General features: G+C 50.4%; 2 protein-coding genes across 2 annotated transcripts; both read right to left on the reverse strand.

The window, feature by feature from the left end:
- Positions 1–6,777: 6,777 nt before the first annotated feature.
- On the reverse strand, positions 6,778–29,789 carry LOC114220487 (solute carrier family 22 member 20-like). Its single transcript, XM_028118399.2, is given in 11 exon segments — positions 6,778–7,149; positions 16,894–17,097; positions 17,291–17,399; positions 19,196–19,410; positions 22,995–23,110; positions 24,222–24,348; positions 24,877–25,045; positions 27,659–27,713; positions 27,715–27,814; positions 29,214–29,317; positions 29,415–29,789. Coding segments are annotated over 11 exon segments (1,671 nt in total). The 3' UTR covers positions 6,778–7,052.
- A 1,450-nt stretch (positions 29,790–31,239) lies between these two features.
- Positions 31,240–58,216, reverse strand: CAPN1 (calpain 1). Its single transcript, XM_028118042.2, has 22 exons — positions 58,107–58,216; positions 57,175–57,442; positions 56,941–57,010; positions 56,539–56,657; positions 54,941–55,074; positions 54,684–54,852; positions 53,766–53,849; positions 53,330–53,415; positions 52,934–53,008; positions 52,632–52,792; positions 37,939–38,117; positions 37,171–37,182; positions 36,267–36,478; positions 36,131–36,170; positions 35,487–35,552; positions 35,339–35,396; positions 34,505–34,569; positions 33,825–33,893; positions 33,508–33,586; positions 32,812–32,928; positions 32,415–32,473; positions 31,240–32,027 (listed from the first exon to the last, which is right to left on the reverse strand). The coding sequence occupies exons 2-22, from the start codon at positions 57,439–57,441 to the stop codon at positions 32,001–32,003; spliced, it is 2,148 nt and encodes a 715-aa protein (XP_027973843.1). The 5' UTR covers position 57,442; positions 58,107–58,216; the 3' UTR covers positions 31,240–32,000.
- Between the last annotated feature and the right edge of the window lie 2,732 nt (positions 58,217–60,948).

A 60,948-nucleotide genomic window follows, 5' to 3' on the forward strand; every position in this document is an offset into this window, starting at 1 on the left:
ACTGACTTAGTCTAGAATCTAAAGGTATTCATTAAGTGGCCAATTTATAGAATGCTAGAGCAATATTTCACAATTGTTTGCTTCTTTATCTTTGGTTTGCTTTTTTCTTTTAAAGGTTAAAAATTCTAATACGTAAGCTAGTAGAAATAATAAGGTAAATATTCCACATACAAAGAAAGTAAAAGGTGTGTTTTCGGTAAGAGAAGGTATGAGGAATGGAGGCATGTTTTTGTGTTGAGGGAAAAGAAAATAATTTTGTCCCAATCTGAGGCTGGTTGTCTAAAGAGGAAAAACACAGGACAAATATGAATGTAAGAAACAAAGTTGCAGAAGTTTTGTGGAAAGGAATCTTGGGAAAAGAATGTTAGTCTGGTCAAACTAAATGAATTTAAAGGTTAAAAAAAAGCTTTAACATCAATAGCATACTTATGTGAAACTAAACCTTAATTTTTTCTTTCATCTACTGAAAGGACACATTTTCTTTTTTTTTTTTTTTAAGTTTATTTAAGTAATTTCTACACCCAATGTGGGGCTTGAACTCACAACCCCAAGATTAAGAGTCACATGCTCTTCTGACTGAGCCAGCCAGGCCCACCAGGTTTTCTTAACCTTTGATTTTTTTTTAAAGGTTTTATTTATTTATTTGAGAGAGAGAGCACGAGCAGGGGCAGGGGCAAAGAGAGAGACTCCTCGCTGAGCACGGAGCCCGATGCAGGGCTTGATCCCAGGACCCTGAGATCTTGACCTGAATCTAAATCAACAGTTGGACACCTAACCAACTGAGCCACCCAGGCGCCTCAAAACCTTTTGATATTTTTGACAAACTTCCCCAAAATCAAATTCTTTTTTTTTTTTAAAGATTCTACCTATTTATTTGAGAGAGAGAGAATGAGAGATAGAAAGCACGAGAGGGAAGACGGTCAGAGGGAGAAGCAGACTCCCCGCTGAGCAGGGAGCCTGATGCGGAACTCGATCCCGGGACTCCAGGATCATGACCTGAGCCGAAGGCAGTCGCCCAACCAACTGAGCCACCCAGGCACCCCAAAATCAAATTCTTAAACGAAGTCTTCTTTTCTTTTCTTTTTTTTTTTAAAGTAGGCTCCACGCCCAGCCTGGAGCTCAACATGGGGCTTGAACTCACAACGCTGAGATCAAAACCTGAGCTGAGATCAGGGCACCCAGGCGCCCCAGTGAAATCTGTTTGATCTCAAACTAACTTGGGGATTTTTCAGAGGTCCTTAGAACATCTCAAAAGGTTTGTTTTCTCTTTTTATAAGAAGGGAGATGTGAAACTAATCAGGCTAATTTGATGTGTTAAATTACATAGGAAGCATTGTCAAGTAAGAAGCTATACTAAGGCGCCCCTGGGTGGCTCAGTCGGTTAAGCAGCCAACTATTGATTTTGGCTCAGGTCATGATCTCAGGGTCATGAGATCAAGCCCCATGCTGGGCTCCGTGCTTGGCGGGGAGTCTGCTTGAGATTCTCTCTCTCCCTCTCCCTCTGCCCCTCCCCCCACTAGCACTCTCCCCCCACCAAATAAATAAATCTTTTTTTTAAAGATTTTATTTATTTATTTGACACACAGAGAGAGATAGTGCGAAAGAGAGCACAAGCAGGAGGAGCAGCAGGCAGGAGAGGGAGAAGCAGGCTCTCTGCTGAGCAGGGAGCCCAATGTGGGGTTCGATCCCAGGACTCTGGGATCATGACCTGAGCTGAAGGCAGCTGCTTAACTGACTGAGCCACCCAGACGCCCCTCAAATAAATAAATCCTTAAAAATAAAATAAAATATTGAGTGTCACAGAAATAACCAGACTTTCTTGTCAATTCCATAATAATGAACTCTCAGCAGATCTTTAACAATGGGCATTTAAAAATCTTTGTCATTAAGCTGTAATCAAGACAGTATGGTACTGGCACAAAAACAGACACATAGATCAGTGGAACAGAATAGAGAGCCCAGAAATGGACCCTCAACTTTATGGTCAACTAATCCTCGACAAAGCAGGAAAGAATGTCCAATGGAAAAACAGTCTCCCAATGGAAAAAAGACAGTCTCTTCAACAAATGGTGTTGGGAAAATTGAACAGCCACATGCAGAAGAATGAAACTGGACCATTTCCTTACGCCACACACAAAAATAGACTCAAATGGTTGAAAGACCTAAATGTGAGACAGGAGTCCATCAAAATCCTAAAGGAGAACACAGGCAGCAACCTCTTCGACCTCAACCACAGCAACTTCTTCCTAGAAACATCGCCAAAGGCAAGGGAAGCAAGGGCAAAAATGAACTATTGGGATCTCATCAAGATAAAAAGCTTTTGCACAGCAAAAGAAACAGTCCACAAAACCAAGAGACAACCGACAGAATGGGAGAAGATATTTGCAAATGACATATCAGATAAAGAGCTAGTATCCAAAATCTATAAAGAACTTATCAAACTCAACACCCAAAGAACAAATAATCCAATCAAGAAATGGGCAGAAGACATGAACAGACATTTTTCCAAAGAAGACATCCAAATGGCCAACAGACACATGAAAAAGTGCTCAACATCGCTCGGCATCAGGGAAATCCAAATCAAAACCTCAATGAGATACCACCTCACACCAGTCAGAATGGCTAAAATTAACAAGTTGGGAAATAACAGATGTTGGCGGGGATGCAGAGAAAGGGGAACATTCCTACACTGTTGGTGGGAATGCAAGCTGGTGCAGCCACTCTGGAATACAGTATAGAGGTTCCTCAAAAAGTTGAAAATAGAGCTACCATACGATCCAGCAATTGCACTACTGGGTATTTATCCCAAAGATACAAATGTAGGGATACGAAGGGGTACATGCACCCCGATGTTTACAGCAGCAATGTCCACAATAGCCAAACTGTGGAAAGAGCCAAGATGTCCATCAACAGTTGAATGGATAAAGAAGATGTGGTATACACACACACACACACACACACACACACACACACACACACACACACACACAAAGGAATATTATGCAGCCATCAAAAGGAATGAGATCTTGCCATTTGCAACGACATGGATGGAACTGGAAGGTGTTATGCTGAGTGAAATGGGTCAATCAGAGAAAGACATGTATCATATGACCTCACTGATATGAGGAATTCTTAATCTCAGGAAACAAACTGAGGGTTGCTGGAGTGGAGGGGGGTGGGAGGGATGGGGTGGCTGGGTGATGGACATTGGGGAGGGTATGTGCTATGGTGCGTGCTGTGAATTGTGTAAGACTGATGAATCACAGACCTGTACCCCTGAAACAAATAATACATTATATGTTAATAAAAAAGATAAAATAACTTTAAGGTCATAAAACTCAACTGAGTAAGAATTTCCAGAACTAATGGAAAACTGGATTCAAGCAGAGCAAGAATTAATAACGTGGGACCAAATGAACTGACGAGGATGATTATAATTTTTATGACTTTTTGTTTGAAACATGGCTGGTTCCTTAACATTTTGTTTTTCCAGATTTAAGAAAACTTTGTTCTCTTTTCTCTTACTATGGCTTATAGCAATTTGGTAAGGCATACCTTTGTAAACAAAGATGAAACATTAATTTTCATTAATTAATTTTTACCTACCTGATCCCGACAGAAACTCTTGAGTATTCTTTTTATGGCAATGTAATCAGTTATGTGCAGAAGTTCCATAAGAATCTATTCTCCTTGCAACAGGACACAGTTGGAGATACTGGCTACATTACCAAAGCTTTGATTGGAATGCCATATTTGAGAGAGATATGCAAGGCTCAGATATGACCAGACGATTTTAAGGAACTGCTTTAACCTTGGCTTGGCTTCCTGGCCTCAGAGTTCAATCTGAGTTTCCTTATAAAAAGTTCCAGCAAAGCTGTGTGAAAAAGAGCTTATGTGGTCAATCACTATTCTTGCTACACTTATGTAAATAATCAGTCCAAGTTTAATGCAAATAAATTAGTTTTACTGTGACCATCTTTGGTAAAAAAAAAAAAGGGGGGGGGAGGGCGGGGATGACCGTAGATAGAAAAATTATGTTTGCACCTTTTTATAGATATTAGATTCTGATCCTGTTCATTGTCTTTGAGGTTTGGGGACATACCTGTAAACTGGCCTCAATCCTGAATTCTTCTGGTTTCCTCAAATATCTGACTATGACTCCCCAAAATGTTTCTAATTTTCTCCCACCCTTCTGATTTGGAATCGTTAAGAACAAGAACTGCCCTTGAACCTCTTTCAAAGGGACTCTCCCAGGTCCATAGGGTCCTGTGCAGACCGGGAGACCTCCAAACCAAATTGACCAGGAGGAGAAGCAGCTGACATTGATGTTGAGTGCTTCTACCCAAGATGCTGAGTCAAAACTTCAAACTTTAACAAAACATGAAATCCTTTCTTCTTTTCTTCCATTTACTCTGGCATTGGCTTGGAAAGATAATACCATCATCTGTATCTCCCAGGCCATTACTAAAGGGGTAATATTTCAGACTGCTGGATTTGTCATCAAAAACTCTGACCTATCCATGATGCCAGACACCCTCTGGTCCATTTCGCTGTTGCTGGTTAATAGTGCCAAACTTGGGGACTCTGCCGAGGCCGTATGCAAAGAAAGGGACACAAGGCAAAAGTAATCAGAATAAAACTCCCTGTGTGGTCTATAGCCCTTTCAATATTTACTGGCCTCGTGGATGTTACCTTTCCACTCCAAAATCAAGCAGGAATTACCAGGAGGCCTTTATGATTCATTTACGCTTCCCTTGGCAGGGCCCTACTTCCCCGGTTGGGGAGTAAATGTAAATGAGGCTATAATCAGAAACGTCTTCTTAACTCTTGAAAATACTGCAGAATTTGCTGCTAAAAAACAATAGCTGCCCAACAAAAAATCCTTAGATTCTCTGGTCCAAATTGTTCCTGATAATAGGATAACCCTTTACTATCTTTTAGTCGAGCAAGCTGTCTGTGTTGTGGCCAAAACCACCTGCTACACCTGGATTAACACTTCTGGGGAAGTTGAAACCCAATTACATAAACTCAATTGTACATAATTACGTACAATTACATAATTACATTGAGCGAGTGGCTTGGCTTAAAAAGGTGACTCCTTCAAAGGGGTCTTTGACTCATTTGATTTTGATTGTTTTGGGTCCTGGGGACCATGGCTCTGAAGTGTGGTCCGGACATTGTCTATAATAACCTCAGTAATCTCCCTGGCATGTTGTATTCTCTCAAAAGTTTATTTTTTTTAAGGATTTTCTTTATTTGTCAGAGAGAGAGAGAGCACGGGAGGAAGAGCTCTGGGGAGGAGCTCTTTAATTGTATATACGGCAAGAGAGAGTAAATGCCAAAGCAGGGGGAGCGGCAGGCAGAGGGAGAGGGAGAAGCAGGCTCCCCCCTGAGCAGGGAGCCCGATGCAGGACTCGAGCCCGGGACCCTGGGATCACGACCCGAGCCCAAGGCAGACACTTAACCGACTGAGCTACCCAGGTGCCCCCAAATTCTGTTTTTTTAATAAAACATGTACAAAATCTTGTTTTTCTACCCAGGTCTTCCGTTTTGTTTTTCTGCCTCCTCCCTCAGACTTCAGCAGTGACAGGTCCCTTTTTCTTTTTCTTTTTTTTTTAATCCTCATGACTATTTCATCCACTCCAGCAACATGAACTGAGTACCTACTGTGAGGTGGACCGTGGTAGGTACACACAAAGATGACCTACCTGACTGTCTTCAAGGAGCCACTACGATAGATCAGCATGTAATGAACCCATCACAACACAGCAGGGAGAATGTGAGGAGGGACTCACGAGAGCCCAGAGGCAGGCAGGGAAGGTCAGGGAATGCTGCTGCCTGGAGGAGGTGACTCCCAAGGTGAATCTTAAAGGATGCCTTTCAAATTTACCGCTCTGCTGAGAGCTGTGGGTTGAGAACAACTCAAACAAGAAAGGAAACACATAAAGGATCGCCAAATGAGCGGTTAAATCTATGGGAGGGACTGAGGATTTAGTGCATCAAGGCTCATGCCTTGGGACAGCTTTTTGGAGGATTCGCATTCAAGCTCTGTTCCAAGGGGTAAGCTGCTGAAAGATGACATTGGCGAAAGGACATGTTGCAGTGGTTCCTGCCCAAACTGTGATATTCTTACTTTTTCCCCAGATTGTGCTTTTTTCTTGAGCTTTAGGGGTGGAGCCCTGATCTCATGGATTCTCTGGCAATTCCAGGAAGAAGGGATCAGACAGGGAAATGTGCTCAAGACTACTCGGAGAGCCAGGATTTGAATCCCTCATGGATCCAATCTGAATTACAGTGAAGGGCAAGGCCAGGGGTGCAGGCACCTCTCCAACATCTGGACTGGAAATGGATCTGAGGTCAGAGAATACCAGGAATTCGTCTCTCTGTGAGACGTTTGGAGAACCACACCACATCCTGTTTCTGCAAGGTGGTATTGCCAGGAATGCTGGTGAGGGGTAGAGGTCTCTGTCCAGTGCCTGAGTCTGGCTCATCACATATTCACCAACTACTCAATAAGCATGTGCCATGTGCAAATGCCGCATTTGCTAGTTGAGAAAGTAAGTCATACACAACCAGGGGAAGAGAACTTTAATTGTATATATGGCAAGAGAGAGTAAATGCCAAAGGTGTGGAGCAGAATGAGTTCTCAAGGACGAGCTGGGTGGGGCTGTCCCAGGGAAAACCAAGGGGCCCAAATGTCAGCCACTTTAACCTTGCAAAGACACAATGTTTAGAGGTAGAACAAGAATGAACAGAGGTTTTAAGGGGACAGGTTTGGGGATGGGAAAGGAAAACAGTTCCTCCTTTGGTCCCTGGACATGGAGGGTCCCTGGTTCCTCTTGACTTTGTCCATGTTTGTGATGCCAATTGGCTGCTGGTGGCCAGTTTCCTTCCAGTAACCACAGCCCTGGCTTGTGAGCAGCTCTTTGGCATGGACCCCCAGAGCCACCATGGCCCTTGGCCAACCTCACCCCCATCAGTGTTAGGAAAAGTCCCAGGGGTGTCTGGATACCAGATGAGGTGCTGCCAGCAAGCACCAGGCTTGTGGCAGCTTACATTGTTTCTTTGAGGGCAGAAGCTCCCAGCTGCTGGAGAGAAATTTCTTCCCTCTTCTCTTCTGCATCCTTCTTGCAAAGACCTCCTTTGACTCTGTTGAAATGAAAAGGCAAATGGAAAAATGAGACAGAAAGGCAGAAAGGACATGGTGAGAAGGAGGTGGTGTGTGCACAGCATTCAACACATGTCTCTACTAGCCCAAAGCCCCCAAGGGTGGTAGAAGCCACAGTGGCCCTTCTTCTAGTTCTCGTGGGGGCACCCCAGGGAAAGACTGCAAGGTCAGAAAGTTTTCCAGTGAGGACCTGAGGCCAGACACGCACCCAAGGTCACCCAGCTGGTGAATGGGGCACCAGGTTCACTGAACTTGCTGGGGCTGGGCCTGGCTCCGCTGTGGACCAGGGGCACCTGCAGAGACCCCGGGGGACTGGGCACTGCCGGGGCCCTTCTCGCTCCGCCCCAGGTAGAGAATCAGCCAGGCTGGAGCAGGGAGGAGAGTCAGGGGCTGGGGGATGGCAGGGAAGTCATCTGGAAGAGCCTCCCAAACAGCGTGAGGGCTGCCCCGTGGGGCTTTCTGTCCTTTGAACAGGGGCAGTTTTGCCTTTTTCGCTTGTATCCCTCTATCTTTGAAATAATTTGTGTTCTGGTCTCTTTTATTTTATCCTGGAATTGTGCAGACCAAGAGTGGTTTGTTCTATGTAATTATGTTAGTTTTCATTTTTTTCTCGTTTTCATCATTTACACCTCTTGTCCGTTTCTCTGGTCTACTTTTCACTGGCTCCGGTTTGAGAACCTTTTCCAATGTTCCAAATGTTTTTTCAGAGTTTTCATCCTTACCTTGTAACTCTTATTTCTGACCTTTTAGTCCAACAGTTTAAGCCATTTTTGTGTGTGATTATTTCTTCACAAAATCACAAAGAGACATTTCTTTCTTCTTGCTCTACTGTCCTCCATGTCTCTTTTTTCTGCACTTGAAGCCTTGTCTAGTCTTTCTGACTCTGTCCCTTGGGTCCATTCAGCTTCTTGGTTTTGCTTGTTGTGTGCCTGAGGGGTAGGGGCTAAGGGACAGGAGCCTGTCCCGCCTCCCTGTTCCTCCCCAGCCCCCGGCCACGGATTCCTCATCCCTTCCAAAGATGATTCCTAAAAACCCAGAGGCAGACATCCTCCGGATTCAACCACTACAATGGTTAGGCTTGCTCAACACCATTTTTAAAATTCATCATATGAGCAAAGATGACCAGAGGCAGCATGTTGGGTGACCTGAAATCCATGGTCTTCTTTTTTTAATGTCTGAAATATAATACAATAAGCATTAAAAACGTCCTGGGGTCAGCCATGCAACTGGGGTTCACCATGGGTGAGAGGGCGGCAGGAGGTCCCAGCTGACCAATGGCTTGGGCTTTGGCCTTAGTGGAGTGCCAGACCTCTTGCTGAAAGGCTGAACCCCATCCCCCACCCCTCACCTCTCTAAGCCCCCACTCCCAGTGGGGGGAACTCCATGGAAGGTCACCGGTGGGAACCTGGCAACTTTGTCCAGGCCCTGCTGCCTCTCATCTGGGTCTTTCCGCCATCTTGGCAGGCTTTTAGGAGGACCAGCATCTTCCCAGACACTTCCCTAGCTTCTGGGCCTTGAGAGGGTCTCCCCTGTGTCTGGGAAATTACCTAATTGAATTATCATTTTTTTTTAAGATTTTATTTATTTATTTATTTACTTGACAGAGAGGGACACAGCAAGAGAGGGAACACAAGCAGGGGGAGTGGGAGAGGGAGAAGCAGGCTTCCCGCGGAGCAGGGAGCCCAATGTGGGGCTCGATCCCAGGACCCTGAGGATCTTGACCTGAGCCGAAGGCAGACGCTCAACGACTGAGCCACCCAGGCGCCCCCTAATTGAATTCTTATAATTGCTTTCATTTATGCCTCTCCCCCTTGGTTACCAAAGAGAGCCTGCTCAATATAGACAATTTGGAGATAATTTTTATATTAAAAAAAAATTTTAAGTTTTATTTATTTAACTAATCTCTATCCAGTAAGGGCCTCGAACTCAGGACCCCGAGATCGAGTCGCATGTTCTTCTGACTGATCAGTCAGGCATCCCTGGAGATAATTTTTAAAATGTAAAGTAGCCAGGAAAAAAATGTCACTCCTAACTATGAGGCAACCACTGTCACCATCTTAACATATTTCTTTCTCTCTTTCAAGTCTTTATTTCTTTTTTTTTTTTAGTTTATTTATTTATTTTAGTAATCTCCACACCCAACGTGGGGCTTGAACTCATGACTTCAAGATCAAGAGTTGCATGGTCCACCGACTGAGCTGGCCAGGCACCCCTCAAGTCTCCATTTCTTGACGTAATTAGGAAATACCGTAATTAATTTTAATACACTATTTAACAGTATAGTACAAACATTACCCATGCCCTTAAAAGTCTTCATCAACATAGCTTTTTACTATTGCACAGTAATCATAATTTATTCAAGGGGCGCCTGGGTGGCTCAGTTGGTTAAGTGTCTGCCTTCGGCTCAGGTCATGATCCCAGGGTTCTGGGATCGAGTCCCGCATCAGGCTCCCTGCTAGGCGGGGAGGCTGCTTCTCCCTCTTCCTCTTCCTCTGCCTCTCTCTCTCTCTCTTTCTGACTCTCATGAATAAATAAATAAAACGTTTTAAAAAATCATAATTTATTCAAATTGTTGAAGATTTGGAGAGTTTACATTTTTTTCCAGGCATATTAAGCATGATGATGAATAGCCTTGTAAATAAACTTTGTCCACATTTCAGCTTATTTGCTTAGGGCAGATATGGAAATGTTGTTGCTACTTAGAAGAATATGAAAATTTTTCCATCTCATGATCAGTAATGCCAAAGAAACTTCCAGAAAGTTGCAGGAGTTTCCTCCTTCCTGTCTATATTTCGTCATTGACTACTACTATGTTTTAAATGTTTTCCTTATTGGATATTTAAAAATGACCTCTTTTCTGTTTTAATTTACATTTCTTTGATTATGACTGACGTGAATACCTTTCCGCTGTTTATTTTCTATCGGCATTTCCTCTGTGAATGTTATATTCTTACAGGAAAGGATTTTTTGAGAGGGTTAGTCAATTCTTCTTTTGCTATGTTGCCCCAACAAACTGGGGCATGAGCCAAACTGGGTCATGGAGGCTGACCTGGCCCCACACCCCAGACTATTCTGGAGAAACATTATCTGGTCTTGTGATTAACGAAGGATGGGAGCAATTTACATACAAATAACTTACTAATAACTGGATTTTTGTCAGCCTGTGAAATAAATACGAGGAAGTTCCCTTATATCTTTATGTAACCTAGGAACCGGTGGTAGGTGTGTTACCCCTAATCCCTCTTGGCTTGTGGCCATCTTGGAGATGGGTAACATGAACCTTGGAAAGAGCCATTTTCTTCTCATCTTAATCCTTGATACCCAAGGCCTGGGACTAGCACTCATAATTATATGAGATTAGAAATGGAGAAAAATGAAATGAGCTGAGCAGTTCTTGAATTCTTATTGTTCGGATATTGAAAACTCCACTTGACTGACTCATGACAGAGGCCGTTTCTTGCCTCCCGTTCCCCAACATCACCACTGCCTACCAAACCAAAGCCAGTTGAGTCTTTTCTGTCTCATATTTGGTTAGAAGGGAATTGTCGAGAAGAACCCCAGACAGGTTATTGACGAAGCCCATGGATAAGAACACTCAAGAATCATGCAGGGGCATATTAAATGTGTATCTGATTATAAGCCCCTCAGGGCCTCTAAAAATCTTAACTGCAGGAGATCCCATGGCTGTTGTAACAGGTAATCATTGCTGAAGAATACTCATTCTTCACAGAGGTGATATGGCCCTCAGGGGACGAAAACTGGTTCTTGGAGTGGGGGGGGATGAAAAATCTGAGATATTACAGTGGTTTGTGGCCATCCAAAGGGCTACAGTACGTGAACAGATACAATTGTTATTGGCAGGGTGGAGGTGTGATTAGGGAAAAAAACGTATATCTAGAAAGGTCCCCGCAGTGGGGGTAGGAGGGGTGATAATTGATAATGAAAAATGGTTGAGAAACTGTTCTAAAGCAACTGCTCTAAATTCCTAGACCCAAGGCCGCATTTAGGCTGAGATTTACTAATGCAAAGGAGACAGAAAGGGTCTTTAAAAATCAGACCACATCAGTCCCTTCCTCCAAGTCCTGCAGTGGTTTCTCTATTAACTTAAAAGCCTAAGTTCTCAGAGCGGTCTGGAGGGCTGCCCCTGCCTCTCTCCAGGCTCATCTTTCAGGTTCACACCTGGCCATCACTCAGCTCCTCCCAGCTCCCTGGGACTTCAGGGGGCCTTGCATAAGCTGTTCTCTTTTCCAGGGACACACTTGTCCCCTTCTCAGCCTGGCTAATTCCTTCTCCTTCTTCTTTAAGTCTAGAGGCATCCTCAGTCACTCAGTTAGTCTCTCTTAATTGCATATTTATTTCTGCGTCTTTGTTCTCTCTGTGCCTCTCTTCCTCTGTAACCTCCAGGAGGGCAGAGATCACATCTGTCTTGTTCCTTCTGCACCCCATACTTAGCCCTGTGTCTGACCCATCATAGGAACTCAATGAATAATAATACATAAATTAGATTTAATACGCAGACTAGATTTCGAAAAGGCTAATTTGAACACCAGGTAAAATCCCTGGCCTCCAGAGCTCTGCCACAGCTCCGTGACCACTGTCCACTACATTTAGCAGCTCACTCATGGTGGGCTCCATCTGGACAAGCTCCTGGTGCCTCCCCAAGAGCAGGTTTTGTTTCCCAAGATGTTAGCCCATTCTCTTTGCTAAAAAAGCATCATGACCGTTTCCTCCTTAATAGGTCACAAGTTTAAGTTTCTTATGCAAAAGTTTATTTGAGAGGTAAACAGGCTTTGAGTGTGGCTAGTCTACCTTTTGGCATGGTTACACTTGCTATAATCTCAAGGGGGAACCCGGAGGGGTGTGAGGTTGGAGGAGTTGGGAGGTCGCGGGGTTGTCCTTTATCTGTTTATGAGAATGACAACCTGTGTCATCAAAAACATACAGAAAACTTTTCTTCCCTTCTCTTCCTGAACGATTCTATCTTAAAGCCACTATGTGGGGCAGAGCAAGGTAGGTGTCCACATGGAGGGCTGTCCTGGGCTGGGGTTTTGGAGCCTAGGTGGGGTGTGGAGGGGTCCGTGAAGGAGAGGGATGAGTTACATGCTGGGGGATTGTTAAGGCTCTATGTTAGGGCTGAGGGAAGGCAGACTTCTCATTGTCAGAGAAGGGAGTTAAATACGAAAAGGGAGCAAACTGATATAAACCTGGTGGTGGGTGGTGTTGGAGGTAATGATGTGACTCATGGTTTTCAGTATGATCTACAGCTATAGAAAAAAAGATGTATGGGTCTCTGTACCCATATGTATATTCATATATTCCCTACCTCTGTTCGCTGAGAGGCTTGAGAGCAGAAAAAACCCATAATAATGAGCCCCTCACACCTGGATCTTGGCTTTTTTTTTTTTTTTTAAGATTTATTTATTTACTTTAGAGAGAGAGAGGTGGGGGAGGGGCAGAGGGAGAGAGAGAATCTCAAGCAGACCCTCCGCTGAGCCCAATGTGGGTCTGATCTCACAACCCTGAGACCATGACCTGAGCCAAAATCAAGAGGCAGATGCTTAATCGACCGAGGCACACAGGCGTGCCAAGGATCTTGGCTTCTAAATACCCTTCTCTACTAAAATGAGCTAAGACACTCAGAGAAATGGTTGCTGCCAAGACAGTTACGGGGAAACTCATTTCCTAGGCTATCCAGGAAACAAGGACATGCTTAAAGAATTTTGAAAGAACACAGAAGTCAAAAGGTTCATACTGCCCAAATTTAGGACAAATTGAGCATCAAAATAAACAGGGTAGAATACATTGAAAAATAAGGATTTATAAATCCATAATGATACAAATCCATATATAATAAATTGAAAGTTTGATCAGGAATGGAATACTTACATAGTTTAAAGTACTTCACCACAAAATGCTTGTTAATTACAAAGGGGAAAAGAATTAACTTCACAGTGCAGAGGGCCTGGCAGGTACCTCCTTAATTAAGGGATCAAGGGGAATACCACCAATCACAGGACAAACCAAAATCGTGCACCAGCTGATGGGATACAACGAGCAGAATCAGGTCTCACATTTGTGATAACAGTGCCAGAGATGCGTGAGCTACAGCCTGTAACATCAGAAAACCGCAAACCAGGGAGAAATCTACAGAGTAACCGGTCTCCATCTTCAAACAGTCAAGGTCATTGTTACCTCACAGCTAGTCTGTGGCAGCTCCGTGTTCATCCTCAAAGACATCTGGAGCCAAGACACTGCCCATCAACCACAGCAAGGATGAAATGGACTAGCCAGTAATTTTTCATGGGCTGTCAAAGTGTGACCCTCCCTCTGGAGACAGCCTCTCCCAGCTTGTCCAATATTGTTTGTTGAAAATCATGGATTTATGGTCTGCAATTGGTTTACCTGGCTCTATAAACCGATTTTAGCTGTGACCAACGGGATACCAAAAAACCCCTCGGCAGACATGTGCCTAGGCTTCCCCGAGATTGAGGTATCTCCTTTTCATGCTGACAGCCTGTGAGAGAGACCAAAGAGAGGGCAGAGAGGACCCCCGGGCGGTGCACCTGGGTGCCCTGGGCCTTCCTGATGGTTGCCTGCATTTTCTTCCTCCTAACTGTATTGCATCCTTCATCTCCTGAAAGCCTTATATAAATGTGCTTTGTGGACTCATACCTGTCCTTCCTATTATAAAACCCTGTATAACTGTTGGAGTCAAAAGAGTCTGAGAACACCCGAGGATCTAGTCCAGCCTGAACGAAATGCAACATCTAAATACCACTTGCGATTCTGAACCGGATCCTCTTGCTTTATGGGATGTTAGTGGTGGGGCAGGGGTGGGGGTGGGAAAGACTGGCAGAACTTGAATGAGGCCAGAGGATTAAATGGAAATCATATATCAATATTAGCTTTCTAACTGTGATGGTTCTACTGAGGTTGTGTAACAGAACATCCTTGTTGGAGAGAATTACACATTAGAGTATTTGGCAGAGATGTCTCAACAACTTTTTCTCCCAGGGTTCAGACAAAGAGCATAAGTTTGAGATTGCCCCAGACCACACTCAACACACAGACACGGAGGCAGACCCCTCATACATACATAATTACAAAATAAAGGATAAAAGCAATGCAAAATCTGGGACTACTCTGCAACATTGTGCAGCTTCAGAAAGCTTCCTGCATTTTGGATATTGGTTAGTTTCCCAAGGTGTGCAAGCTCTTCCACATTCCCCGGGATGAATGGACTCCTGACAGGACCAGCTAGGTCAGATCCAATCAGCAAACTGTTGTGAGAAAGAATGGCTTGTTCCCAACTATTTTATTTTATTTTATCTTAAAGATTTTATTTACTTATTTGACAGAGAGAGAGAGAGAGCACAGCAGGGGAGTGGCAGGCAGAGGGAGAAGCAGGCTCCCTGTTGAGTAGGGAGCCTGATGTGGGACTTGATCCCAGGACCCTGGGATCACGACCTGGCTGAAGGCAGACACTTAACCGACTGAGCCACCCAGGTGCCCCTCAACAATTTTAAAAATAAAATTAATTTTAGGGGCGCCTGGGTGGCTTAGTCGGTTAAGCATTGGACTCTTGATTTCGGCTCAGGTCATGATCTCCAAGTTGTGGGATCGAGCCCCGTGTCTGGCTCCGTGCTGGGCATGGAGTCTGCTTGAGATTCTCTCTCTCCCTCAACCCATGCACTCTCTCTCTCTCAATAAATTAAATTAAATTAAATTAAATTAGTCTTAGTAAATGGCCTCCATCATGTAATTGGTTCACATCTGTAACAACATAAAGTAGCTTTATAATAAATGTTCCTGGCAGGATCAAACGAAGCTCTGTTACCCAAAACTCGAATTTCATTTGGCATTACTGGGTTTCTCTATAGCTAGGGTAAGCAAAATGTGACTTTAAAAACGCCCAGGCCAGGGGCGCCTGGGTGGCTCAGTCATCAAGCATCTGCCTTTGGCTCAGGTCATGATCCCAGGGACCAGGGATCGAGCCCCACATCGGGCTCCCTGCTCGGCAGGAAGCCTGCTTCTCCCTCTCCCACTCCCCCTGCTTGTGTTCCCTCTCTCGCTATCTCTCTGTCAAAAAAATAAACAAAATCTTTAAAAAAATAAATAAATAAAAATGCCCGGGCCAGAACCATTACAGTCATATTGGGGGGGGAGGCCACTCCTCCAGTTATCTCTTCATGTACTTGGGTCCCTGAGGCAACATCTCAGAGCACCTGCAAACAGGCTCTGGATTGGGTTATTGACAAATACTAACCCAGCATCTGGGGTGTCTAGACCTATACCTGTGGCATGAATGGGAATTAAACAGGCAGAGAGCAAAGAGAGGAACATTCCAGAGAGAGAGCAACCTTGGTGTTTGCAGGGGCCAGATCCTGGGAGCCTTGTGAGATTTCATATTTTATCTTCAACGTAGAAGGGTGCCAGGGAAGGGTTACAAAGAGGAGTGATGTGATTCTTTACATGGCAAGGCTTTCACACTAGTTGCCGTATAAAGAATAAAGTGGAGGGCGCCTGGGTGGCTCAGTTGGTTAAGTGACTGCCTTCAGCTCAGGTCATGATCCTGGAGTCCCAGGATCGAGTCCCGCATCGGGCTCCCCGCTCAGCGGGGAGTCTGCTTCCTTCTCTGACCCTCTTCCTTCTCGTGCTCTGTATCGCTCATTCTCTCTCTCTCTCAAATAAATAAATAAAATCTTTAAAAAAATAAAATAAATAAATAAATATATTGTCTAAAAAAAAAAAAAAAGAATAAAGTGGAAGGGACAGGGGAAGATACGAGGCTTTTAGAGCTGTCCAGACTTGGAGGGGGATGGTCACAGGGGTGACAGAGAGGGACAGATTCTAAATATATTTTGGAGGCAGAATTGACAGGACTTGCCAAAGGATATGTCCTTGATCTATGTGAGTCCAACCTTAGTCCATGGCTCAGGTTAGATGTAGGATGCTCACGGGGGATTATTTTAAGGATTTCAAACACAGTCCACCTCAAAGGTCTCTGGAGAGATGGTTCCAGCTGTGGAATCAAGCTGGACACAGAGAAAGCTACAGACTTGGGCCCTGTTCCCTTCCCCGGCCCCATTCCCCACAACCAAGGGTCTTTGGTGACCCCACTGTTGCTGAGAAATGCAGCAAGTCCACCTGGCACTTTTAGAAACATCATCAAGGACATCACCTTACTCAGTGACCTCCCTAAGGAGATCCATGAGAGAAATTTCTTCTAGTGCTAATTGTTGAGGAAAGTTTCACTTTCCCCAGAGAACTGGTAGCCCCTTTTCTCTCAGACAATATGATGAAAGTCATTAACAGGATCTCCCTTTCTGTTGCCAGGAAGCTCTGGCCCAGATTTGAAGGCCACCATGGCAGCCACATGCGCTTGTCTTTGCTTCAGAATATGGCACCTCTCCTCCCCACAAACCGTTATCCCCACTTCTCTGCCAGGCTTGACCTCAGCTCATGTTCCTGTTTTGCCTGGTCTCCAGTTTATTCTTCATTCTATTTCACCATTCATTGTTGGGTCTGTCCTTGATGAAAGCCAAGCCTCTTAGACAAAGGTGGGTAGGCAAGGCTGGTCTTCCCAACGCAGCTCCCACCCACGAGCCATGACATTGGAAGAGCAGAGGGAAGACCCTGAGTTATTTCACCTGCAGCTTGTTTGGCCATCCCCCCATTCCCGCCCCCCATCCCCGCCCCCCCCCCCATGACCAGAGGCTCCTTACCTCCTCTCCATGGCCTCGATGGTCTCCACCAGGGGTGCATTGCGGGTCTCAGCCAGGAAGCAGACAGCCAGCCCAGCCAGGATCGAAGTGGTCCCAAAGCCCATGGGGGGCAGGATGGCGCTGAACTCCCCGAGTGTGGTGACCAGGGGCGCAACCAGACCCCCAAAGCGGGCACTGACCGAGGCAAAGCCCATCCCCATCTGCCTAAAAAGTGCGGACTGGTCAGTGGCCACGGCCCAGGCTGCCTAGAGGGCTGGGAGTGCCAGGCCCTGGGTGTCAGGGGGCAGACAGAAAGGAGAAGGGGTCCTGCTTCAGCAAGCTCAGCAGGTGCCATCCTGGAGCTCCAGGGCCTCCCAGGTTGGGGCAGGTGCTGCTCTGCATCCCCCCATGCACCCACCTAATCTCTGTGGGGTACAGCTCTCCGGTGAACAGGTACAGACAGATGAAGGAGCTGGCCAAGCAGCCTTTGCCTAGCGCCGCCTGGGCCGTGCGCAGGGTCTGCATATCTGCAGTGGGGTAGGCAGAGCCGGGGGTTAGGGGGAGCTCAGAGCCCCAGGGGGGATCAGGGAGGCAGAGGGGTAGCGGTGGGAGCAGGGGTGCTCAGGAGGGGATGGGATCTGGGGAAGAGGCAGAGGCTGAGGCTCAGAGCCCGAAAAGGGAGGGGGGAGGCAGAGCACTGGGTGGAGGGGCTTGGGATTCCCATGACCTCATGTTCCCACTTAGGCCCCAGAACGCCTGCACTGCACTTCTCTCACTTCTGCCTCCTTTTCCCGTTCCTGAGGCAGGACAAATTTGGAGTTAGGCCTGGATGCAAATCCCCGCTCGGTCACTGTCACTTAACCTCTCTGAGCCTCCCTGTCCTCAACTGTAAAATGAGGAAAACACCAGCAATCTGCTTTGCAGGGTTGTCATAAGGTTCCATGACGTCATGAGTGCAAAGGGCTCAGTGCTCACTCAGTGTTTGCTGTTACCATCATTAAGTTTGTCCTGCTACTGGTTATGAATAGTAAAACCCCAGTGCACATGCCCAACGTCGAAGCAATCGTCAGGGAAATTATGGTACGTCCTCTGACTGCACACTGGATCCAGGAGGGGAGATTTATAAAACACCCACATCTGGGCTCTACCGCCTCTCCATTATACTAAAGCCTCTTGGGGATAGCCTCAAGTTTGGGTATTTCTTTAAAGGTCCCTAGGAGATTCCAACGTGCAGCAAGAGTTGTGAGACACCAATCTGGATGAATTGTTACATAGTAATACAAAATTAGGGTCATGGAACATTTGTATGAACATGAACAAGCATATTGGGGTGCCTGGGTGGCACAGGCCATTAAGCATCACAACTCAGGTCTCAACTCAGGTCTTGATCTCAGGGTCATGAGTTCAAGTCCCATGTTGGACTCCATGCTGGGCCTGGAGCCTACTTAAAAAATAATAATAAATAGGGGATTATGGGTAGCTCAGTTGGTTGAGCATCTAACTTCAGCTCAGGTCATGATCTCAGGGCCCTGGAGTCGACCCCACTCAGCAGGGAGTCTCTTTCTTCCTCCCTCTCTGCCCCTCCCCCACTATGCATTCCCATTCTCTCTCACTCAAGTGAATGAACAAAAATCTTTAAAAATAATAACAATAAAAATAAATAAATAACATGAAAGAGCATAATTATGTTATAACATATAGTGAAATAGGATATATCTTATATATATAAATAACACATATATACATATATAATCCCATTTATATATATCTATATGTACATATTATAATATTATCTCAATTATGTCAAATACAAAATCTACAAAAAGGAAAAAAGACTGGAAGAAAATATGTCAAAATACCAATAGAAGTAATCTATCCATTTTACAGGAAGGCGATAAAGCACCGAGAAATCAGACAAGCTGCCCAAGGCATGGGCCCTTGGCTTCACACAAGCTCTAGGACTCTGAAACTCAACCCTGGCTTCTTGCTGGAATCACTGGACTCTTCTTTAAATACCTACAGTTGGGTCCCATTCCTTGACACTGCTGGCATTGGCCTGGAGCCCCTGGGCATTGAGAATTTCAAAGGTCATCAATCTGATCTCCCTGACAAGATGGTGAGTGCTTTGGGGGCAAAGGCTCACGTCTTTGCCAATTCTCCACCATGGTGCTGAGTGCTTAGTAAAAACTCTGCTAATGGACAGTCACTTCCTCTCCAGATCCAGAAGAACATCCCTCAGCCTGTTCCCTTGCTGTAGTCATTGCCCACCAGACCCCAGACCCCAGAGGCTCCTGGGCGGTCATGGCAGAAGCACATGGCTCACCTTCTGGCACAAACATGTTCACGATCACCATGAGCCCAGCCAGGATCAGGAAGGAGGCCACGGTGGCCCGGCGGCCCACGTATATCATGATGGTGGTGGCCACCAGCATGGCCAGGATGTCTATGACTCCGAACAGGACCTGCACCAGGTATACGCTGAGTCCAGACTTCTGCAGGTCCATGGCCAGCCCATAGTAAGCCATGGAGTTGGAGAACCTGGAAGAGGCAGCAGAATAGTCCTGTTCTGGCCCAGGGTTCACTGTTCTGGACCCAGGGGACGGTACACGAGATGAATGACACAGGACGCCATTCTCAGGGGGTTAAATCCCCTGAATTTAACCCGCCCCCCTTTCCCCTTCACCAAATCCAAGTCTCTGACTTGGGTCTCAGAGCCCAGGCTCCTCCCTCCATGTCCCTGCTTAACCACCTGCTCCCTGAGTCAAGTCCATGGGCTCTGGAGTGTGAGTGTTTTCCCGTTTTCCCCTACCTGCACTGCTCCAGCCCCTCCACCTCCACCTTCAGTGGCTGGTCTGAGCTTCACAGCTAAGAGCTGGAAGGAGAAAACGAGAGGCTTCCAACCAGGCGAAGACCCCATTGGACCCTCACAGCGTCTCTCAACGTTTACTGAGAAATCTACACCTGAAGATGTCTGCTTCTGCCAAGGGGGGTTTACGGTCAATCTGACGGCAAAGGTCTGGAGTTCCCACACTGGGGGGGCGGGGTCTCCAGAGAAATTTAAAATGTCCCTGAGGCAGCGTCTCAAAGAGATATGTGTACATCCGTGTTCATAGCAGCGTTATTCACAAGAGCGGAAAGATGGAAGCAACCCCAAGCTGCGACCAGTGGATGGATGGATGGGTGGATGGATGGATGGATAAACAGCATGTGGTGCTTGCGGGTAATTACTCAGCCTTCAGAAGGAATAAGTATGATGTTGAAATCTCTGTTATGTGTCATTTACCCACGTAACAACAAAAGCATGGGACTGGCCCTCATGAACCCCAGCAGGTTGGCCTGGTTTTGTTTCCCTGCGAGACCATATGCTGACATAGGCTCTGGAACATCTTGGGGAGGGGAGATGGAAAAATGGAATTTGGCAGGGGGCTCTCTCCGAGCAAGACCCCGGCCTCTCTGCCCCCTTAGCACCTACTGAGAAACGCCTACCATCCCTCCCACCTACCCCCAGCTATGTGAGTCAGGGGAGATGGAGAAAAAGAGAAGACACTTCTAGAAAGGTGATACAGTAATTCTTATTGACCCTAGACAGGTCTGGATTCATGTAACACTGTAAAGATATTTACAAATATGGTTAAGTTATTAGAAGCAAGTAGCAGATATGTATGGTATTAACCCATTTTTGTAAGAATACATGTGCGTGTCTTGTGTGTGCAAAGGTCTGGAAGGATACAGACTCATGCTTGGCAGGACTTGCTGCTGGGGGGTGGAGGGGAGCAGAGTGGGAGAAGGAGCACCCGCTTTCCTCTCATCCAGTGATAACAGGTACGCATCTTGAGTTTACCAAGTGTCAGATACCGTTCTATCGGCTTCACGTACATGAATGCTTCTAATCTTCACAACCGCCCTATGTGGTAGGTACTAGCATACCAATGTTACAGATGGGGAAACTGAGGCACAGAGAGGTTAGGTAACTCACCCAAGATCATGCAGACAGAGCTGTGGCAGAGCTGGGACTCAAATTCAAGCAGTCGGGTTCCAGAGTCCTGCCTTTTATTTTGTCTTGTTTTTTTATTTTTTTATTTTTAACTTTTTATTTATTTTTAAAGATTTTATTTATCTATTTGATAGAAAGAGAGAGAGACAGCGAGAGAGGGAACACAAGCAGGGGGAGTGGGAGAGGGAGAAGCAGATTTCCTGCCGAGCAGGGAGCCCGATGAGGGGCTCGATCCCAGGACCCTGGGATCATGACCTGAGCCGAAGGCAGACGCTTAACGACTGAGCCACCCAGGCGCCCCTTGTCTTGTTTTTTTTAAATTAAAGTACAGTTGAGTCCTGCCTCACAACCAATACAATATCCTGCCTATATGTTTCTGGGTTGTTTGAAAAAACATTGTTTTTTTCCCAATGAGTATGCAGTGCTTTTGTAATTTAGGAAAAAAACAAACAAACCAACAAACCAGTAGAGAAAAAAAAATCCAAGTTCGCGGAAGGCATTTACAACAGAAGCTTGTGAAAGTCCAGCAGTTGCTCACCCTTCCTCTTCCTCCCAAATCTCCCCACCTGCTGGCAGAAACTCCATGTGGGTGACCCAGTCACTAGCTGCCTGAATTACTTCCTTTGAACAGAAATGGGCCTGAGCTTATTTTTTCTAGAAGGATCCAAGAGGGGACTTTCAACCCTGGAATTTTTAATTCATGATGTTTCTTCCCAGTGGGAAGAGGACTGCGAAGTAGGGGTGGGCCAGCAGGGTGCTGGGGGTAGAGCATCACCTCCCTGACTTGGGTTCTGAGGAGCTCTCTGGCTGCCCGGGGCAGAAGCCCTCTAAAGGTCCAGAGTGGTGGACAACCCCACATTTCCAGGGCTCAGGGAACAGCTACAGCTCTGAACTTAAATCAGAGAATAGACTCTACCCGAGCACTTACCCTGGCCAGGTGGGGGGTTACATGTCTAAAGATTTAGTTCTCAAAAGGACCTTAGGGGTAGATACATAAGCCGGAAATTGGGGCACCAGGAGGCTGGCTGACTTGCTCAAGGTCACCCAGGTAGTCTGGTCTCCCACCACAGCCTGGCCGGTAACCACGAAACAAAAGGGCTGGGTCTCCTTCAGAGAACAGATCACTCATAGCCTGTGTTCTCTACTTCACAAATACCAACCCTTTCTATTTACATATCTAGGACATCCCGTCAAGTGCAATTAAAATGGCCCCCTACCCCCTTTCTAAATCAGTTCCTTACCTTAGGATTTGCCCGCTGCCAGTCTGTGCTAATGGGAATGGATTGCCCTTGTGGTTTTACCCATTTTGCACTTCGTGTTTATCTGTGTGAGCTGCTACGAATCCCTTCCTGGTCCCCTGGCAAACGCCACAACCATTTTTGTAAAATCCACGTAGATGCTGTCTCCTGCATGAAGCCCTCAGCAGCCCCAATCAGGAGAACTGCTATAAGGACACTTGCCATACCTCATAGACATTGTTTCCTTGTCTGTCCCTTTCTGACCCACAAGTGTTTCTCCAGAATGGGACACTTCCCAGAGTGTCCTGGAGAGCCCCAAGGGCCCATCAGGATGCGACAAGGTGCATTTTGGAAAAGCTGCGTGGGTGATTCCAATGGACGCCCCCCAACAGCCAAGTTGAGACCCACTGTCCAGATGTGGGGTCTCTAGGTCAGCACAGATGTCTCATCTATGACCACATCTCAGCGCCAAGCAGAGGGCCAGAGGACCCTAGAGAAAGAGTAGGGAACAAAATTGAATTCACAAGGCTCACCTGCTCAATGCATTAAGAGTATCTGAGAACAGGGCGCCTGGGTGGCTCAGTCGGTTGAGCGACTGCCTTCGGCTCAGGTCATGATCCTGGAGTCCCGGGATCGAGTCCCGCATCGGGCTCCCTGCTCGGCGGGGAGTCTGCTTCTCCCTCTGACTTTCTTCCCTCTCATGTTCTCTCTCTACCATTCTCTCTCTCTCCATAAATAAATAAAAATCTTTAAAAAAAATAAAATAAAGTAAAATATAAGTCATTGAACTTTAAAAAAAAAAAGAGTATTTGAGAATAGAGTTTGGAAGTGGGGATAAAAGGTGTGTCCCTGCCTCAGGTCAAAGACTTGGGCGCAAGCACATCACCTACCAGACCACCATGAGACAGCATGTGACCCTTTGGATGGCCGGGGTTCGGAAGAGGTCCAAGATGGAGTTGGAGGTGCGCACATTTGCAATCTCACTCTGGATGTAGGAGCTCACCACCTGGACAAGGGAAGTTTGATCAGCAGAAGGGAAGGATCTGGGACCCTATTTTCCTGCGAGGAGTCCCTTCATCTGTGGAGAGGAAGGTCAAGGTTGAGGTCCCCGGCAAGGTGGCTTGTTCTAGTCTCTGCAGGCTGGGACTGATGGCTCTCAACAGATTGTTTCCAGAGCTTCGGGTGAAGCAGAGGCTCCAATGTGAGTCCCAAGGCTCCTGAGCTGCCTGCTGATTAGGCTGAAATTGACGCCTGTGGTTCCCGAGGGACCCTCACACCTCATCCCTGGTAGAGACTCTGAGATAGGCTTGGACAGGGGTTCTGAGTGGTTCTGCCACTTCCCACTGTGTGTTCTTAGGCAAATGACCGGGCCCATTCAAACTTCAGTTTCCTCAACCACAAAAGTACCATTTTTTTTAAGGATTTTTTTTTTTAAAGATTTTATTTATTCATTTGACAGAGAGAGACACAGCGAGAGAGGGAACGCAAGCAGGGGGAGCAGCAGAGGGAGAGGGAGAAGCAGGCTTCCCGCAGAGCAGGGAGCCCGATGCGGGGCTCCATCCCAGGACCCCGGGATCATGACCTGAGCCAAAGGCAGACGCCCAACGACTGAGCCACCCAGGCGCCCCCAAAAGTAACACATTCAATGAGATTATGTACATAAAGCCCTTAGCAGAGTGCCAACACGGGGCTTGAGAAACCGTACTTATTTATAATAAATGGTAACTACTTACAAATGGTAATTATCTTATGCTGGTATTTATCGTTAAGGGTACTTTTATTATTGGTTCTTTGATAATTTCATTTTATGACTTCTACTTTAATATTTTCATTTTATTTTCTTATTTTATTTCAATTTCGGCGAGGTGTCAGTGTGAATGGGGTTATTTCCCCACGGAATAGATGGGTGGACTGATGAACAAAGCCGTTAAGTTATCGCTCTCAGATCACACAGCCATTCACCTTTTCGCTTCACCGGAACTCTTCCCTCTGTTTATTCCCAGCCTCCTCCCCTGGGTGGTGGGTGACTCCTGGCAAGCTACCGAGTCCCGGCACATCTTGAGGCCACCAGCCAGATTAAAATGGTCCCTCCCTTTTCTTCCACTCATGCGGCCTACCTCTTTGGTCACAAGCCTCTCCCCTTCCTCCGTTCTCCTATTCATAATGGCCACCTTCCGCAGGTTCTCCACAGCTAGGTGCGACTTGCCATGGAGGAGGAGCCAGCGGGATGCCTCTGGCAGCCACCTGGGACCGAAAGAAGGATGAAGGATGGCAGGGGTGAGTAGAGCTCCTTCCATTCTCCAAACCCAAGTACACTTTCCTTCCCTTTCCTGCTGCCCGCAGACTCGGGAAGACCAGGGGACACGCCAGCTTCCCTTTCCCAAAGCACAGCAGACAGCCAACCACTGAAGGGCACTTAGAAACATTCACAGATCCAGTGTTGGATCTGGTTCTGACCCTGCTGTGTGGCTTGAATAACATGGCCCCCCCCTGGTCTGTGCCTCAGTTCCCCTCCTGTTGTGAGTTGCAAGGGAACTGATGAGGCAAAACCACTCGAACGTTCTGGAGCCCTACACTAATGTAAGGGATTTTATGGGAGCTTCCCGACAGCCATGGGCAGTACCTGTGAGCCATGGTCCCCACAAGCATCGCCCCTCTTTCGAGTCCCCACCACGTCCAGCAAGTCCCAGTCACTGCATAGCCCCAGATTGTCACGGGTGGGGCTTGGTCACACGGGTGCACCCACCTACCCCCCTCTCTGTCGGGACGTACCAAGAATAGAGGAAGAAGATGAGGAAAGGAACAGAGATAGCAAACTGCAGCCACCGCCAGGGGCGGATCAGGTATGCCACTCTGGCCAAAATGAGCTGACCCCGGGTGAAGGAGTACCCCAGCAAGATCCCCGCCACGGTCCGGCCCCGGGTGGGCATCCACTCCACGACTGCAGACAGACTCAGGAAAGGATCAGCAGGACTCACAGCCTCCATGGTTGTCTAATCCACCTGTGCCTTTCATGGCGACTCTGACCGCTTGAAATTTTTCCAGAGATTTCCTGAGCCACAGGTGCACCAAAGAACTAAATATAACCAATAAAACCACAAGAACGTTAGAAAAAAAATCATGGCAACTTTTTTTTTTTCAATCTTAGAGTCAGGAAAGTCTTTTCTAAGAATGCCACAAAACTCAGAAGCAATAAAAGGGAAAATCAACAAACTTGACTTTATAAAAATTAGAGTGTCTGCATATAAGAACGAACACCTAGACTGGCTTTAACAACAACAAAAAAAGCAAACACCGTAAGTCAAGTCATGATGTCAGCAAAAACAGTCAAACAAAAAATTTGCAACTCAAATTATAGAGAAAGGGTGAATTTCCCTAATATTGGAAGGATGCTTACATATCTATAGGAAAATGACCAAAAGGCAAAAAAAAAAAAAAAAAAGAAAAGAAAAGAAAAAACCCACAAAAAAAAAAAAAAACGGGCAAAAGATGTAAATAGTTGGTAGGAAAGGAAATATAATGGCTCTTAATTACATGATGTTTTTTGTAAATAGCAAAACTTGGAAACAACCTAGCTGTCCATGCTCGAGCGACTGATGAACAAATCATGCACACTCTTACAAGGCAACTGTAGCCCGTTAACGAGGACACTTCTTTCCCATGAGCAGCCAGCTCGTGTGTCCAGTCCATCAGCAAATCCTGCTGCTTCTACCAACAGAACCCAGTCGAGCCCTTCCTGCCTCTTCCTGCTACCCTCGGCCCGAACCAGTCTGCGGCTGGCTGGTGACCGCAGGAGCCGTGGAACTGGCCTCCACAGGGACCCTGGCAAATGCTAAGTCAGATCAGATCAGGCCTCTCCTCAGCTTGGGATCCTCCGGTAGCTCCTGTCTTGCTCAGAGTCAAAGCCAAAGTCTGTAAGTGGTCACAGGGCCTAAGGATCTGCACCCCCAACTCATCTGTCACCACTCCCCTCCCCACTTCCCACCCTGTGCTCCGCTCCAGCCACAAGAACCCCCTCCTTAGGACACCCGGGTGGCTCAGTCGGTTAAGCGTCTGCCTTCGGCTCAGGTCATGATCCCGGGGTCCTGGGATGGAGTCTTGCATCGGGCTCCCTGCTCAGCGGGGAGCCTGCTTCTCCCTCTGCCTCTCCCCTGTTTGTGCCCTCACCCCCACACCGTCAAATAAATAAATAAAATCTTAAAAAAAAAAAAGAACCCCTTCCTCTTGAGCCCACTAGAAACACACACCCCATCAGGGCCTTTGCCTGGAATGTTCTTCCTCCAGATAGCCGCGGGGCGCACTCCCTCCCTCCCGCACGCTCTGCTGGGTGAGGACTTCCTCCGGCCACTCCGCACCCCCCACTCCCTGCTTGCCTATCCCCTTTCTGGACTTTAGTTTCCTCGGCAGCATTTATCCCCGTCCAACATACTATATGATCCGCTATTTGTGTGGCTGTCTTTCCTCCCCCACGAGAGCACAGGCTCCATGGGAGCAGAGACCTGCTTTGTGCATTGCTCCATCTCTAGTGCTCGGAACCGCATCTGGTACATAGCAGTAGTTCTAGTAGGTGTGTGCAGGGGTATTCGTAGGTAGGAGTGTATGTGTGCATGTAGGGGTGTGAGTGTCATAGAGGTAACTCTAGCACGAGATGGACCGTGCATGTCTGTTCCTGCCTTCTGATCCCACAAGCTGCAGCTGGACGCCCAGCCTGGAGGCTGAGGCGAGGGGGCTGGGATTTGCCGGGATTGTGTGTGAGATCAACAAGCTTCAGTGTCCTGGTTCAGGGAGGGGGATGTCAGGTGTGCCAGCCTGATACAGCCTGGTTCTCTAGCCCTAAGATGTCCCCCCCCAGTCCCTGAAAAGAAAGACCCGTTCCGTCTTTGGCAGCAGTCTCTGGATCCCTCAGACCCTCCCTGAGCCCGGTAGTGTCCTGGGTGCAAACTAAGCCGTTAGCACAAGCAGGTGGCACACCGTGAGCTTTCTACTCCCTAACAGTGCTCCATGCTGGAGCTTCCGGCAGCTGCCTGAAACTAGCCTGAAGTGAGGACTGACCCTGTCACTTTGGGAGTGGGGGACATTCCCACCTGGCTTCGAAGGGGCCAGGTCTCCACCATGGTGCTAAGGAGTCACCACCTTTGCAGCCCGGGTGAGCCCTGCTCCTTTTTGGAGCCACATAATCTTAGGACTACCTGCAGCCTCGGGGACCACTGTGTCTCAGCTCCCTTCTGTGTCCCCACACTTGAGCCCACACTGGGCGTGGCATACAGTAGGTGCTTACTAAGTGGTTATTGTGGACCCTCGCACACAGGAAATAACCCAACCCTCTCAGGGTACAGATGGCCACATCCCAACCCAGGGTCCACGGCTCATTGCCGGCAGGGCCATGGCTGAGAGCCCGGGTCGCCCAAGAACCCTGGGGTGGGGGCTCTGAGTAGAAGTCACTGGACGAGAATCCCAGCACAACAACACAACAGGCGGGACATCCACTAATAGGGCGCCATCCCCACTTCCGCGAGCTCTCCTCCCCTCCAGGCCCCTCCTCGGCTGGACTCACCCAGGGTGAGGGAGTTGAGGATGATGCCGGAGAAGGTCATGCCCATCAGGAACCGGGAAGATGCAGTAGGCACCGAAGGAGCCAAAGTAGGCTGTGGCCGCCCCTGAAACTGCCAACTGCAGGTACGACCAGACCAGGGGGCCCTTGCGGCCCAGCCTGAGCCGGGCACCGGGCACAGGGTTAGCTTCCGGAGGCAGCGGCTGCATCCCTTGTGGGGGTTGCCGAGGGAGGGCGAGAGGAAGCTGCCCCCCAGGCCAGTCCCCCGTAACAGAACAAGGCATATCCGCTGGGACGCAGGCCCTGGCAGCCGAGGTGGGTCAGGGAGGGAAAACTGGACCCGAAGAAATGTCTTTTCTCTTTTGTTCCTTCACTTGAGGAGTATTTCTGGCCCCCCCAACCCAGCTCCTAATCTTCGGGGCTTGCGGTCAGAGGGTCCCCTGAGTGAACTTCCAGCTGGATGGAGGCCTCACACCAGGACCCACGGGCCAGTGGGAGCGGGACCCCGACCTCAAGTCCTCATTTGAACTGGTCATGCTGGGGAGGTCAGGGTGGGGCGGGGGCTTGCCACACCATAAAGGGGTCGAAGGTCAGGGTTCAGGGTAGTAGAGTTAACCCAGTCTGGCCTTGGCACTGCCCCATTTGGGAGGGTCCAGGGCCAGAGCCCTAGCGTGGCTGGGAGGGCAGCAGGCCAGGAAGGGGGCCACACACTGTCCATCCCGGATCCACTCATTTGTTCACTCATTCATTCTCTGGCACAAACATGCCTCGATCACCTCTAGGAAACCGTCCTGCACTGGGGGCTGGTGACAAACTCGACACCATGGTTAAGAGATAGGCTCGTCCACAGGAAGGCCAGGCTGTGTTGTGACACAGTATGACCAGGGTCATGGCAGAGCTGCCCATGAGGGGTCTGAGGCATGTAGTATGGGGTAGGGGGGCAGTCCACACTCCAGGGTGCCGGAGGGCCCCCCAGAACTGGCAGGGAGGGGAAGGGGAGGGCAGGGAGAAGGAGAGGACGAGCTGGAAGGCAGGGGAAATAGGGCAGAGGAGGTGTGGAGACGTCTCCACTGGAGCCTATCGCCCTGTTGGGTTTCTCGGGGTCTCTCTAGAAGGGCTGCCGGCTCTCCTCGGGAGTCGTTCTGCTTAGTTCTGGTCGCTCATACAGTAGAATTCAGCAGGGACGGTAGGGAGGACCAGAAAGCTCTTTCTAAAGGAACATGCAGAGGCCTCGAAGGCAAGTAAAAGCCAGGTCCAGAAGCACGCGTGGGGTGCGCCAGCATTGGTAAGACAGAAGTGGGACAGAGCATATGTCCCTGTTGGCTTGGATGACATAAAATCATAAAATCTCTGGTAAGAGACACAGAAACCAGGCCGCCCTCTAGAAATCCCTGGGCAGTGGAGCAGGAGTGGGAAAGGGACGCTTCCCTGCAGACTCTTCCACACCTTCTGGAATGGTGAACCCTGCGAATGAATTATCTCTATACAAATCAACGTCAATAAAGTAAGATGAATGAAGAGGCTCAGGTGGCTGGGACCCCCCTCCCCTAAGGCTCACCTGTGCGCGAGGCTGCCGAACACGGCGGCGCCCACCAGCACCCCGGCCATGTAGAGGGACTGAGCTAGGTCGCGGAGGGGGCGGGCCTCACACACCAGATCCCACTGCAGCGGGGAGAGAAGCACGCTCCGGCCTCGGCCCCGGGCAGCACCCCCCACCCGACACCGCCCCAGTCCCCCCTCCCCGCCCCGCCCCGCTGACCTCCATCACGATGGTGGACGGGAAAACACTGCGGTCATAGACCCAGCCGTCCTTGCAGCCCTCCGCGGCCGCTCCGTGGACAGACGTGTTAGGGCTCAGGAGGGCCCAGTGAGGCTCCGTGAAGCGGCGGCATGGCTCGGGGGCCCCAAGCTGGTCCAGGGGTATGGTGGCCCTCAGCCAGGCCCCCGAGTGGTTGGTGGAGGCCATGGTGTGGTTGACAGGGCCCCGGCAGTGGTGGCTGGGCACGGCGGCCGTGAAGTTCTGCCGGAAGTTGTGACAGGCCAGCAGGGTACAGGGCAGCAGCAGCAGGGCCGTGCAGACGAGCTGGAAGCGGCCCACACCACCCAGGCTGTCCAGCAGGTCCGTGAAGGCCATGGCCCACAGCCCAGCCTGCTGCGGGCTTATGTGAAGGATGGGGCCCCGGGGTCAGGACCGCAGACGCCCTGCATCCGGCAGGTTGGAGGGGTCCGGTTACACCTCACAGGAGGCCTCGGGCGTCCCCCTGCCTGCAGGGCTCCCCCTCCCTCCAGGGCCTTGCTCCTCATTTCGCTCCATCTCCCCTCCCAGTTAGAAAACCAGGGTCCCAGAGCGCCACCTCGCAGCACACCACCCAGTTCTGCAGGCCCAGCCGCCCGACCCCTGCCTGCACCACCAGGACCCCCCCAGTCACTGCGACGCCATCATCACCCTCCCAAATAAAGGCCATCGTGAGGCATCTTCGAGAGCCCGATCCAGCCTCAGCACAGGGGACCCAGTCCCTGTGCCCCAACCAAGAAGTCAGAAGCTGCGCAGGAAAAACTGGGGTGGGGTGGGGTGGAGTCCTTTAAAGATGCTCAAGCAGGGCAGCCAAGGGGAAGCCCAGGTCTCCCTGCCTCCGTCCCAGGCACTCAGCCTCAGCCGGGGGAGGGGGGGATGGGGGGACGGGGGGGAGTGTCTGTGAGAGGGTGGGGCCGCCAGATCATCCAGACCATTATTCCAACCTGCTCATCAAACAAAAGCCCAATACAGAGAACTGCGAGGGTGGGGCCCACTCACGCACCTGCCTCCCAGCCCTCCACCTGGCCCTCTCGCAGCCCAGACTCCCAGGAAGGGATGGGCACTCTCCTTAGTAACAGGACGCCAGGGCCCAGGACCTGGTCTAGGACGCCTGAGGGCAAAATGCAGGCTCGCGACAGGGGGTCCAGGCCCTGCGCCAGCCTGTGGAGAGCCGAGTATGGGAAGGCTGCCGCTCGGGGCTCTCTCTTCAGCCCCCACCCCCAACCTTGGCTCCCTCAGCCTCCGCCCTGCAGAGGCTGTCCAAGTTTGTGGCTCACCCATCCCCCTCCTCTTCCCATCGTTCTAGCTCTTCTACCCTCACCTCAACCCACTCTTATCTCTGGTGAGAAAAGCCAGGAGCCCAGGGGGCTGGAGCAGCTTACAGAAGCTGCAGGTGTCTAGGTGAAGGAGGCGCTCATGTTCTGGGAGCTTCCTGGGGGGTCAGGTTTGTGCTCAGTAGGAGTTCGGGGTTCAGCCGGCGCCTCCCGGGTCAGAGTGTACAGGGAGGGCAGGGGTCAGGCCTCCGGGGCCGTGAGGAGGGCATTTAGGACCAGCGGGGGTCAGTGGGTCCTCGGCAGTATGGCCTTGTCCCTGCAGCTGGGGCCCCATCCTCCCCAACTTCCTAGATACCCAGGACTCCAGCAGGGGTGAGAGTCCCTGGGGCATCAGGGAAGGAGCCGGAGGGCAGAGCAGGGGTGGTGTGAGGCCCCGGGCTGTCCCTGCAGGTCAAGGCTTGCTGATGCCTTCCTGAGCAGCAGCTTTGGGCAGAAATACACTCCAGAGACAGGTGTGGGGCCTTTTCCTTTATTGGTTGGGGTTTCTCGGCATGGAAACGTGAGACCGCACCCCCACCCCACACCCAGGTGCCTCCCGTTACTGGTACACCAGTCCCTGAAGAGTCCCCTTTAAAATCACCAATATAAAAAAGGAGGGAGCGAGGGAGGGAGCACCTGACTACCTCTCAGTCCAGGCGACTCCTGGTTGGCAGGTGGGGCAGGGCTGGGGGTGGGTGTGGCGGGCAGGCCATGGAGGCGAGGGGCACTGGCTTCTGCACAGGAAGGAACAGGCCGTCCCAGCCTCAGGAGGAGGCCTCTGCTGGGAAGGGCCCTACACATCTGGAGTGCAGACCGTGCCGAGTTAGTGGTTATGTTTTACAGTCTGCAGGTGGGGCCAGGTGGCTAGGCTAGGTGGGTGGTCTCTGGAGCAAGGGGAGAGGACACATGGGGAGATGCCAGGAGGCCTGGGGCTGTCAGCTCCCCCCGGGAGCCCCATCCTGAGGCAGGAACAGCGAAAGCTGCCCTCCTCGTTTGACGACGGGAGGGGCGGGGGAGTCCATCCGAGCCCACGGCTGGTGGAGGCAGGGAAGGCCACACAGCTCTCCGCAGAGCAGATGAACTGTGGCAGCTGGGAGGTGAGGAAACGGGAGGCCGAGGCTGCCTCCTGGTCCGAGGAAGGCACTTGCAGCTGGTGTGGCCTCCTGCGCATGGCGGGAAGGCATGGCTGGGCAGATGAGGGAGAGGAACACAGCGGGGGGGGGCCTGAGCCCCTGCTTCATGCAAACATGGTCAGCTGTAGCCACTGCAGAAGGGGGCAGAGACACGGGTCAGCCGGGGACAGCAGAAGCGCTACGTCCAACCTCCCAGCCCAGAAGCCACCGTCGCTTCACCCACTGAGGGCAGGTGGGAGGAAACCCTCTGGGGGAAGGAGGGCACTTTCTTACCTCCTATACCCCTGGGAGACCAGGGTGCTGGCTCCCACAGAGACCTCCGGGGGGAGCCTGGCCCTCCCTTCCTGCTCCCTTCCCAGGACCCAGACGACCCCGACGACCCCACCCCATCCTGCCTGGACTCAGGAGGCCTGGCCTTTGGGGCTGGGTCTGAGGCCATAGGCTCCTGCCGCAGGCAGGTGAGAAAGCGCCACCACCCCTAAACACCCTCCCCTGCCACAGCCAAGGCAAGTTCCCACCTTAAACAGGTCAAAGGTCACGACACCATCCAGATCTGTGTCCAGAGTTTTGAAAAACCCTACATTCCAAAGAAGATGTTTTGGCGCTGAGAACTTAGTGGGACACTCATGCAGGGCCAGGACCCACCTTGCCCCTGCCCTTCCCCCCCATCCCCACAGCACCCCAAGTCCTCACCTGTCGCTGCCAGGGAAATAGCTCTTCCTGCTGCCTGAGCCCGCCCCTGCTGCCAGGTTCCCGCTCCCCCAGACTCCTGGCACTCAGCCTTCAGGGTCCCAAGTGCAGAGACCTTCACCGTTCTGGCACACGCCATGACACGTGTGTTCCATGTCTCCCTGTCGTTCCCCCCCCAGCTGACGGGAGACAGAACTGGAGACAGGAGCCAGATGGGACACTCACGGAACATGGTCTCCAGCCGCACGAGGCAGCACACAAAGTTGTCGAAGTCCACAGCCAGGTCTGGCTCGGAGTAGCGGGTGATAATGAGCTCATACAGCTTCTTGTTGAGCTTGAAGCCTGGCCCAGGAGAGTGGGTTAGGGCCAGGGAGGCGTGGCCTGGCCCAAGGGGCCAGGGAGGGAGACTCGGGGGCGGCGGGGGGGGAACAGGGTGAGCCCTGCAGCTCTGAGGCCTGAAGACCTCCTGAGCAGGGCCCAGTGCTGGGAGGGGCTGGGCAAGCAGGGTCCGATGGCCCCAGGGAATCAGCTGGCTGGGGAGGGCCCAGGGGCCCAGTTTTATTTGTGCGAAAAGCCCTGGTCTCATCCTGACATGCACCTCTCTCACTGCAGGCTCTGAATCCCAGCTCCACCTGTCTCCGGCCGCAGGCTAGTGGCTTTCCCTCTCTGAGCCCTACTTTCCTCCGTGTACAGCGGAGATAGCAAGAGACCCTTTCCCAGTTAGGCTGCAGCGAGGGCAAGAGGAAATGCTGATAAAGTACTTAGTTCAGTCATCACGGGAAGAAGGCAGAAGACAGCTGTTACTGCCATACCCCATCACCGTCACCACCCCAAGGACAAGGGCAGGGTGGTGGGCTGCCGCCCTGGGTCATTGACGGGAAATCAGCCTGAGGCCATCAGCCCCCGGCCCTCTGGCCTTACCTGCAGACTCGATGGCCATCCGCATCTCGTAGGCACTCATGCTGCCTGACTTGTCTAAGTCAAACTTCCGGAAGATGGACTGGAGTGGGGAGCAGAGGGTGAGGGCCAGGCCAAGGGGGGCACCCAGCCCTTCCGGTCCCCCACCCCCACCCCCTGGGCGGGGGCTTGCTGAGGGTGCAGGGGAAAGACCTGAAAGGTGGGCCAGGGGCTGGGATCTGGAGAGGCGGACCCAGGACAGAGGGACCATGCAGCCAGCCCCTCCTGGGACCGAGGCCGCAGCGGAGGGAGAGCGCTGACAGGGACCAGGGACCACCTACCAGGTAATTCCGGATGCGGTTCCACAGGATGTTGAACTCTACCAGGCCCAGCTTCCCGTTGCCGTCCCGCTGCGGCACTACTGTTAAGAAACTTAAACCAGGAGCACCGTGGTGGCTCGATTGGTTAAGCATCTGCTTTCGGCTCAGGTCAGGATCCCAGAGTCCCGGCATCAAGTCCCGTATCTGGCTCCCTGCTCGGCGGGGAGTCTGCTTTTCCCTCTGACCCTCACCCCGCTTGTGCTCTCTCTCTCTCTCTCTCTCAAATAAATAAAATCTTAAAAATAAATAAATAAAAAATAAAAAAAGAAGCTTAAACCAGGCACAGGGTGAGGAGCAACCGGGCAGAAACGGAGACTGACCTCAAGATGAGGGGAAAGGGGAAGGGGCAGGGGCCTGCACAGCCAGGTGGGTCGGGCTCAGAGGGGTGCAAAAAGCACCAGCCTTAAGGTCACTCAAGGACCTAGGCCCTGCTCTAATTCCCATTCAACACAGAGCCCGTGCCTCAGTTTCCCCCTCCCAATCAATGGGAAGTTGCCCAGGAAAAGAACTGTCCATCCACACTAGACAGAGTTTTGTCCCTTTCTCTGCACTGCTCCCGGGAGAGGTCACGGGGTGTCCTTCCCCCACCACGCCCCCCACCCCAAACCAAAGCAGCCTCAGGAAACACAAGCAAAGGATACATCCATGAGGTTCACCATGCTGCGGCACGACTCCAGGCTGAAACCCTTGGTGCGCAGGTCCTTGTCTACAAGAAAATCAGTTCTGACACCCCTACCAGCGAGCTCCCGGGGCCTGCCCTGTGCTGGGGCCCCAGGCACCAGGGAAGCATGATTCCCGGCATCTGGTGTGTAAAGTCTAGCACGGTGGGTGTGTCAGATCATTTTTACTGTGAGCACAGTTTAAAGTAGTTAAGCAATCAAGCCGGTGTCCTAGCAGCCGTGTCCCTGCCACGGAAGAGCCCTGAATGAAAGGAAGTCAGTGCCAAACAGAAGTGGGACAAACGCAGTAGAAACGTGAGGCCAAGGCCGCCACGGAGGAGGGGCTGCGGTTTGCCGCAGGCCCCAAAGCGGGGCAAGAGGAGAGGGCTCTGGACTGAGGGGAGCAGCGTGGAAGGAGGTCAGAGGTGGGGGCAAAAGGAAGGTTGGGGGGTGGCTGCTCTTGGCTGTGCACACTGGGGAGTGAAGCCAGCCTCGTTCTGCTTGAAGCCACTCGGCCCGGCCCTGGGGTGTATCTTCTGGAGGAAGCGGGGCCTGCCCCTTCGTACTACGGTGCTTGCCTGCAGCTCAGCTTCTAACCACATCGGGTCCCAGAACTTGGGCATAGAGAACAGGGACCGGCAAGATGATGGAAGCAGTCTGAGAGGAAACTGGGGGTGAGCAGGGTTCAACAGGGGGTGAGCAGGGCTTCACCCACCCACGAAGACCAAGGGCTTGGCTCAACGTGGGAGTAGAAGCCTAGATTCTGTGGTTTGGAGGAAGTGAGGGCAAAGGGTGGAGAGCTGCTGGAACGCTCACGTTTGCTGATGATCCTGTTGAGGATGGTCTGCAGCTCCTTGACGCTGATCTCCATGTCCTGGGGGGGAAGAGGGAGGATGGCACCCGCCCTGGGGGAAGGCTGTCCCTTGGTGCCCCAGAGCCCCCTGCTCCAGCACACCCAGCCTACCTCCCCTGCCAGTTGCCTGAAGAGAGCCTTGAAGTTCTCATCAATCTCCTCTTCTGAGAGCACTTGCTGGATGGAGAGAAGGGGGAGAGCTGGTCAGGGGTGCTCCAGCCGGACCTGCACTGCTCCCGGGAGAGGTCACGGGCCTGCATGAGCAGCCGCTGGGGCGAGGCTCATCACCATGCACCTGCCTGAGCCTCACTCTTCTCACCTGGAAAGTGGGAATCTAGACCCCACTCTCCTCCTGCCCAGGGCTCTGTGGCCTGGGGAGGGTGCAGTTCAGCTCCATGATGGGGGTGAGCCCTGGGCAAATTCCTTAACCTCCCTGAACTTGAGTTTCTCGCTGAAGGGGGAGATGGTGACGGCACCCTGACAGGGTTGTTGTGGAGGAAACGGGGTGACCAAGAGCTCAGCACAGACCCGGCAGAGAAAAGACCTCAGGGACCTCACACCACTCTTATCTCAAAGTCCTTTGCAAACTGTCAAGTGCTGGGCAGATAAGGGATTAGGATTCCTCGTATGGCTCCTCCCAGGAGCCAGGACACCCAGGTCCCCATGATACACCCAGATCCCCATGATACACCCAGGGTGAGGCAGAGGAGGAAGGCACGGGGTGGGGGGGGGCAGGGGAGGGGCAGGGCACGCACCTCATCAGGGAGATTGGCTTGGATCTGGTCGTCCAGCTCCCTGCAGAGGTGGGGAGAGAGGGGAGCCAGTCGGGGGGGTGCAGGGGGACCCGTGGCAGGTGCGGAGCAGGCACTTGGCAAGGGGCCTTCTACTCACTGGGTCCCGGCGCTCTTCTCTGAGAAGAAGCGCAGCACGAAGTCCCCCTCCTTGTTGGGCTCGAAGGTGGAGGGCACCACCACGTACTCCCCAGGCGGCAGGCGGAAGCGGGTGCTGACCTCGCGCAGGTTGATGAACTGCTCCGAGCGTGCCCGCGACGAGTTAGCCAGGAAGAAGTCCCGCTTCAGGTGCACTGCCGGCTGGCCCACCAGCTGGTGGGAGGCAAGGGGGGAGCGGGGGCTGCAGCTGGCCGCTCACCCCCCGCCCCCAGGAGCTGCCCACCGACCCCGACCCTGACAAATCGTTCCGTCTCAGTTTCCTCGGGTCAAGTGAAGGCGACAACCCTGCCTACCACACGGGGCGGAGGTGAGGAGACACTCTGGAGGTGGATGGAGATACTAGGACACCACTGAAATAACATGCCCACGATTATGCCCCAAGTCACACAGCGCAGGGTACTTTCCACGGGGCCCCTCATTTAAAGCTCACGATACCCTGTGAGATCGCGCTTTCGTGCCCATTTAACAGACACTGACACGGAGGCTTAGGCAGCTTGCTCAACGGTGGCGGAATATTCAGCCAGCCCCAGGCAGCCCCAGCCAGCACTACTCAGTGGAAACAGCAAGACAGGAAGAGCCTCAGGTGTGCGTCTGAGGGGAGGAGAACTCTGAGGGCCAGGGTTCAAATTCAGCTCCCTCACTTATTACTTGCCCTGGCCCCCAGGACAGTAGTGTTTGCCCCCTGCCCCGGGGCGGGGGGGGAGGACAGTTGGTGAGCAATAAAATGAAGTGACTTCTTAACTCTCCATGTGCGGGCTTGCTGCCATCTTGCTCCCCTCTGGGCACCGTAGGGCCCTCTGTGTTCAGGAGTATGTAAATCCAGGTGATGCCGGTGTCACACCTACCTCCGGAGGGACCTGCCAGAGAGATGGAGGAGTTATGAGATGTGTGCTTGGCCCAGAAGAAGGGGGTGCAGCGTGTGCTGGACAGAGGCCCTGAGTTCTTAAGAATGATGGGATGAAGAGGCCAGGAGGGAGGGCTCGGGGCCACTGGTGACCCAGACGTGTCTTCCCACCAGAAAGGGACCTCAGGACCTCAGGACCTCAGGAAAGGGGCCCCAGGCAGGGTCCTCTTCATCCTCAGAGCACCCTGGGCCTTGGCTCTGAATCAGAGCACCCAGGACAGCCCCCAGGGTGGCCACCTGCGATGTCCCAAAGTCCAGGGACATCAGAAGTCTACACCAGTCTGCAGCCAGGAGCTCTGGGCCTGGGCCAAGACTGTGGCCATTCTTTGCCCCCACCAGAAAGGTCCAGAAGTTTCTGTCTTGAACACAAGGAGTGAAGCAGGGCCCTCCTAGGCCAGCCTCTGCTTACATACTTCTAAGACAGGGAGCTCACTACTCCAGGACAGCGCACTTGCCTTACTTCTTTCTGAAGCTGAGCCCAAGTCTGTCCCCTAGAAGCTACCTCCCAGTTGTCCACTAAGCCAGATCCCTCTGCCGAAGAACGGCCTCAGCAGGTGCCTTCAAGGGACAGCGTCCTTGCCTGCCTCGGGGTTACGGAGGCAGTGTCCTCCGGCGCCCCCTGCCGGGGATCGCGTACAGTGCACCGGGAGGCCGGCTTTCCCCGCCGGTTCTGAGATCCCCGGCTCATGGCTCATGGCTCATGGCTCACCTCGTAGACCGCGAAGCCAATGGTCTCCATGTCGCGGCCAAAGCGGCGCTCACGGCGGCGGTGCTTCTGCATGAGGGCTAGCACGAAGCTGCAGCCTGACTCACGACCCCCGTAGTCGTCGTCGGCATCATCTGTCTCCTCCAGCCGGATCTTGAACTGGGGATTGACCCAGAAGGTGGCTGTAGGAGACGGGTGGTCGGCAGGAATCAGAGGAGGAACGGCGCAGGGTGGCCCCTCCCCCCTCTCCAGGCTTCCCCTCCTCCATGTGTCTGTTCATTCATTCATCCAACAAATATTGCTAAGCTCCACTGTGTGCCACGTGACAGCCGTGCAGTGGGGACACACACGGTCCCTACCCTCATGAGCTCACATTCCAGGAGGGGAGGCAAAGTAGGAGCAAGTCAGTGTAATTAACAGAACAGTCACAAAGAAAAAGCAAGCTGGAGCTGGTCAGGGCAGGCATTTTTGAGGAGGTGACATTTAAGAGAGATGGGAAGGAGAAGCCCTGGGAAGACCCTGGGCAGCAGGAGAGAACCAAGAGCCCCACACATGAGGGGACAGCCAGGGTCTGATGCAGCATCTGGCTCCAGCGAGCACCGGGGATCCAGAAAGGGGACAAAGGGTTGGGAGCAGGGTGGGTGGTAAGGAGTGTGGTTTTAACCGAAGGGCAAAAGGACCTACCCCCCCAACCCCCCCCCCCACAGGCTTGCACCAGGAGGGGCATGAATGGATTCAGATTTGCTAAGGTAGCTAAAACTGCTGTGTGGACAATGACTTAGGAAAGAAAAAAGAGAAAGCAGGGTCTGATGGGAGGTCTCAGAACTGCCAAGGGTGACAAAGACATTTCTGGGAGTTTGGTGGTTCAGCTGCTCACAACCCCCTAAAACAACCAGGTGCTGGATACAATACGCGAAACTGCTTTTTAGAGAAACAAATAAGCCACAGCATTCTCATCCTTCCCCCACACAAGGTGACACTAACCAAAATGACAAGATACTCTCAAGTGCTAGCCAGCATGTAGAGAAATCAGAACCTCAGATACTACTGGTGGGAAAGTAAAATGGGGCAGCCACTTTGGGGAAAATAGCCTGGCAGTTCCTCAAATGGTTAAACACTGAATTACCATATGAGCCTGCAGTTCCACTCCTAGGTATATACCCAAGATAAGCAAAAACATATGGCCACACAAAAACTTGTATGTGAATATTCTTAGTAGCGTTATTTATAATATCCAAATGGGAGAAATAACCCAACTGTCCATCAACCAAGGGATAGATTAAAAAAAACAAATGTGGTGTAACCAAACAATGGAATATTATTCAGCAACAAAAAGGAACGGAGCACTGCTAGGTTCTCTAACATGGATAAATATACAACCAGGCAAATCCACAGAGACTGATAGTAGGTTGGCAGTTATGTGGGAATGAGGAGGAAGAGGGGCTCAGGAGTGACAGCTACAGGGTGTGTGGTTTCTTTTGGGGGTAATAAGAATGTTCTAAAATTGATGTGGTGAGAGACGCACAATATATGAAAAGCCACACTGAATTTTGTACTTTAAGTAGGTGAATTGTACTGTATGTGAATTACATCTCAATAAAGCCCTTTTTAAAAAATGGAAACTTAGGTGGGGGCCCTGGGTGGCTCAGTCGGTTGAGTGTCTGACTTCAGTTTGGGTCATGGTCTCAGGGTCCTGGGATCAAGCCCTGCGTGGGGCTCCCCACTCAGCGGGGAGTCTGCTTGTCCTTCTCCCCCCGCTCATGCTTTCTCTCTCAAATAAATAAATAAAATCTTACAAAAAAAAAAAAAGGACACTAGGAGCCTGCAAGGTAAATAATGCCAAAGGACTTCTATTGATTCCTGGAGACCCTGAGTCCTGGGTACTGGGATGGGACATAAAATCTAATAGGAGATCCTTGTGATAAAACTGGGGCCCCTATGAGGAAGGCCAACAGCGTTAAGTGTGAAAGAAAAATAAACCCCATTGGGAAGAAGGAAAAAAAAAATCTTCCGGAGAATTTATAGCCACAAGCCTTCAAGTGAGCTTTCTTTCTCTCTCCCTTTTTTTAATTTATTTGTCAGAGAGAGAGAGAGAGAGAGAGCACAAGCAGGCAGAGTGGCAGGCAGCAACAGAAGCAGGTTCCCCGCTGAACAAGGGCCCCGACTGAGCGGGGCTCAATCACAGAAGCCTGGGATCGTGACCTGAGCTGAAGGCAGCTGCCTAACCGACTGAACCACCCAGGCGCCCCAAGCTTACAGTTTCAATTCATGCTACCTGTAAGGTCAAAGAAACCTTAAGGAGAGAATTTATTTTTGAAAGAGTCCTGGGTTGGCAGCATCCCACGTGACTGACAGAAACACTGGAGGAACCTAACTTCACCCAAGGACTCAAAGAACTCCCACCAATGAACTTGTAGGCCAAATGGGTCAAAAATCTCACAAGGAAAGAAGGCATGAGGAGTGAAAACCAGTAGCCAGAGTGGACAAAAACCAACCCACCAAGTCTTCAGATATTGAAATAATCACAGAATATAAAAGACTAGTCTTATTCTATTTAAAGAAATAAATGAAAAGCTTGAATACATGAGGAAGAATGAACAGATTTGAAAGAGAGCCATTAGAACTTCTAGACATAAATTTTTAACAAAATTAAGTACTTGTCAGAAGGATTAGCCAACAGATTTGATGTAGCAAAAAAGACCATTAGTGAATTAAGAATGGATCTGAAGGAACTATCCAGAATGCAACCCGGGGAAATTAGATGGAAAACTGAAGCGATGTTAAGAGACACAGACAACTGAGTGTGGAGTTCCAGCTAACATTATATTGGAATTCTAAAAGGAGAAAATGAAGAGTATAAGAAGGAGCTGCTATTCTAGACAACCATGACTAAAAATTTTCTAGAATTGTCTAAATACATCAATTTTCAGACAGAGAAAGCCCAATGAATCCAAAGCGGAATGAAAAGAAATCCACACCTCAATACATCACGGTGAAATGACAGAATATCAAAGATAAACAATCTTAAAACAGAAGAGACAGGGCACCTGGGTGGCTCAGTCGGTTAAGAGTCTGCCTTCAGCTCAGGACATGATCCCGGGGTCCTAGGATCGAGTCCCACATCAGGCTCCTGAGCCTGCTTCTCCCTCTGCCTCTGCCTCTGCCTCTCTGTGTCTCTCATGAATAAATAAATCTTTAGAAAACAAAAGCAAACAGAAAAAACAAAGCATCGCAGGAGGCATGGGAGACAAGAGTCCTGATTCACAGAGCAATAACAGATTCAGAATAAAGAGTAACTTTCAATGAAAGAGTAACCCCTTCAATGGGCTGAAAGTAATGCAGTCTAGAATTTTCTGTCCAGAGAATTCTCAAGAATGAGCACACTATAAAGGCATTTTACAGAGATAGTGTGAAAGTTTATAGGAGAGGGAGAAGGAAGAGGTGAAGGTGAAGAAGAAATATAAAAGCATGTGTTTCAGGGAGATGGAAAATGATCTCAGATGAAAGCTGTGAAAATGGTGAGCAAAAATACCATTATGCGGATAATCCAGTGAATCTGGGCTATATCAAATAGTGATAATGATGATGATATTTAATTGACAGCAGGAAGAAAAGTTTTTAGAATTAAAATACTAGCCAAAAACAGCATAGTAAACAAAGGGAGGGGGTGATCCAAGTTAAATAGTCTAAGGTCTTTGCGTTGATCAACTAACTTCAGAATGTATTAATTAAAGCACTTATATCTTCCAAACTCACAGATTGAAAAGCTAGTAGAGGAAAAGGTTAAAGAACTCGAAGCAAAATAAGGCATAACAGGAGGGACAAGTGGAAAATGTGCAGTAAGTCTGCTGAAATAAATACAAAGGCATTAGTAATCACTGCAAATGTAAATGGATTAAACTTTCTAATTAAAGGAAAAATTTTTCAAATGGATTAAAAAGCCAGCTATAGCCTGTTTACAAGAGATAACTAAAACATTGAGTTATAGAAAGACTAGACATCAAAGAGTACAACGAGGGTGGCTCAGTCAGTTAAGCGTCTGCCTTCAGCTCAGGTCATGATCTCAGGGTCCTGGGATCAAGTCCCGCATCGGGCTCCCTGCTAAGCAGAGTCTGCTTCCCCTCTCCCTCTGCCCCTCCCCCTGCTCATGTGTGCTCTCTCTCTCTCAAATAAAACCTTAAAAAAAAAAAGAGAGAGAGAGTATAACAAAACATACCACTAAATTACTAACCAAAAGAAAACTGGAGTTTCTATAGTGACATCGACTGAAACAGACCTAAAAGTAGAATTATTATTACCATAGAAGGTAGCCATTAAATAACAACAAAAATAAAAAAACAGGTTCAATTCACTAGCAACTTATAACAATTTAAGCTTGATGCACCTAATATCATAATGCAAAATATGCAAAGAAATATAATTGATAGATATAAAGGGAGAAACTGGCAAAACCATCAGGAGAGTGTGTGATTTTATCCTCCCTCTTCCAGTAATTGACAGATTAAGCAGATGAAATATCAAGTTTGATATAGTGGACAATTATAAAACATTCCCCCTAACATTCAGAATTGTGTAATGGTCAAGAGAACAGACTGCAGGGCTGCAAACCTGGATTCAAATCCCAGCTCCGTCACTTCTTTGATTAGTGACTCATCTTCCTTAAATGTAAAACAGGAAGTATTTACCAGTCTTTGCAAGAATGTGGGAACACTGAGGAAAATTCACCACATGCTGGGCCGCAGAACCAGCTTCTGTTTACTTCAAAGCTATGATCTCATATAGATTGTGTTTTCTGACTACAAGGAAATTAAGTTAGAAATCAACAATAAAACAATAATTAGCAGCTTATAGCTGGGAGGTTTGGTTATAGACTCAGTCTCTTAATTGTTACAGGTATATTCAGATTTTCTATTTTTCTTAAGTCAATGTTGGTAGCTTGTTTCTTTCTAGGAATTTGTCCATTTCATCTAGGTTAGCTGATTTGTTGGCACACAACTCTTCACAGTATTTCCTTATAATCCATTCGTTTCTGTTGGGTCGGTAGTGATGTTCTCTCTTTAAGTCCTGATGTTAGTTATCTGAGTCTTCTTTTCTCTTGTTTAGTTTGGCTAAAGATTTGCTAATTTTGCTGAGCTTTTCAAAGGACTGACTGTTGGTCTCATTGATTTTTCTCTATTGTTTCTCTATTCTCTATTTCATTTCTTTGGCCTATCATCTTTATTATTTCCTTTCTTCTGCTTGCTTTGGGTTTAATTTGCACTTTCACTAGATTCTTAAGGTAGAAGATGAGGTTATTGATCTCAGATCTTTCTTTTCTAATATAGGCACAAAGTGTTTTAATTGTTATTCTACATGATTTCTCATTTACATTATCATTTCTTTTTGATAAACTAACTCAGTCTATATGACACTACCTTGATACCAAAGCCAGATAAAGACGTCACACAAAAAAAATCACAGGACATCACTTACAAATATCAAAGTAAAAATCCTCAACAAAATACCAGCAAATCAAATTCAACAGTATTTTAAAAGGCTTAGACCCCATGAAATAGGATTTATCTCAAGAATGAATGAAGGATAGTTCAACATAAGAAAATCAATGTTAATACACTACACATTAATAGAAAAAGGGGGAAAACTTACATGATCATCTTAATTGATGCAGAAAAGGCATTTCATGAAGTCCAATACACATTCATGATAAAAACATTCAGAACACTAAGAATAGGGACACCTGGGTGGTTCAGTCATTAAGCGTCTGCCTTTGGCTCAGATCATGATCACGGGGTCCTGGGATAGAGCCCCGCTTCAGGCTCCTTGCTTAGCAGGAAATCTGCTTCCCCCTCTCCCACTCCCCCTGCTGTGTCCCCTCTTTTGCTGTTTCTCTGTCAAATAAATGAAATCTTTAAAACAAACAAACAAACACTAAGAATAAAATGGAATGTCCTCAACATGACAAAGAGTGTTTATGGGAAAAGCCAGTTAATACCACACTCAGTAGTGGAGACTGAAGCTTTCACCCTAAGATCAGGAACAAGATACCTGCTTACACCACTGCTATATAACCATGGTATGGGAAGTTCTAGCTAGAGCAATTAGTCAAGGGAAAAAAAAGGTATTCAAACTGAAAAGGAAGAAGAAAACTATATTTGCAAATAACATGATCCTGTGTATAGAGAAACATGAAGAATCCACAAAAAGTTACTAGAACTAATATCAAAGTCAGCAAAGCTGTAGGTTATAAGCTCAAGACACAAAAATCAGTTGTGTTTCCATACACCAGCAATGAACAATTGAAAAAGGAAATTAGGAAAACAATTCCTTTACAATAGTATCCAAAAGAATAAAATATCTAGGTATAAATTTAACAAAGGAGTTGAAAGACTTGAACACTGAAAATGGCAAAGCATTGCTGAAAGAAATTAAAGACATGAAACAATGAAAAGATACCCCAAGTTCATGGATCAGAAAACAGTATTATTAAAATGTCAACACTACCAGAAGTGATCTGCAGATTCAATGAGATCTTTATCAAAATTCCAACATCCTTTTTCACAGAGGTGGAAAAGCATTATCCTCAGACTCATACGGAATTATAAGGGGCCCAGAAATCAAAACGGTTATGAAAAAAACGTAGAAGTTATAAGACTCGCACTTCCGGATTTCGAAACTTACTACAAAGCTACACTAATTACAACAGTGTGGTACAGATATATTATATATATATATAGGGGCACATGGGCAGCTCAGTCGGTTAAGCGTCCAACTCTTGATTTCAGCTCAGGTCCTGACCTCAGGGTTGTGAGATCGAGCCCTGCACTGGGCTCTACACTCAGCATGGAATCTGCTCGGGATTCTCTCTCCCTCTCCCCCTCCGTCGCACTTTCTGAATGAATGAATGAATGAATGAATGAATACATAAAATCTTAAAAAAAAAGCGGGATATATAAACTAAAAGAACTGGGTCCAAAAATAAACTCATACACATCGATGGCCAATTGATTTTTGACACGGGTACCAAGACAATTCAATGGGGAAAGAATAGTTTTTTCAATCGATCATGCTGAAACAACTGATTTCCACATGCAAAAGAATTAAGTTGGGCACCTATCTCATATCATATATGGTGCTACGGTGATCAGTGATCTTTTATGTTACTATTGTGCTTGTTTGGGGGCACCACAAATTGCACCCACATAAGACAGCAAACTTAGATAAATGCTGTGTGTTCCGTTCCACCCACCGGCTGTTCCCCCATCTTTCTCCCTCTTCTGGGGCTCCCTATTCCTGGAGACACAACAATATTGAAATGAAACCAACGAATAACCCTACAATGGCCTCTGAATGTTCAAATGAAAGAGTCCCATGTCTCTCACTTTAAATCAAAAGCTAGAAATGATTAAGCTTAATGAGAAAGGCGTGTCAAAAGCCAAGGAGGGCAGAAGGCTAGGCCTCCCGCATCAAACAGCCAAGTTGTGAATGCAAAAGAAAACTTCTTTAAGATAACTAAAAGTGTTATTCCAGGGGCGCCTGGCTGTCCCTCCCCCTTGCTTGTGCGCTTTCTCTCTCTCAAATAAATAAATAAAATCTTAAAAAACAATAAAGTAAAAGCACTATTCCAGTGAACACACACGATAAGAAAGTGAGATAGCTGATAAGTTTTAGTGCTCTGGACAGAAGATCAAACCAGCCCCAACATTCCCTAAGCAAAGACCTAATCCAGAGAAAAATCCCAATTCTGTCCAATTCCATGAAGACTGAATGAGATGAGGAAGCTGCAGAAGAAAAGTTTGAAGGTAGCAGAGGTTGGTTCATAAAGTTTAAGGAAAGAAGCCAACTCCATACCATGAAGGTGCCAGGGGAAGCAGGAAGTGCTCATGAAGGAGATGCAGCAAGTTCCCAGAAGATGGAGCTGAGATCATTAATGCAGGCAGCTATACTAAACAACAGATTTTCAATGTAGACAAAGCAGCCTTCTCTTGGAAGAAGATGCCATCCAGGACTTTCATAGCTAGAGAGAAAAAGTCAATGCCTGGTCTCAAGGCGTCAAAGGGTAGGCTGACTCTCTCATTAGGGGCTAACACAGTAAGTAACTTTAAGTTGAAGGCAGTGCTCATTTACTATTCCAGAAATCCTAGGGCTCCTTGGAATTATGCCAAACCTACTCTGCCTGTGCTCTCTAAATTTTTAAAATTTTTTACATAATCTCTACATCCAACCTGGGGCTCAAACTCATGACCCCAAGGGAGATCAAGTCACATGCTCCTCCCACTTAACCAGCCAGGTGCCCCTCCCTGTGTTTTTTTTTTAATATTTTTGTTTATTTATTTGTCAGAGAGAGAGAGAGAGCAAGAGGGAACACAAGCAGGGGAATGACAGAGGCAGAGGGAGAAGCAGGCTTCCCGCCGAGCAGGGAGCCCGATGCGGGGCTCGATCCCAGGACCCTGGGATCATGACCCGAGCTGAAGGCAGATGCTTAACCGACTGAGCCACCCAGGGGCCCCCCTCCCTGTGCTCTTTAAATGAATAACAAAGCCTGTGTGACAGCACATCTGTTTACAACATGGTTTACTGAACATTTTAAGACCACTGTTGAGACCTACTGCTCAGAAGATTCCTTTCAAATTATGCCTTTTCTTTGACAATGCACCTGGTCACCCAAGAATTCTGGAGACATACAATGAGATTAATGTTGTTTTCATGCCTGCTAACATAGCACCCATTCTGTAGTCCCTGGATCAAGGAGTAAGTTCAACTTTCACGTCTTACTACCTAAGAAATACATTTTTGTAAGGAAGATAGTGATTCCTCTGATGGAGCTTGGCAAAGTTAATTGAAAACCTTCTAGAGGGGTGCCTGGGTGGCTCAGTTGGTTAAGCGTCTGCCTTCAGCTCCGGTCGTGATCCCGAGGTCCTGGGATCAATCCCCAAGTTGGGCTCCATGCTCAGCAGGGAGTCTGCTTCTTCCCCTGCCCCTCCCCCCAACTTATGCTCTCTCTCTCAAATAAATAAAATTTTTTAAGAAAAGAAAACCTAGAAAGGATTCACCATTCTAGATGCCATTAAGAACACTTGTGATTTAGGTGTGCCTGGGTGGCTCAGTCGGTTAGGCGTCTGCCTTTGGCTCAGGCCGTGATCCCAGCATCGTGGGACCGAGCCCCACATCGGGCTCCGTGCTCAGCAGGGAGCCTGCTTCTCCCTCTCCCTCTGCCTGCCTGTCTGCCTACTTGTGATCTCTCTGTGTGTCAAATAAATAAATAAAATCTTAAAAAAAAAAAAAGAACACTTGTGATTTAGGGGAAGAGGTCAAAATACCAACATGAACAGGAGTTTGGAAAAAGTTAATTGCAACCCTCAAGGATGACTTTGAGGGGTTCTAGACTTCTGTGGGGGAAGTGGCTGCAGATGTGGCAGAAACAGCAAGAGAACTAGAATTTGAAGAGGGGCCTACAGATGATACTGAATTGCTGCAATCTCATGATAAAACTTTAATGGATGAGGAGCTGCTTCTTATGGCTTCACAAAGAAAAGTGGTTTCTTGAGAGGGAATCTACTCCTGGTGAAGATGCTGTGAAGACTGTTGGAATGACAACAGGGGATTTAAAATATTCATAAACTGGGCACCTGGGTGGCTCAGTTGGTTAAGCGACTGCCTTCAGCTCGGGTCATGATCCTGGAGTCCCGGGATCGAGTCCCACATTAGGCTCCCTGCTCAGTGGGGAGTCTGCTTCTCCCTCTGACCCTCCCCCCTCATGCTCTCTCTCTCTCTCATTCTCTCTCTCAAATAAGTAAATAAAAATCTTTTAAAAATTTAAAAAGAGAGTTATCTTTTAAAAAATAATAAAATATTACATAAACTTCATTGATAAAACAGCGGCAGGGTTTGAGAGGACTGACTCCAATGTTCATACAAGTTCTGCAGTGGGTGAAATGCATCAAACAGTATCGCGTGCTACAAAGAAAGATTTTCGTGAAAAGAAGAGGCACACTTCATTGTTGTCTTGTTTTCAGAAATCCCCACAGCCACTCCAGCCTTCAGCAACCACAACCCTGATCAGTCAGCAGGCATCCACATCGAGGCAAGACCCTCCACCAGTAAAAAGATTACAACTTGCGGGGCGCCTGGGTGGCTCAGTCGTTAGGCGTCTGCCTTCGGCTCATGTCATGATCCCAGGGTCCTGGGATCGAGCCCCGCATCGGGCTCCCTGCTCCGCGGGAAGCCTGCTTCTCCCTCTCCCACTCCCCCTGCTCGTGTTCCCTCTCTCGCTATGTCTCTGTCAAATAAATATATAAATAAAATCTTAAAAAAAAACATTACAACTTGCTGAAAGCTGAAATGGCAGTTAGCATTTTTAACAATAAAGTATTTTTAAATTAAGGTATGTACATTTTTTAGACATAATGCTACTGCACACTTACTAAAATACAGCATCGTGTAAACGTAAGTTTATATGCACCAGGAAACCAAGATATTCATCTGACCTGCTTTATTGCAGGATTTGCTTTACTGTGGTAGTCTGGAAATGAGCCCACAATATCTATCTCTGAGGTATGCCTCTACAAAAATTAACTCAAAACAGATCAACGACCTACAGAAATACAAGGTTTCTTTGGGGACTAGTGAAAAGGCTCTGGCACTAGATGGTGGTAGTGACTGCCCAATATAAGAGCTAATGCCATAACACTCTCTGAAGAAAACACAAGGATAAGTCTTCATGGTCTTGGATTTGACAATGGATTCTTAGATATGACACCAAAAGCATGAGCAACAAAAGAAAAAAATGAAAAATTGGGCATCATCACAATTAAAAACTTCCGTGTTTCAAAGGACACTATCAAGAAAATGAAGACAACCCACAGAATGGGAGAAGTTATATGCAAATCATCACTCTCATAAAATCATACCCAGAATGTATAAAGAACACTTATGACCCAACAATTAACAGACAACCCAATCTAAAAATGGGCAAACTTGGGGCGCCTGGGTGGCTCCAGTCCGTTAAGCGTCTGCCTTTGGCTCAGGTCACGATCCCAGGGTCCTGGGATCCAGCCTCGTGTTGGGCTCCCTGCTGAGCAGGGAGCCCGCTTCTCCCTCTCCCTCTGCTGCTCCCCCTGCTTTTGCACACTCTCTCTCTCTCTCTCCCTGTCAAATAAATAAAGAGAATCTTTAAATACACAAAAACGGTCAAACCTATTTGCATAGAAACTCTGAAAAATATATATATGGCCAATGAATACATGAAAAGACACTTTTATCAACCTCATTCGTCATTAGGGAAATGCAAATTGTCAGTGAGATGCCATTTTATACCCACCAGGACAGCTATAATAAAAAACCTGGGCGGCGCCTGGGTGGCTCAGTCGGTTAAGCGACTACCTTCGGCTCAGGTCATGATCCTGGAGTCCCCGGGATCGAGTCCCGCATCGGGCTCCCTGCTCAGCAGTGAGTCGGCTTCTCCCTCGGACCCTCCCCCCTCTCATGCTCTCTCTCTAGCTCATTCTGTCTCTCAAATAAATAAATAAAATCTTTAAAAAAAAAAAAAAAAACCTGGGCAACAAGTGTTGACAAGCATGTGGAGAAATTGGAACTCAGACACCACTGGCGGGAATGTACCACGGACGGGTGCTGGCATCTTGAAAAACAGGTTAAACATGGAATTACCATGCAACCCAACAATTTCGCTCCCACTAACAGACCCAAGAGAACATCTGCTCACACAAATACAGATATATGAATGTTCATAGCAGTATTACTTGCAATAGCCAAAACCCAGAAACAATCTAAATGTCCATCAACTGATGAATAAGCCAAATGTGGTATTATCCACACCATGGAGTATTATTCAGCCGCAAAAATGAAATCAAGTACCAGTACGTGTTACAGCATGGACAGACTTTGAAAGTGTTACAATAAGGGAAAGAAGTGATGCACCAAAGGCCACATATTGTATGATCCCATTTATAATAATGCCCAGAAGAGGGAAATCTGTAGAGACAAAACGTAGATTAGGGGTTGCCAGGGGCTAAGGGGGAGAGAGGGGGAGAGGGAGTGACTCCTTAGAAATACGAGGTTTCTTTGGGGACTAGTAAAAAGGCTCTGGCATTAGATGGCGGTAGTGACTGGCCAACATTGCAGGTATACTAAAAACCACGAACTGTACACATTATAGCATGTGAATCATATCACAAGTCTTCAAAACATTATGTATCAAAATTGTGTCACTCAAAGATGCACCTGGAGGGAAATGTATCACCTTAGGTATTTACATAGAAAAACCAGCCCAGGGGTGTCTGGTGGCTCAGTTGGTGAAGCATCTCCTCCAGCTCAGGTCAGGATCTCAGGGTTCTGGGATGGAGCCCTGCTCAGTGGGGAGCCTGCTTCTCCCTCTCCTCCCAGATTGTGCTCTCTCTTGCTATCTCTGTCATTATCTCTGTCACTATCTCTGTCTCTCTCAAATAAATAAAATCTTTAAAAAATATTAATTATAGTTTAAAAAGTTTGCTGGAGGGCGCCTGGGTGGCTCCGTCGGTTAAGTGTCTGATTCTTGCTATCAGCTCAGGTCATATCTCAGGGTCATGAGATCGAGCCCTACATCTGGCACCACGCTGGGCGTGGAGCCTGCTTAAGATTATCTCTCTTCCTCTGCCCTCTTTCCCCTCCAACTCTACTCCCTCACCCCATGCTCTCTCTCTCTCTCAACAAAAAAAAGTTTGCTGGATACAAAATAAATTTAAAAGGTCACCTGCATGTTACTGTATCAGCAACTATTATTTGGGAGATACAATTTTAAAAGAGATACCATTTATAATAGCAACAAATGATACAGTATCTAGTAATTAATCTCAAAGATGTATAAGTCCTTTAGGTGAAAATTATAAAATTTTCTTGAAAGACACTAAGAAGACCAAAATAAATAGATATGCCACATTCTTAGACAAGAAGACTCAAAACTATAAAGACGTCAGTTCTTCCCAAATCGAGCTATAGTTTCAGGACAATTCCAAATTAAAGTCTCAAAATGATTCTTTGTAGGACTTAGTAGCTGATTCTAAAATTCATACAGGGAAACAAAGGGCAAGAAGAGCAAAGAGACTCTTGAAGGCGTTCACGCTGCCCCCAAAGCAGGCCTTCTTATAAATCTCTAGCAATGAAATTGATGTGCTATCAGCATGGGGAAAGACCAAGGGATGGAATGGTGAGCCCGGAAGGAGACCCACACATATATGGGAACTACAGGATGGAGCTGTCACCACAGGGCAGCGAGGAGAGGACAGATTTCTCAATAAATTATGCGGGAAACAGTTGTTATCTATTGGAGCAAAACCTGAAACTGGATCCCCACGAGGGGGAAGAATGCTTCAAAACAGGGCTGTGAGCCATGCTGGGAACACGGAGGATGCAGGACGTGAGAACAGAGTAGCGGGGGCATCTGGCAAAGCCAAAGATGCGGGCGGCCTTCAAAAGGAGAGGACCAGTCCCACGGTGAGGATGGAAGCTGGACAACGGTGGGTTAAAAAACTGAACTGGAAGCAGGAAAGGAAACAGGGAGTATGGTAAGCTGAAACATTTTGCTATGAAGGGGAGCGGAGCAATGGGTGGGGAAGTGGGGTCACGAGAGAGTTGCTCTGAGACGGGAGTCTCCACAACGACACAGGAGCCGGAGGTGATGGATGGCGGAGCCAAAGGCTTTCAGACACGTGGGAGCACAGGAGCCGGGGCAGGGGCGGGGCTGGTCCCTGTGAGTGCGGACAGTTCTGTCGTTGTCACAGTCGAGAAAGCAGTGACGAAGGCCACCGGCCAAGACAGGCGGGGCGAATACAAGAGGTGCCCTGCGTGACTCTCCAGGAAGAGCAAGGCCGGGTCGACAGGTGGGAGTAAGCACGGAGGCAGGTCTGAGGGAGCCGGGAACGTTCCTAATGGTTCCTAATCGGCAGGGCAAATGCTGGGGACCACACAAGGTGGTCCTCTGAGGCGTGCGGCTGTGAGTTTAGAGGGGAAATGCTGCCCCCGCTGTGTGATTTTTCTCTCCAGCCCCACTCAGTGGTTTTGGAGCTGATGGAGAGGGTTCAGTTCAGATTCTGCGGGTGCCGGGGGTGGGGTGGGGAAGAGGGAGCCAGGAGCCAGAGTGTCTGCGGTGACAAGATTACAATGCTGACTCGAACTCGTGAGAAGAGAAGACATGATGAGAGATGAAGGATACTACAAACTACAAACTCTGGCTTAACAGGCCAGATGGTTAGACAAGGTTAAGGGCCGCAGGATGAGGGAGCCCAAAGCGTCAAGGCAGAGGTCAGGCTGCAACGTCTGGCCCGGCTCCGGTTGGCCTTCAGGGTGGGTGGCTGAACTAAGGTGGAAGAAAAGGTCGCTGCAGGTGAGGATGGGGAGGAATCGAGAGCCCAGGCTGTGGCCCAAGTCACCCACATGGATTCAGAAGCCCAGGGAAAGGTGGCAGAGGCGCAGGCAGAAAGACAGCGAGCCAGGAGGGAAGGTTCCAGAATGAGGAGTAAAGACCAGTCAATCAACCTTTTACTCCTCAAAGCAAATCCCAGAGATCAGTACAACCATGCTAGTTCGCAAATGAGAAAAACCGAGGCTCAGGGAGGAGACGCGCAGGGGGCGAGGCCCGAGAGCCAGGAGGCAGCTGGGCCCAGAAGCCACCCCTGGGTGCCCTGCGGGCCGCGAGGTCAGGTCACCTGGGTAGTTTCGGCAGCCGCCTGCGGTGCTCCCCCGCCGCCAGGTGCCCTCATAGAGTGTGGTGTTCCATTTGCGGATGGACCGACTCTTGAGTGCGTCGGGCGTCAGGTTGCAGATCTCCAGCCGGGTGAACTCACGCAGGAAGTCTCGGAAGGACATCCTGGGGTCCCGGAACAGGGGTGAGCCACAGTCCCCACCCAGGGCACAGAGGGAAGGGGCATGTGTGGGGTTCGTGGGGATCGGGAGCTGGGGCGCAAGCTCCAAAAGGGGCTAGATGGTGGGGGGGGGGGGCGGTGATCACCAGAACTCTCCATCCTCCATCTTGACCCGGAGCTGCTCCCGATCGTAAGGGTCCACGTTGTTCCACTCCGAGGAGCTGGGGGGAGGGGGGGCGAAAAGGCGCTGCCAGACGCTGGCAGAAACTGACCAGCCGGCCTCAGGCCCTGGGGCCTGTCCTTCCTGAGCCCAGGTCAGAAGGCCTCTGCATGGTCAAGCCCGAGGTCCCAGTTCCAGAGGCTGTCATACGAGGGCCAGCTCCAAGGATGCCCGGCCTGAGCTGTTATCAGGACAGTCCCCCAGACCCAGTAACGTAGAGATGGGCCCCCCCCTGCTCAGTCCTGAGCAGAGCCCTGGCAGAGACACCAGAGCACTGACCAGCCTCCCCCAGCCTCCCCGGCCAGTGTCCGCGGCCCCTCACCCGTCACTCCAGGCTCCCGTCCACTCCACCTCGCCCCAGGGATTCCGCATCCGGATCAGGCTCACCCTCTGGCCCTGGTAATTCACCTGTTCCCCAGAACTCCCATGAGTGCCTGCTTCTGGCACGCACTTCAAACATCCCTTCCTTCCCCTTCCCCCTCAGGGGCCCTGCTCAGCACCCAGCACCGCACCAGGGGAAATACAGCCTTTTCTCTAGGAATTTACCACAGAGGGAGGCAGCTATGTACACAAACTACAGAAAATCAGGGCAGAGGAAGACAGACATCTCAGCATTAGTGGCCACAAGACACAAATAAGATGCCGGAAGAGGTCAAAGAGCCAGCCCCTCCCACAGCTCTGGTCACAGGCCGGACAGGCAAAGGCAAGCAAGGAGGCAGGAACCACCCTCCGGGGAAGGCCCCCATGTGGGCTCGTACCTGCTTGGCTCCTGTCACAGAGTAGGCGTGGCCCTTCACCAGCTTCTTGAAGGTGACGGCCTCCATGTCCAGAATGCTGGAGATCTGCACAGAGACACACGTGCCGTGGTGAGGGGCCAGGTTCCAGGGACCGTAGGCATCCCCATCCCCAGTCAGGAGATGAGCCCCATCGTAGGTCCCGGACATTCCCCATGCACATACGACAGCTACTGGGAGTGGGAGGCAGGGACCCTGACTCCACCTGACGCCCCCACACACACTGCCCCTAGAAGGGGGGGGTCCCTCCACCAGTGCCACCATTGGTAGGGGGCTGGCCAGACCCCGTGCACACACACACAGGTGCACACACGTACAGTGGTACATAGGTCCCCCAGAGCCCCAAGGCCCTCGCGTGGAGGGACGCAGTGAAGCGGAGAAGGGGGTGAGGACAGGCTGGAGCCAGCCAGGACTGGGGAAGAAGGTGGAGGGTGGGGATGGGGTTAGAGCGGAGGATGCAGTGATAGAGGGGGAGGAGACTGAGATCAAGTGGGTAAGTGGTGAGAACAGAAGAGCAGCAAAGGGGAGTGGGGGTGAAGGAGGCTGGGCCAGCAGGAGCTGAGGCTAGGGAAGAGCTGAAGTTGGAGGCTGGAGGCTGGGGAGCTGGACAGCGGGTGGGCAGAGCATTCAATGACAGGACCGGGTAGCAGAAGGGCAAGAAGGGCAACCTCCAAGCTGAGATCTGAAGTCTGGGGAACAGGAATGACACCAGCCATGAAGGAGGCAGATGGGACTGAAGTGATGGACAAGGCTGGGTGAGAATCCAGAGGTAGGGTGAGGTGATGGGTCTGGAGCCAAGCCTGGGGCCAGGATGAGGCCAGGCTAGGCTGGAAAAGACAGGTTATAGGTGGGGGCGGAAAGGTCAAGGCCAGGTGCACTCACGTCAATGGAGCAGCCCAGGAGGGACCCCCGTTCCAGGGCCTTGAGGATGATTTGGTAGAGGTCGCTGGGTGCCTTGCGCAGCTCATACCACTCGGTGACCCCGCCTGTGAAGTCCTCGAAACCCTCTGAAGTGCTGCCCCCAGAGAGAGCCTCGTAGCTGCCATTCACCCTGCAGGCAGCCCTGGGTCAGCACTCGGGCAGCAAGCCAAGACCCCAGGCCCCAGGGTCACCTGCAGTGGTCCGTGGCCCCGACTCACTTGGCATAGGCCTTCTCGAGCAGGGCACTCCAGAACTCATTGCCTTGGGCAGAGTGCACAAACACCAGCTTTCCGTCCTTGATGGGCAGCAGGTCATCCACAACCACGTCCACCCATTCCCCAAACTGCCACAGCTGGAGGGGACGAGAGCACAGTGAGCCCCTGCTGTGGGATGTCCCCGGCCCGAGCTCAAGCCTCAGCTCTGCCATTTGCTAGATGCCTGATCACAGACCTCTAGATCGAGGAGCCTGAGCGAGGTCGCCTCTCGGAGCCGCAGTTTCCCTAGCCATAAAAGGGAACAGCAGGACCTTCCTCAAGGGAAAACTAACCATGATCACAAAGATAAAGATTTTAGGGCAGCATTATTGATATTTCTGAAAAGGACCAAGGTGCTTCCTCAGGTAGGGAGAGGTTGGAAAGCCCAGGGGGCTTGGCTCTCATGGAAACAGACCCCTCCCCCTCCCCTCCGCAATCTAGGTCATTCTAGGTCGGGATGTGTGTCTGGAGGGGGGATGTGGGGGGATACATTTGTAAATAAAGTGTGGATCAAAAATGTGGCATCTAGACCACCAGATGGGTGTGCTTCTCACATGCATGGCTTTGCTTGAGATGGAGGGAGAAACAGGTTTCCTAGGGCCAGAGGCGTCAGGAGCCCGGGGCCAGAAGTGACCAAGTGCAATGGAGGTGGGAAGGAGGGCAGAACACTGGGGCAAGGGGAGGAGGTGGGCCCAAGTAGTGGGGGGGGGGGCTTGTGAAACGGGCCGATCAAGAGGGGCGAGGGAGAAACGGATTAGAGGAGTGAGGGAAGGGGGCGGGGGAAGGGGCAGCAAGGCCACGCCCCTGCAAACCGGCGCCGACAGGTGCAGCACTTGGCACCGCCCACAGGCCCAGGGCAGGATGGAACAGGGAAAGGGACTCCCTGAGCAGGCGGAAGCAGAGAGCACCCAGGAGTCCCGGGGCAGGGCTGGGGCCACTAGGGCCAGAGGGTCTCATCCAGGGTTGCTGGGGGTGTGTCTCTCCCAACATCAGCTCACTGAAAATTCCTTAGTGTGACTTGAGAAATGGGCCCTTACGTGCAAAAAGGGAATAGCCGGTTTAAATAGTTTTAATCCTTTCCTTTTCTGCAGGGCTCTGTGAGAGGCTGGCGGATGCCAAAGTACAGGAGGAGCTGGGGGTGCGTGGGTGGGGAGACTTGCGCCAGGGGCGGAGATGGCCACCGGTGCTGCTCTGTTTTCCCCAGTGGAACACTATCTATTTTTCAGACGGGAAACTGAGACCCCGTGCAGGAAAAGGACTTGTCCCACAGGAAATAATAGAGATCTTTCTATTCCTCCAAGCACTTTTTCCCTGATACGCACAACCACACAGGAAAACTGCCAGCCAAAATACCTGCCTGCCCAGCCGTTTCACACATGACAGATCTGAGATGGCATCAAGAGGTCAGATTCTTTCTAGAGGAAGGACTGATCCCCGCAGGGTATGGACTTAAGCCACCCTAACTTCAGACTGCTGTAGGTCACTGGTCCTCACCTCCTCCAGTGCCTGCTACCCCTCCTTTCCCCCATGCCCTGGTCCTAGGTGGATTCGGGGCTCCTCACCTGGAAATGGAAGATGCCGGCATAGCCATTCTGGAAGCTTTGGCCGTGTGGAACCACTCGATGCAGAAGCGTGTCATTGAGGGTGAGGGAGGCAATGGCAGCCAGGAGCCAACAGTCCCCTGGGATGGGAAGGACCCAGATCAGGACTGCTCTGCAAATCTGCTCCCAGGGATGAGCAAGTGCCCATGCCGGGGAGAACCTGGGATTCCCTGGGCGTCATGTCCCTCAGCTTAGAGAAAAGACCTAGGAATCTAGGCAAACCAGCCCAGCACTGATAGCCAGAGCCTGCCTGAGCTTGCAGGAGGGAGGGAGGGGTTAGGGCAGAGCGGGAAAGAACAGGCCTGGGGAACTACTCTGGAAAAAACACACAGACCCCCTCCCCCACTACCACCAAGGGCCTACCCAGTGCTCCCTGGCAGATGTCTGTGCGGGTGGCTCCATCCACAATGAACTGGGGGTTTGAGAGCAGCTCCTGCAAGAGACCCAGAGTCCTGTCTCTGGGCCAGCCCTCCTAGAAACTGGAAGCCAGACACCCCAGACCCCACTCCCCACCAGGGACCTGGAGTCCTGTTCCCACTCCTCATCCAGGATAGGGGTAAACTGACTCCCCTCCCCCCAGGGGGGGGTCCCTCTCACCGTGGGACGCTTCCACTTGATGCCATAGGTTTTGGAGGAGTTGGGGCCCAGGTCCTTGTAGCCTAGGCTCTGGGGCACGGGGGGGAAAGCCTCATCACGGAAGAGGGCCCCACTCTGCAGGCAACGAGCCCGCAGCTGCTCATAGTCCTGGCCCATGTACTTGATGGCGTTTTCATGGCGGCCAAGGCCCAGCTCCTTGGCCCGCAGCTTCTGCACTTGAGCAGACACCCCCGTGCAGTACACTGGGGTGATGATCTCCTCAGCCATCCTGCAGGACAGACCAGCGCGCTCAGAATTCAGGCCTTCCCAGGGCTAGAACTGGGGCTCCTGCCTGCCACTCATCACCCTTCCTTTCCAAACCTGGGTTTTCCCCACCTCACTGTTCCCCTCACAGAACTCAAGACTCTCCGCCACCTCCCTATACCCCCAGAAACCAGGAGGGGGGCTGCTCTGCCCCTAGGTGTGCTGGCCACCACCACCTCCCCAGCCCTACGCAACGCTCTCCCTTCCCAGACTCCCATTGTCCTGGGCCTGCAGTCCTGTGCTCAGCCGGCCAGGCAGGTGGGGCAGGGCAGAGCCTGGAGACAACACAGTAACCCCTTCCCCGAACAGCCAAGCTCCCAGGCACCGGCCCCTTTCCCCGGCTTGGAGGCCGAGAACTCCAGGCAGCCAGGGTCCCCCTCCCCAGACCCCTGACACGGGCTGGGTGATCCAGGGCTGCCGGGCCTCAGTCCCTTCCCCTCCGGCCTTCCCCCAGCCCAGCCCCAAGAGACTGTGGTGAACACAGGCTGGGCCGGCTGCCTGGGCTTCGCGGCTTGCCGAGCCCCCGCCCCTGTCCGGGCACTCAGAAGGCTCGGGGCAGGAGCAGCCCCTCAGCCCGAGAGCAGTGGCCAGGGGTCGGGGAATCCTGGCCTGGCCACCCAGCTCCTTACCTGGGGGGAGCAGTGTTTGGGGGATCGCTGCAGTCCCGCCGGCTGCCTTCCCGGGTGGCGGCTCAGGGCAGGGCCCAACCAGGAAGAGCGCTCCTCCCCGCCCTCCTCCCGCGGCCCCTCCGCCCTCCTCTCCCCTTCCCTCCTCCTCCTCCTCCTCCTCCTCCTCCTCCTCCTCCGGCTTGGGCTCCTACCCCGCTTCCTCTCCGCTCCTTTATCTCGGCGGCACCTTCTCCCACTATCTCTCTCACGGTGTCTCCCCGCCCCTCCCTTCGCGGCCAACTCGGCGAGAGGACAAATTAGTGACAGGCAGAGTGGTGGCCCGGGAGGGGCCGCTGCGGCCCAGACGGAAGGGCACCGCGGGGGCGGGGCGGGGAGCGCGGGGGAGGGCCGGGCCGGGGGTATTTTTAACCCGGGACAGCTGCTCCCCGTGTCTGGCCGAGCTGCCCCGCTCCACGCGGCGCCCCCGGAGGGTATTCCCGGCCGCTCGGCCCGCCTCGCCTCCCGCCGCCCCCCACCCCGCCCCTGCGCGCCCCCCAGCGCGGGGCCGAGATTACCTCAGGCTGCGGCAGCCGCTCGGAGGAGGGGCCGGGCTGGCGGAGGGCGCACCCCTGTCGGCCGCTGGGCACTCGGCAGCCGGGGCCCCGCCGCAGCCCCGCTCCGCGCCGCCGCCCGCCCCAGCCCCCGCCCAGCGCCTCGGGGCGCCTCCTCCCCGCCTTAGCGGCTCTGCGCGTCCCCCCTGCCCCCAGGCCCCGGCTCGCTGCGTGACCTTGGGCGAGTCCCTGCCCCTCCCGGCCTCGGTTTCCCGGGTGTGTGCGCCGAGAGTGGGACGGAGACGAGCGACGGCGGGAACCCATCTTTCTGTTGCGCTCTGGGGTTTCTTGAACCCGGAACCTGCGAGAGGGGGGCCTGCCTGCCCGCGCCCCCAAACCCTCGGCCCGCCCACCTGGGAGCGCCCTTGTGCCGCCTGACCCAGGAGGGGGCGGCAGAGGCTGCAGTACGACGGATCCTGCCTCCAGCCTCCCGAGCTGCGCTGGAAGAAGTCAGGGGAGCCCAGAAGCCCAAGGGTGGAGGACAGCGGCGTTCCCCCAGCTCGGGGCTTTTCCCTGACCCCGGGGGCCCGGGCCCAGCAGCTGCTGCAGGTCGCCTAGGATGTATACACGGGCATTTTGTTGGGGAAACAGTGCATAGCTTTCTTAGGATTTTAGGACCCACGACGCCAAGAAGGGTGGGAGCCCCTGATTTAACCTGACCTCATTCAATCTCACTTTACAGGTGAGGAAAACTGAGGCTTAAGGATGTGACTTGCCGAGCCCACTCACCAGGGGCTGGAACCCACGCCTGGGCTCTTGCTCTTCACCATTCAGCATTTATGTGTCGAATCTTGACTAAACCCTTCTGCCAAAGGCTCTGCACACCAGAGACCCATGACTAAGACTCACCAGCCCCTGCTGGGGAAGCAGGCTCTCCTGGTCCCTTGGTTTTGGTGATTAGGAAGTTGAGTCCTGATGGACAAGTAGAAGTTAACTAGGCAATGAATCGCTGGAGAGGGTGTCCCGGCAGAAAACAACCAGCTTGTGCAAAGGTCCAGAGACTGGGAGAACATGTTCCGTGTACCTCGATCACCAGGAATAAGGGCCTGGAAGAAGAAAGAGGCTCCGGAAAAGTATGTGGCTCAACCTACGTGTCCCACAGTTCCCAGAATCATCTTCACAAACCTATCACTCCTACCCAGTGCTTTCGATTGTTCACCAAATGGGCACTGACCACCTCCTGTATGTGCAGAGCACTGTGCTGGCCTCAGCATAAGATGGCGAAGACCCATGGCTTCACCCCCTCTGAAGGAGGTGCGCGTCGCTTTAATTATGACGCCCATAATTAATTGGGAAGAATTGGTGCTAAGCCCTGTCTAGTCCAGGGGTTAGAGTAGGCATAAATCAGACACGGGGAGGCATGAGGCGGTAGGGGAAATGCCAGGTCGGGGAACTGCATTGGCACAGTGGAGGAACTGAAATATGCATAGTGTTGCTTGAGCAGAGAGAGAGAGAATTATGGCAGGACTAGGTGACCCATGGGAGTTTCCATTTTATTCTACTTGGGGTACAAGACTGCTCAGATTTGTACAAATGAAGGAGGCTGCAAGGGAGTGGGTTGGAGGGGGCAAGAGAGGAAGCAGGGGATGCAGATAAAAGACCAGGGAGAGTGGTGGCTCAAACAAGGGAAATGGTAGGTGGGAGAGAGAAGTAGATTGATCTGATAACTATTTCGGATACATCATATCAACATCTGAGACTGGGTGAGACACCTAAATATAAACTCTAAAGCTATAAAACTTCCAGAAGAAAGCACAGGACAGATCTTAATGATCTTGGGTTTGGCAAAGACTTCTTAAACATGACACACACAGAAAAACACAAGCAATAAAAGAAAAAATTAAATTGAACTTCATAAAAATAGAACACTTTTGTTCTTTGAAAGGCACTGTTATGGAAATGAAAAGACAAGCCACAGACTAGGAGGAAGTTAGCAAAAATTATATCTGATGAGGGATGTGTATTTAGAATATATGAAGAATTTTAACAACTTAAAAAATAATCCAGTAAAAATGGGTGAAAGATTTGAACAGACACCTCACCCAAGAAGATATATAAATGGCCAATAAGACATGAAAAAATGCTCAACACATTCATCATCCACTGGGAAAACGCAAATTAAAACAACCCAAAGGACCATCACTACACATTTACTAAAATAGCTAAAATGAAAAAGACTGTCCATGTTGGCAAGGATGCGGAGGGCTGAAACTCTCAAACGCTGCTGGTGGGAATTCAGAATGCCATCACTA

The sequence above is a fragment of the Eumetopias jubatus genome, unplaced genomic scaffold, assembly GCF_037043125.1.
Source record: "Eumetopias jubatus isolate StellerSeaLion01/CBP00866 unplaced genomic scaffold, mEumJub1_p1.0 scaffold_13, whole genome shotgun sequence".
Classification (NCBI taxonomy): Eukaryota; Metazoa; Chordata; class Mammalia; order Carnivora; family Otariidae; genus Eumetopias; species Eumetopias jubatus.

Coding starts and splice junctions, on each gene's coding strand:
- CAPN1 (XM_028118042.2), bottom strand. CDS start 57,441: ATGGCTGAGGAGATCATCACCCCAGTGTACTGCACGGGGGTGTCTGCT. Junction 57,011..57,174: donor TCAAGTGGAAGCGTCCCACG/GTGAGAGGGACC, acceptor GGTCTCTTGCAG/GAGCTGCTCTCAAACCCCCA. Junction 55,075..56,538: donor CCGGCATCTTCCATTTCCAG/GTGAGGAGCCCC, acceptor CGTCCCCTCCAG/CTGTGGCAGTTTGGGGAATG.